Source organism: Antennarius striatus, chromosome 24 (assembly GCF_040054535.1).
Source record: "Antennarius striatus isolate MH-2024 chromosome 24, ASM4005453v1, whole genome shotgun sequence".
Classification (NCBI taxonomy): Eukaryota; Metazoa; Chordata; class Actinopteri; order Lophiiformes; family Antennariidae; genus Antennarius; species Antennarius striatus.
Genome location: NC_090799.1, coordinates 2287413 through 2359501, shown reverse-complemented (window position 1 = coordinate 2359501; position 72089 = coordinate 2287413). Strand labels below are relative to the sequence as shown.

General features: G+C 43.3%; 1 protein-coding gene across 2 annotated transcripts; it reads right to left on the bottom strand.

The window, feature by feature from the left end:
- Positions 1-17523: 17523 nt before the first annotated feature.
- On the bottom strand, positions 17524-54370 carry LOC137591490 (gamma-aminobutyric acid receptor subunit beta-3-like). 2 transcript variants are annotated; one of them, XM_068309528.1, is made up of 11 exons: positions 54219-54370; positions 41264-41311; positions 39380-39471; positions 39200-39267; positions 30582-30802; positions 29259-29341; positions 28200-28337; positions 23893-24045; positions 19712-19959; positions 19201-19269; positions 17524-17895 (listed from the first exon to the last, which is right to left on the bottom strand). In XM_068309528.1, exons 1-11 carry the CDS (start codon positions 54368-54370, stop codon positions 17524-17526), a joined length of 1644 nt encoding a protein of 547 aa, XP_068165629.1. The 2 variants fall into 2 exon arrangements, with proteins under 2 accessions (XP_068165629.1, XP_068165630.1); XM_068309529.1 differs by lacking the exons at positions 19201-19269; positions 41264-41311; positions 54219-54370 and having other exon boundaries at positions 39380-39452.
- Between the last annotated feature and the right edge of the window lie 17719 nt (positions 54371-72089).

Sequence of the window (72089 nt, the reverse complement as noted above, 5' to 3'; positions counted from 1 at the left end):
TTTGAAAGAAAATATTCCGTAAAAATTAAAGATCCCCTTTTTTCAAAGTGAGTTTTCCCTGAAACTAACCAGCCTTAATGTTCCTGCAGGTTTATTTTCTGAAAAGAAAACATATCTGTTTGTTCTGTCACACCTTCGGTTGGTGCACTTCTCTCAGATGAAGGCCGTCACACACAAAGCACTTACGGGAAAAAAAGAAGAAGACGTCACTCCTGACTCAAATGTATGAAATTATAGAATTTAAAATGCAGAGGAAGAGACTCTGATGTCCACTTGTTGCCATGAGTACCTTTGAATGCACCATGAATGGATGCATGCGTGTCTTTAATCTTGCATTTAATGTAAAATCTGTCTGCATACAAGCAAATGTTGGAATAATTCTAAAGAATAATGAATAAGCCAGGATTCATTAGAAAGTCAGCCCACCTCTCTGTTTGAGGATAGAGCGGTAATTGCGTAAATAGGCAGAAACTCTGTCCATGAAATTGGCCCCTGTACAGTACAAACTACAAACATGGAGTAATTAAACGTGTAATTATGCTGTCTATGGCTCTATCGACGCCGGCGATATACAATGTCTCTTAAATAACTGTCAGTTTGAGCTACAAGCAGCTGCTAATTAGCGAGAAATGCAAAAATGGAGAGCATTAATCACACATGCACGCCTCTCTGTGTCTGCAGATGAGTGTGTGGGTGGGTAAAGCTGTGCTTGATTGAGTGGGGGGGGTGTTCATCCTTCTGTGCATGCACGTATGCTGTGTATACAGGAAGCAGCCAGCAGGGGGCAGAAAAAGCAAAGTTATAATATGATTTTTTTTTTTTTTTAATGTAATATATGTCACTTTTCCCCCTGATAAATTCAATTTTCCCGCACAAATCTCAAAATAAGTATAATTATGGTCATATTTATTGTTCTGGGGGGGAATAAAGTGCATTGAATTTAAAAAATAAACTTTGGGGGAAAAAAGTTGTAGTTTGGGACAATAAGGAAATAAGATACTCACTGGGAAAAATTAATAAAACATATTTGAGCAGAATCTTAATACAAACTATTTGTTAACAAACTCATTTAATTAATTTCAGGGTGACAAACACACACCCTTCACCCGCCAGCCATCGCTCCACCAGAACAAATGGGACAACAGGCTGATAATATCTGAACAAGTAAATATCTTTTTCTTTTTTTTTTTTGTGACAAGTCACTTGTAATAATTTTGTCCGTTCTAAATAATTCAAACATGTTTTGGAACAAGATGTGTCAGGAGCTCCAGCTGAATCAAGACAGCAAGCTTTCAAAAAGATTTAAATTATTCCAGCTCATCTGCCACCTGAGGAGAAGACTGAATACCTTTTTTTTTTGTTTTTTTGAAGGTGGCAATTTTTGGAAGGACAAGAAATTTGCGATGTACCCGAGTGTACGGAGGTGGAAATCTGGAAGCTGTGGTGCTCGAATTAAATGAAGTGTCTGACGACCTCAGTCGCTCTCTGAATTATTAGAGATGAAGTGTTTTGTATTTTTTATGTATTCAAATTGAAATATTTTTTATTATCTGTGTTTTCAGTGTTGGACCCTAAAAAATTCTGGAGCTCAGGTGGGTTCATTTTGAAGAGGCAAACAATTAAAAGTGAACAACAGTGCACTCCACTGCAGAACCTGCAGTTCCTCACCTGCCCACTAGTCGTCCCTCAAATCCAAAAGATCACCTGACCAGTCACATGACTGCACACCTGTATCTCATTACTCATCAGACTGATTATATACTGACTTTCCAGGCAGTGTGGACTGTTTGTGTTGATTTTGGGTTGGGATGTTTGGTGTCTGAGGGGTTTTATTGTTTGAGATTTTTGTTTTTGCGAACCTTTCTGATGGTTCCGACCTTGTTTTTGGTCCACATTCTGCTTCAAAATTCTGCATTTGTACCAGCAAAAAAACAACTTTTAAATAAGATTTTGACAATGAAGGAAGCAAAAGGGAGTTGAACTGAACATCTCACACCACCTCTTTGGTTTCTCTCTGGGCTCCAAAATGTTTGGCTGGCCAGTGTTTCCCAAGTATGCAGATGCGTTAGTTTCTGGGGTAGCATTGGTAACAATTGGGGAGCAGAACTCCACTACACAAGTCCATAATTCACTCCTTCTTGGAGGTCAAACAAATTCTGTCTCATTAGCTGCTAAATGATCCAATGCTAATGGCTAACTTCATAGCACAGAGTTTCCCAGTGCTTTTCAACTTTAAAAAAACAACTGGTGGAAGCAGCAAAAGAAGAATCAATGAAACCAGAGAAATTCTTCCTTAAAGCTGCAGGAACCACAACCAAAATAAACTGAAAGGTGCTAAAAATACAACAGAGAAAATTAACAGTGAACGAGTTCCTTTTGCGTTCTCTGATAATTAAATCACCTCACGCCTTAATTTCTTCTCTGATGAAGAAAAGTCCAGCTTAAACATGAAACATTCATTTATTATTGACGCTGATGCGAATCTGGACTGTTTAACAACACAAAACAGTGGTCAGATTTCCCTTTAATCTACCCTCCAAAGGGGCTGTTTTTACTTAATTATTGCGGGGAGTAGTTGCCGTTTAAGATATGAGTGGGTTTGTTTCTGGGTCATACATAATAGGACGTGTTCTCTATGGTATTTAACACTTGGGGAATAGCCCTTTTAAATGTTTAATGATCCTGGGATGTGCTGTTACCTCTTCTAGAAAAAGTTGCGCAGTCAAAATATCCTTCCTGTACAGAGTGTCCTCGACTGCCAGCTGATGCCAGGAAGTGTGTCTTACCAAATAAAAAGAGGCTTAGAACTCGAGACCAGAGTGAATGGAAGAAAAGGAGTCGTGAGTGACAGTTTGAAGCGAAGGCGAAGTGAGAAAGCAAACGGTTAAAGGGAGAAGTAGGCTGAATTCGCCGCCGCTGCTGTTGTGTATCAGTGAGTTCGCAAAACAGAGAGGAATCATCAAAAAGCACATCGAAGAGTCAATGTATTCCCCCCGGTCCCCCTAGACGGGGCTTTTTGATGCCAAAACAGACTTTTTCTCTCTCCAACCTTCCCCTTTTCTCCCTCCTACTCTCTCCCACGCTCCCTCCATCGCTCGCCATGCTACTGATGAATTAAAAAGAAAGTATGTCAGTTGGCAAGGCAGGGGAAGCGGAGAAAGAGAAAGAAGACATCAGAAAGAATTCATTCAGCGAGTTTCTCGACGAGAAGAAACACAGGCCCGAGCCCTCGCCGCCATGTGAGAGTTTCTGGTGGTTCGAAGGCGGCTATTTAGGTCAGCCATTGTGGTCAAGAACCCGCCTCAATTACCCCCACTCGGCGCTGTCAGATCGGGTCGACAATAAAAAAAAAAAGCAGGACACGTGCACTGATGAGCTGCTTCTATTCCCATCACAACTTGCCTTCAGTGTCCACTGGGTGCCTCCTTAACAAGCAGCAGTAAAACGTACTGTACGAAAGCCCCGGCTGTGGAAGCTGCTGTTGCTATGCGACTGTTTGGAGTGGAGCGCTGCTATTCTAAAAGTTTAAAACGTTGTCTCGCACCATTTGATGAAACACAACAAGCTCCTCGGCACAGCAAGACAACCTTTCTATTCAATAGGAGGGAAGGATTTTGTGAACTGGGTTAATGTTCACAGGATTATCGCAGCTTCTCTTCGGATTATGATAAACCAGAACATCTGAACTCCTGATTTCAAGTGTAAGGAAAGATGAAATTGTTATATAAGTAATAGATTTTAAATTTATTTGCGGTCCTGAAGTCCTTAAAGTACTTCTTTAAAGTCTCTTGCCTAAAACAACACTGGGATCATCAGCCCCATGGTCATACTCCCATCTGTTTATATGCGCATAAGTTAACCACGCCCCTTTTAGGAATGGGTGTGGCTTGCTCCAGAATGTGGGCGGAACAAACTCTGAGCACTTGTAATCAATCCTCCTCAAAGAGGGTGAGATGCCCTTTATGACATCACAGTTGACCTCCAATCCGAATGAAGCTTCACGAAATGAATGATGTGATTGGATTCTGTCGCGATTTACCTTTTTTTTTTTTTTTGTTTCCATCCATCCATCCATCTTCCACCGCTTATCCGGAATCGGGTCGCGGGGGCAGCAGCTTCAACAGGGAGCCCCAAACTTCCCTTTCCCGGGCCACATCCACCAGCTCTGACTGGGGGATCCCAAGGCGTTCCCAGGCCAGTGTTGAGATATAATCCCTCCACCTGGTCCTGGGTCTGCCCCGAGGTCTCCTCCCAGCTGGACGTGCCAGAAACACCTCCCTAGGGAGGCGTCCCGGAGGCATCCGCACCAGATGCCCAAACCATCTCAACTGACTCCTTTCCACGCGAATGAGCAGCGGCTCTACTCTGAGCCCCTCGCGAACAGCAGTGTTTCGCACCCTATCTCTAAGGGAGACACCAGCTATCCGCCTGAGAGAGCCCATTTCAGCCGCTTGTATCCGCGATCTCGTTCTTTGGGTCATGACCCATCGATCGTGACCATAGGTGAGGGTAGGAACGAAGATTTAACGGTAGATGGAGAGCTTTGCCTCTCGGCTTAGCTCCCTCTTTGTGACAACAGTGCGGTAAAGTGACTGCAATACCGCTCCTGCTGCCCCAATTCTCCGTCCAATCTCACGCTCCATTGTTCCCTCACTCGTGAACAGGACCCCGAGATACTTAAACTCCTTCACTTGTGGAAGGACCTCATTCCCCACTTGGAGAAGGCATTCCACCGGTTTCCTGCTGAGGACCATGGCCTCAGATTTGGAGGTGCTAATCCTCATCCCCGCCGCTTCACACTCGGCTGCAAACCGGACCAGTGAGTGCTGCAGGTCACAGGCTGATGACGCAAACAGGACCACATCATCTCCAAAAAGCAGTGATGCAATCCTCAGGCCACCAAACTGTAAAGCCTCCTCACCACGACTACGCCTCGATATCCTGTCCATGAAAATCACAAACAGAATTGGTGATAAAGCGCAGCCCTGGCGAAGGCCAACAGCTACTCGGAACAAGTCCGACTTACTGCCGAGAACCCGAACGCAGCTCTCACTTTGGGCGTACAGGGATTGGATGGCCCTGAGAAGAGGCCCCCTCACTCCATACTCCCGCAGTATTTCCCACAGTATATCCCTGGGGACACGATCATATGCCTTCTCCAAGTCCACAAAACACATGTAGACTGGATGGGCATACTCCCAAGCCCCCTCTAGGATCCCTGTGAGAGTAAAAAGCTGGTCCGTTGTTCCACGACCAGGACGGAACCCACATTGTTCCTCCTCAATCTGAGGCTTGACAATCGGCCGGACACCTTGGAGTAAACTTTCCCAGGGAGGCTGAGGAGTGTGATGCCCCTGTAATTGGCACACACCCTCTGGTCCCCCTTTTTAAAAAGAGGAACCACCAACCCAGTCTGCCACTCTTTCGGCACTGTCCCAGATTTCCACGCAATGTTAAAGAGGCGTGTCATCCACGACAGCCCCTCAACACCCAGAGCCTTCAGCATTTCCGGGCGAATCTCATCAATACCCGGGGCTTTGCCACCGTGCAGTTGTTTAACTACCTCGGTGACTTCGCCCCGAGAGATTGACTCTGATCCCCCATCATCCTCCAGCTCTGCCTCTGCAACAGAGGACGGGTCAGTTGGGGTAGTTGGATTCAGGAGTTCCTCAAAGTGTTCCTTCCACCGACCGACAACCTCCTCAGTCGAGGTCAACAGTGTCCCATCTTTGCTGTATACAGCTTGGATGGTTCCCCGTTTCCCCCTCCTGAGGTGTCGGACAGTCCTCCAGAACAACTTTGGTGCCGTCCGGTAGTCCTTCTCCATGGCCTCTCCGAACTCCTCCCACACCCTCTGTTTTTCCTCCATCACAGCCGAGGCTGCAGTCCTTTTGGCCTGTCGGTACCCTGCAACTGCTTCAGGAGTCCCCAGGGACAACATGCCCCTGAAGGCCTCCTTCTTTAGTCGGACGGCTTCCCTGACCACCGGGGTCCACCACGGTGTTCGAGGGTTACCGCCCCTTGAGGCACCCAAGACCTTGAGACCACAGCTCTCAGCTGCAGCTTCAGCAATGGAAGCTTTGAACATCGACCATTCAGGTTCAATGCCCCCAGCCTCCACAGGGATGCACGAGAAGCTCCTTCGGAGGTGTGAATTGAAGGCCTCACGGACAGAGTCCTCCTCCAGACGTTCCCAGTTCACCCGCACTACTCGTTTGGGCTTACCAGGTCTATCCAAAGGTTTCCTCCGCCAACGGACCCAACTCACCACCAGGTGGTGATCAGTTGACAGCTCTGCCCCTCTATTCACCCGAGTGTCCAAAACACACGGTCGAAGATCAGATGATACGATCACAAGATCAATCATTGACCTCCGACCCAGGGCGCTCTGGTACCAGGTACACTTATGAGCATCCTTGTGTTCGAACATGGTGTTATGAACAATCCGTGACTAGCACAGAAGTCCAACAACATAACACCGCTCGGGTTCAGATCAGGGAGGCCATTCCTCCCAATCACGCCCCTCCAAGTGTCTCCATCATTGCCGACGTGTGCGTTGAAGTCCCCCAGGAGAACAATGGAGTCCCCTGCAGGGATCCCCTCAAGGACCCCATTTAGGGACCCCAAGAAGGCCGAATACTCTTAACTGATATTTGGTGCATATGCACAAACAACAGTCAGAGTTTTCCCCCCCACAGCCTTAAGGCGTAGGGAAGCGACCCTCTCATCCACCGGGGTAAACTCCAACACAGCGGCGCTCAGCCGGGGGCTTGTGAGTATCCCCACACCCGCCCTGCGCCTCACGCCTGACGCAACTCCGGAGTAAAACAAGGTCCAACCCCTATCCAGGAGTTTGGATCCAGAACCGAGGCTATGCGTGGAGGTAAGCCCCACCAGATCCAACTGGTAGCGCTCCACCTCCAACACAAGTTCCGGCTCCTTCCCCGCCAGTGAGGTGACATTCCACGTCCCCAAAGCCAACTTCTCCCGCCCGGGTCTGGTCTGTCGTGACCCCCTGTCGTCACTGCCACCCGGGCCCCGTGGCAGACCCGGCCACCAGGCGCTCGCTGACGGGCCCTCCGTCCAGGCCTGGCTCCAGACGTGGGCCCCGGGCTTCCTCCGGGCAGGGTCACAGTTTTCCCTTTTCCGTTTTTCATGGGATATTTGAACCATTCTTTGTCTGGCCCTTCACCTGAGACCTGTTTGCCTTGGGTGACCCTACCAGGAGTACAAGACTCCCGACAACATAGCTCCCAGGATCCTTAGGGCACACAAACCTCTCCACCACGTTAAGGTGATGGTTCCTTGGAGAGGAACAAAAAAACAAACAAACAAAAAATTTGATATTTTCCAGATTCAACTGGAAGTATCATTATGAATGTCATATTCACTGAGCAATACAACGGACGTAAAATAATGAAACAATTAAGACGGTTCTCGATCAACCTTGCTTTGAAACCTCCCAGGACAATGAAGACTGACTGACTGGCGATCGAGTCAGACAGGAAGTCTGGCACCATTTCTCTCAGCTTTCAGTCTCCATAGATGAATTAACAAACTCTTACTGGTTGTTGCTGCTCTAAAACAAAAAAAAAACAACTAAAAATAATCAGGAATTCTTTCACGTCATTGAGAACGACCGGCGGGATTTACATGTTTTGCTCACAGCGAAATGCACGAATCCAGTTCTTCATAAAACAGCCTCACAGCTGCTGGAGCATCACTTGATCTTGTTTAACCGTAATTTGTTCTTTGTGGAATATCTCGTATTTCAGTCCTACGTGTTCTTTTGATGCATTTCCTCATAAATTTGGAGCTGTTCTGACCCCCTTTCCCCATTGGAGCAATTAAAGTTGAACTTGAAAATATATAGAGCTCTTAAATATTCAAATGTGCTTCATTGTTCATTTATGAAAACAATAATTCACTCACTAATGTTTCAAAAAGCCTCCAACCAGCCACTGGAAACAAGAAGAAAAAACCGACTGAAGACTTTTGATGCTGATTGCCTATAAATGAAGAGCCATGACTCATGTACGGCTTTGACATTATTCATCAACACATTCCCTGATTATCAGAGCTCCATCAGAAGTCTTTGAGTAATTATACAAGATCAAGATTCGCTCGGAGGCAATGCTTTTATTTATATCTTCGATCGCGCCCTTGCCATCTTTTTATTTTTTCAAGAGCGAGTAACTGGAATTCTTTTTGAAGCATCGACATCAGAACCTGGACTGAGTTGATAAGATTAAATTAGGTTAGAAAGGCAGAAGAAAGAGGGGTCCCACTTGTTTTCCGTTTGTTTTGCGATAACCTTTGCTTGACTTTTTGTTTCATGACCCTCTTGAGTGCTTTTTATTAGTGATTTGGCATCTTGTCTTTTCCCGAGGTCATCTCCGTCATCCATTAAACGACCACCGTGTTTCTAAGATACACAAGACGGGTCTGGAGGCTCCATTTATCTCTCAGATGGTCTTCCAGCAGAGTTAACAGTGAAAAATGATGGGTTGGAAATATGTCAGGGTTTGGGTTTTTTTCTTTATAAAGTTTGGACGGGATCTAGGGACCTGATGTCAACTGCGTAAAAACTCCAGGAAATCTTTTTTAGTAAGACGGTACAAAAAACTAGAATTGCTTGTGCTGTGAGTAGGAAGGAAGACCGGTAGGTTCGGCCAGATAAACATATTGATTACCATATCAAACCTCCTCCAACGCTTCTCACAATATGTTCAAACACATGGAAACTTTATCGGTTTTCTTTTTTTTTTTTTTTAAGGCAACACCTGTGATCGAACGATCCATCGTGATGGAACTTGGCTGTGTGTGTGTGTGTGTGTGTACCGAGGCTCGTCTTAAAGACAAATATATGTCCATTGGCATGCATGTATGCACAATCTGCTGAAGAATGATATTCTGTAGTGATTATTTTAATTCTAAATCATGAAATACACCTTGGGGTTAAAGCACAGCTATACATTATAAAGGCTCCAAAGGAAATAAAAAGATTAAAAATCTATCACGCATCGCCTCGAGGGACTCGTATATTGAGGAGAGGCAGGAGGAACTGAAAAGCCAAGCTCAGCGTTTTAAATGATTATGCATAAATAATGTGCAATACAGAGAGGTTTTTTTTTTTTTTTTTTTCGATCTGAGATGGAAGGGAAATAAAAACGCTCCTACGGGGATTCTGTTTACGAATTTCCTCTCATGGTGGCAAAGACATCGTACCAACGACGGCCATTTTGTCAACAGGAGGTGGGTGTGGTTCAGGGAGAAGGGGTAAATTACCACAAGTGTTCTGTGTTGAGCTGATTATTCTCTCTAAGGTAGAGTTCAGGACCTGAGGGGCGTGGCCTCAAAGGCTGATAACCAATCAGATCTTAGTAGCTGATTGGCATAGAACAAGTTCTAGATTGGCTGTGCTGTGAAGGAGAGAACCCATGTCGGGAGGCCTAAAGCAATAATAGCTTTTACTTCATGGGATAAATTTACTTCCTCTACATTTATTTTGAATGATTAATCCAGATTAAAATGAATAATTAAAATATATACTGGCACAAGTTTTTCTTTAATAATATACTGTATTTAAATATACCTTTTCTCATTCTGTGCATTAGTTTATACTTCTTCCTTTAATCCTTTCACATTAAAAACGTAATAAACACACTGCTGCTCCTTTGTCCATAACACGTTTCAAAATTTGTTGATGGATTTCAAGTTTAAAAAAACAACTCATAACTGTAAAGATCCATATGTTTGGCAAAATTCAATAACTGGTAGCATTTGGCAAAAATTAGAATAAAACACCTGCATTTATTTGGTTTTGTTTCTCTGCTTTGAGCTTCCCTTTCAAGTTTGAATTTGTTTTATAATTTCCAACCGCCTCCGTTGTTGTCACCCAGCGGTAAAGTAAAACCGACCACATTCACTCCCAGTTGTGTCCTTTCTCCTATATTGCTATTTGAGACGGGCTCTTTCTTTAATGAAGTGCATTTGCTTTTGGATTACCTGCTTATTCCCAGCTGCTCCTTTTTCAAAATAAATTAAATGTGTTGACAAAATTAAAATTAACCCAGGGTTGTTCTCTCAGTATCAGCAAGATTTGCACATGCCGGTTTGGAATTTTATCTTCCTTCCGTATTTACTAGGAAAAAACATTATTTACAACATCTAAATTTACACTAGAACAATTCCTGTTCAAGACATCCATCCATCCATCCCTTCTCTTCCGCTTATCCGGGGTCGGGTCGCCAGGGCAGCAGCTTAAGCAGGGAAGCCCAGACTTCCCTCTCCCTAGCCACTTCGTCCAGCTCCTCCGGGAGAATCCCAAGGCGTTCCCAGGCCAGCCGGGAGACATAGTCTCTCCAGTGTGTCCTTGGTCGTCCCTGGGGCCTCCTCCCGGTAGGACGTGCCTGGAACACCTCACCAGGGAGGCGTCCAGGAGGCATCCTGACCAGATGCCCGAGCCACCTCATCTGGCTCCTCTCGATGCGGAGGAGCAGCGGCTCGACTCTTGAGTCCCTCCAGGATGACCGAACTTCTCACCCTATCTCTAAGGGAGAGCCCGGACACCCTGCAGAGGAAACTCATTTCGGCCGCTTGTATCCGGGATCTCGTTCTTTCGGTCACGACCCACAGCTCGTGACCATAGGTGAGGGCAGGAACGTAGATCGACTGGTAAATCAAGAACTTTGCCTTTCGGCTCAGCTCCTTCTTCACCACGACGGATGCGACAGAGTCTGCATCACTGCAGACGCTGCACCGATCCGCCTGTCAATCTCCCATTCCATTGTACCTTCACTCGTGAACGAGACCCCAAGATACTTGAACTCCTCCACTTGGGGCAGGATCTCATCCCCAACCTGGAGAGGGCACTCCACCCTTTTCCGACTGAGGACCATGGTCTCAGATTTGGAGGTGCTGATTCTCATCCCAACCGCTTCACACTCGGCTGCGAACCGCTCCAGTGACAGTTGGAGATCACGGCTTGATGAAGCCAACAGCACCACGTCATCTGCAAAAAGCAGAGACGCAATACTGAGGCCACCAAAACGGACACCCTCAACGCCTTGGCTGCGCCTAGAAATTCTGTCCATAAAAGTTCTGAACAGAATTGGTGACAAAGGGCAGCCTTGGCGGAGTCCAACCCTCACTGGAAACAAATCCAACTTACTGCCGCAATGCGGACCAAACTCTGACATTGGTCGTACAGGGACCGAACAACCCTTATCAAGGGGTCCGGTACCCCATACTCCTGAAGCACCCCCCACAGAACCCCCCGAGGAACGCCTTCTCCAAGTCCACAAAACACATGTAGACTGGTTGGGCAAACTCCCATGCCCCCTCAAGGACCCTGCAGAGGGTGTAGAGCTGGTCCACTGTTCCATGGCCAGGACGAAACCCACACTGCTCCTCCTGAATCCGAGATTCGACTTCCCGACGGACCCTCCTCTCCAGAACCTCTGAATAGACCTTACCAGGGAGGCTGAGGAGTGTGATGCCCCTGTAGTTGGAGCACACCCTCCTGTCCCCCTTCTTAAAAAGGGTGATGCAGAGGCGTGTCAACCAGGACAGCCCCACAACATCCAGAGCCTTTAGGAACTCCGGGCGGATCTCATCCACCCCCGGGGCCCTGCCACCGAGGAGCTTTTTAACTACCTTGGTGACCTCAACCCCAGAGATGGGAGAGCCCACCTCAGAGAACCCAGACTCTGCTTCCTCATGGGAAGACGTGTCTGCGGGATTGAGGAGGTCTTCGAAGTATTCTCCCCACCGAGTCACAACGTCCTGAGTTGAGGTCAGCAGCGCCCCATCCCTACTATATACAGTGTAGATGCTGCACTGCTTCCCCCTCCTGAGACGCCTGATGGTGGACCAGAATTTCTTTGAAGCCGTCTTGAAGTCGTCCTCCAAGGCCTCACAGAACTCCTCCCACACCCGGGTTTCTGCCTCAGCAACCACCAAAGCCGCATTCCGCTTGGCCAGCCGGTACCTATCAGCTGCTTCAGGAGTCCCACAGGCCAAAAAGGTCTGATAGGACTCCTTCAGCTTGACGGCATCCCTTACCACTGATGTCCACCAACGGGTTCTGAGGTTGCTGCCACGACAGGCACCGACCACCTTACGGCCGCAGCTGCGGTCGGCCGCCTCGACAATGGAGGCGCGGAACATGGTCCACTCAGACTCAATGTCCCCCGCCTCCCCCGGAACATGAGTGAAGTTCTGCCGGAGGTGGGAGTTGAAACTCCTTCTGACAGGGGATTCCGCCAGGCGTTCCCAGCAGACCCTCACAATACGTTTGGGTCTGCCAGGTTGGACCGGCATCTTCCCCCACCATCGGAGCCAACACACCACCAGGTGGTGATCAGTTGACAGCTCCGCCCCTCTCTTCACACGAGTGTCCAAGACATGCGGCCGCAAGTCCGATGACACAACCACAAAGTCGATCATCGAACTGCGGCCTAGGGTGCCCTGGTGCCAAGTGCACATATGGACACCCTTATGTCTGAACATGGTGTTCGCTATGGACAGTCCGTGACCAGCACAGAAGTCCAATAACTGAACTTCACTCGGGTTCTGATCGAGGGGGGCCGTTCCTCCCAATCACACCCTTCCAGGTCTCACTGTCATTGCCCACATGAGCATTGAAGTCCCCCAGCAGAACAATGGAGTCCCCAGTGGGAGCGCTCTCCAGCACCCCCTCCAAGGACTCCAAAAAGGGTGGGTACTCTGAACTGCTGTTTGGTGCATATGCACAAACAACAGTCAGGACCCGGCCCCCCACCCGAAGGCGGAGGGAGGCTACCCTCTCGTCCACCGGGGTGAACCCCAATGTACAGGTGCCAAGCCGGGGGGCTATAAGTATACCCACACCTGCTCGGCGTCTCTCACCATGGGCAACTCCAGAGTGGAAGAGAGTCCAACCCCTCTGGAGAGGACTGGTACCAGAGCCCAAGCTGTGTGTGGAGGTGAGCCCAGGCTCCTTCCCTGCCAGGGAGGTGACATTCCACGTCCCAAGAGCCAGCTTCTGTAGCCCGGGATCGGATCGCCAAGGTCCCTGCCTTCGGCCACCACCCAGCTCACAATGCACCCGACCCCTATGGCCCCTCCCACAGGTGGTGAGCCCATGGGAAGCTGTTCAAGACATTCCGTGTAAATGTGCAGTTGTGTGCTGAGGAAATAAAAAAGCACTCCTGTGTTGGTCCCTTTGGTGGCTATGACTTCCTTCTAAGGGCCTAATTATAATAATTGTAAATACACATTACACTCTGTTGTGTGGTTCTGGTGTTGTGACTAATGCTTGAAAAAAGAATTCCTATAGTAGAACCGTATACCCAAACCCATTTTGAATCCCTCTTTGTCAGGCAAATTCCTTCTGTCATTTCAAGCAAATGTTTGCTTCTGTTCCTTCCGACCTCCCGGACAAACAAGAACTTTACATTGATTTGTTTTCAGTCAAGGCAACCACTTTATCTCTACATAAGAACCGATAAAGCTGTTCTATACCCACCTGGTAAAATCCATTCCCCCCAAAATAGCAACATTTTTCTCTTTTGTCTGCATCTTCATTCACAGCATGTGTTAATTTAATTACAGTATGGAAGCACTAAGCAATCAAAAAGGGAACTGTGCAGGGAATAGTATGCAAATAATAAAAAAGAAAAAACACTGGAGCACTCATATTTGTTCCTCTTTTTAATCTGCAAACTGGGAGAACAATAGTGGAGACGCCTCACAGTACAATTCACATGGGTGAGGATTTTATTGCAGAGGCACCAACCAAAGCTGCACCTGCACAATGAATACTGCATTTAAAACTACTGAGGCTTCGCAGAATAATGGGACACAATTCTCCAGAAAATCATACTAACAGAGAATCCGGCACAAAATGAACTGAATCTAATTTTTTAAGTGCTTTTGTTGCCGAAACCTGACATGTGTTTTATCCACATAGTAAATTATTAAGAAACTGGATGCAGCCTAGAAAAGAAGTTGTGTGTAGTGGTGAAAATTGACATTTTTGGCCATGCTAAGAAAAGCTGTTGTAATCCCATGAAATGTAATCCATTTCTTTCAGTTTTTACTAAACACACCTAGTGAAATCACAGCTAAAATTAACATTAGACGCTAACACGACCCATATGTCCTTCTATATGGTGGTAGTCATCATCGCTAGAGATGAGGTATTCTGATCATGTATCACCTGTATTAGCTTTATATGTACAGTGTGGTGTTGTGCGTGCTTCCATACCAGATACACGGGTACAATGTATATAATTTATTTGATGGTTTAACATGATCTATTGAAAAAGGAAGAGAAACATACAGAGATATACAGTATAAATCTAAGCCTAAATACATTTTGTGGCAGCACAGAACATTTCACATTCCATTATGGGACCAAGGCCAAACAACACCTGAAGTCTTGAGACTTTTTTTTTTAAATTTTTATCTTTTTTTATCTTTTTTTTTTTGTAGGCTCACATGGCATACTGTCTCCTAAAATGAACACTTGGCAGCTCTTCTAAGTGTTGTTAAAATATCTTCTTCTTCAAAAAAAAATCTTCCCATGTTACGAATTGTAGTCGCATGCATGATAAACAAGTATTTAGAGTTTGTAACAGTTACTACCTCTTTCACTTTTCAACTGCACTAATGAGTTTGGTAATTTAAAAAAAAAAGACTCTTACAATGACAAACTGCAAAAGTGTGGGTTTTTAAAAAAAATCTCCACCACAGAACCTGAAAGTAATCATTTAAATCAGTAGCCCAGTAAGTCAGATATACGTGTCCCCCCCCTTCCAAGCAACCCCAGAGCAGCTTGAAATATCTTTGGACAAACTGGTTCCATGACTTTTAAAACACTTTTTTTTTTTTTTTTAAATGAATGCATGGCTGTGTACCCAAAACCAAAGTAAAGACGTCTTCTCGATGTGTGTTCAGACAGAAGTAGTCCATTTACAAAGAAGGGAGGAAAACAAATTGTGCAGGGTAATAATGGAAAGGTTTGGTGAGCTCAGTCTGAAACTGAGGTAAACACAAGCACATATTGCGCTAAAATAATGCTAAAATAGAATTGGTACATTGGATGTTTGGGGGAAAGCGAACACCAGTGGTAAAAAATGAAAACTAACTTTATTTCTGAACACAAAATCAAGAAGATGTTTGGCTTATTGTACACATTTATATAGATATAATTTCATCTATGACCAGCATGAGGCTTCTTTCACACGGGTCATATTTGCACTGCGCCCTTCTACACAGTAGAAACACAAAAAAAAAAAAAATTTGAAAATTTCACTTAAATTTGAAAATAATTGGAGCTCCCAACTCATTGTATTCCCAGACAGAAAATGACATTTGTTAATCAACAATCCATGTTCAATACATTCAGTTCTGAGTCATATCAATCAGTCTGTGCACACAAAAGTTTTAGGGTTTTTTTGTTTACTCCACCAAGATGAAGATTCCGAATCCCCACAGAACTACGAAGTGGCGTGGTTATATGTACGTCATGCGCCGATGCTTCAGATTTACATCAGTTGTAAATGGTTGCTTGGCCTGTGACCATTGGTGGAATCACACACAGTTTATCAAGAGTCAGGCAGGAGAGCTATTTTTAGCCACGGAACTACATGAGGTTGATATTTTGTCCATAGCTGAACAAAGAAAATGAACGGTCTACCCACGACGGCCTTCCTCTCTCTCCAGCCTCTCCATATCCATGTTCACCAGCTCTCACACACACATGCACATGCACACACTCCCTCCTTCTCTCTCTTCTTTTCGTAACTCGCAAAAATTAAAAAAAAAACCTAAGAATGGGGCGTTACATTCTGATGGGGATATGATGACCATGGCTCATTATCCTCTCCCTGAAGAATGGCTCCAAATACATTCAGCGCTAGTATGTGCTTATTAGACAACAGACCCGGTTATCCTGGTCCATCTGTGGAATCAATGAAATCCATTTGCATCACTTGCTGCTCTATGGAGGGGCATAGAGGAAACTCTTAAGATTCAGAGTGAATATACATTGTCCAGTCTGGGTGCTCTTACATGATTGGATGTTTGAGGAGGAATGTATTCAGCATGCCCCCACCCCCTTAAAGAAATTGATGCTCGAAACTGAACAGTTGAGTCGCTTCAACCTCCTTTTTCGTCTTTCTTTCTTTTTTTATATATAATCTGACTGCTAACAGCCAGAACATACTTGATCATTTCCACTTTGGGTTGTACACACAGTATATATTGTATATGTATATATGTACATTTATGTATACTGTATACACACACTTATGTACTTATGTACAAAAAAAATCGGGTTTCATTCTTCAAATCCATCGTCGTATCTAAGTAACGGTTCAGCAAAGCAAAAAAAAAAAAAAAAAAAAAAAAAGTCAACAAGACTGGTTAGAAAATCAAATGAATATCTGACAAAGTACAAAAATAGCATAACATTTCACGTGTTGAGTAACTGTGTCGCCCCAAAAGGCCCTTGGCAGTTGTGAAAAGTTGGACACTTTCTTTTTTTTTTTTTTTTTTGTTGTTGTTTTTTTTGAGGAAGTTCGATTCATTTGGTGTGCAATTCTGTCATCCTATCATTGTAGAGCTTTTGATAGAAGTTAGACATACAGAAATAAAATAAAGTGGCAGTTTCATTCATATTTGTGCTTTTTGTCCTTATTATTAAATGACCAAACATTATATTGGAGTAATTCTTTTTTTGTTTTGACCAGAAAATGTGCCAAAAGGCAAGAAATTCAAACCTGAGTTGTTTTGCATCCTGCAGACAGGATAAAATACTCAGTTTAAATTACTGTGCTTGGGCATAATCGACAGATCGATGCGTGATTGCATTTAATATTAAGTATGCTGTATATTATCAATATTACAAAAACCCAAACATCAACAGTCTTTTCTTCTGCAACGCTGCAACATAACCCAAGGCAAAAAAAGGGATCCTTTCCCATTACGGTTGATCATTACACTCATTAATAATGCATAGGGTGCCAGTCAAACACACAGTTTGTTTAATGGACTTTTAGGAATTGCCTGCACTTATTTAACCACCTGTATATTATGAAGTTTTCTTGTTTTTGAATTAGAAAAACCTTGTATTACTGTTATTTGTGTTTTCTTTTTGACTTTTTGTTTTTTTTTGCACTGACATTTATTCAATTGCTGGCTTTGTATCTATTTACACATCACTGAAAGGGCAAATGTTGGGAAATGACTGTCACAAGTCCCAATTACAGTACATACGTTAGAAAATAAAAATATATTGGTACTAAGGATTCAAAGACTGCAAATATAAAAATTTGGATGAGAACTTGGTCTAAAAGTCAGTAGTCTCTTCTCAGTCCGCTCTTTATCTTGTAGTGTGCAGTCTTTGACTCGACGGATTCCATCATGTATAAAAGCAACAAAAAAGGAACGTAAAAGGAACAGAATGACAAAAAAATAATATTCAACATTATCAACAAAACAAATATGTCAACAACAAAAAAAAACCCAGTTCAATCAGACGTAGTAGAGCCAGTAGATGAGGTTGAACAGCGAGAAAACGGAAGGGAAGATGATCCGCGACCAGCGGTCGATGGCGTTCACATCCGTCAAATCTGGGATTTTGATTTTGAGCTGAGAGGACCGTCGCCGCAGACGGCTTCGTTTCATCTGGGCGGACCGATCCAGGGAGTGGCGGCTGGTGGAACGCGGGCCGATCCCGCCGCTCTGCTTTCGGTACTGGATGTGCGTCGATGCTGTGCTGTCCAACTGCACCATGGACTGAGAGTTCCTAATGTCTGCCACGCTGGTGGTGATCTCGCCTCCAGCCACTTCGTTATGGATCTCCAGGGTGGTCAGCAAAATGTTCCCGTGGCCGTGTGGTTCAGCCTGGATGGGCAACGAAATAATAAACCCAATTAATAACATATAGGGCACTCAGAATTCTTTTCTGCTAGTCCAAAATCTGCCCAGTTCCACTTAAAAAACAAACTTGATACCATTTGATTCATATAATAGACTGAGATAAAAAGGAAAGAAAATCATCTTTGAGGGAAAGAATTCTTTCCCAGACGCTTCACTCCTGATTTGACGTGTAAATTACAGTCATAACACTTCACCTCTTTCCAGTCGATGTGACCTACACAACTTATTATCGTCAATTCGCACTTCACCAGAAACCACGTTGAGCGTTTCTCGGGAGAAAAGCGATTAAGAAGCCAACAGGAGCGTTTTTTCAAAATCATGTACCTGCCACTCAGTTCCATGATGGCCATCTGTTAGTGCGACTTTCTAATAGTCTTTGCTGAGTAGATCATCCAGATGAAAGTCCAAGAGTTTTCACACTCTTGGACTTTCCCAAAAAACGGCAGGAGAAGGAAGAATAAATAGTCTTGAGTATCTAATGTCCTGGGACATCCTGACATATGAACCATTTTCCGCCCACATCATCACCTTTTAACAATTCAAACAAATATATTCCATGCCTGTGATGAGTGGACCACAAAAATAAATCAATGATAATGGACAATGGTGAACTTTTCATGCAAACGTAGCCAATGCAGAAGCCCCACGTAGCATAGAAACCAAAGGTGAAACCTTTCAGCCAGTATTTAACTGTCATCAAATGCTGTCATATATAATATAAAAATGTGCATCCTGCTAAGTAGTTAATTTTATTTTTAAAAATGTTTTTTTTAATGGAGCTTCACGATAGGGGGGGGACTTCTGCAGCGACTACCGAATTGAAGTCGGACTGCTTTACCATATCCTGAAAAATGCACGACTGTGTGAGAAATGTCGCTCTTTGTGTGATGAGTTCAATGACGAACAATATCCAGATGGCATGCATTCAAGATGATCTCTAGAGAGAAAGAACGGCTTCATATCCGAAACACGACTTTTTTTTTGTTGTTTTTGTCAAAGCAAGATCCAGAATGAGCATCGAGGCGGTGGGAGAAGGGAGAAAAAAAAAACTGCAACGGAAAAGTCAATGTCAAAATGAATACTCCTGGGGAATATGTCATTGTCATGAAGATGTCTCTTGTCACTTGATTCATTCCATGGATGGCGGTTTGGGCGGGGGGTATTTTGCCCTGAGGCAAAATAAAATAAAAAGAAAGCATCCATGTCAGCTGATGGCAATGGTGGAGTTGACTCAAGGGGGGTATCCAAGAGTCTCACTGGACAACTCACCGAGCGTGAGTGGCGAAGACCTTTAACCTGATTGGACCGTTTTAGGGACGCGGTCCTACTACCTGCCTCCTGAGGAGATGATGAAAATATTCAGCCACATATTGGGAATAAATAATTAAAAAGGAATCTTCCTTGAAAATAAAACACCTTGCTTTTTGTCTGCTGGGAAATAAAGATGCATAAAAAAGAAACAGATTTTAAATTCTAGTTAATTTCAGAATAACTGCAGCATCGAGGTTGTTAGAATTCATGTTGGGGAATAAAAAAAAAGGAATATATGGGCCGTCAACTGGCACTTCCCTTCATAGCTGCAGCAATTTTCAAACCAAATATTCACACTAGAGTCATTCTTGATTCAACTTTAATCCCACAGGCCACTGGTTTCTACCAGTTCAAGAAAAAGAAGAGAAAAAAAAACGTATTCCCACAACATCCACACTTCGCATTCCATTCTGATTTATTTCTACTTCGACTCATTCATCCCACAAATCCCGACATATTCCCAACTCACCCTGGCGGCGTCGTACTTGGCTACCCTCTCCTTGTTGGCCTTCTCCGCCTTTTCCGCCAGCTTCTTTTGCATCTGCGGGCCCCTCCCAAAGAAGATGTAGTTGACGAAGGCGTACTCCAGCAGGGCCAGGAAGACCATGACGAAGCAGCCCATCAGGTACATGTCGATCGCCTTGACGTAAGGGATCTTGGGTAGCGTCTCTCTCAGGTGTGTGTTGATGGTGGTCATGGTCAGCACCGTGGTAATCCCTTTGGGATGAGGAGAAAAGATTATGAGAGGAGCAAAATAAAGCCGTGAATTACGATGCAGCTTTAAATGCGGAGTTAAATGATGAATAAATCATCAGTATTGGTGATAAATTCTATAAAAAAAATCCATATTAATGGGAGCTACACTGGTATAATGATGACAAAAACTGACTGCAGCAAATTAAACCTGCATTAAAATGGAAACCAGACCAACCAAGCAACAAGTTCAAGGTCTTAAAAATGACTAAATAAATTCTAACGGTCATCATTATTAAGATTATTCCATCCACTCTTACTCTTCATGTAAGTTGGGTGCATATATTATGGAAAGCACCGACATTTTTAACTCTTGCATCCTCTGTTCCTCCTCCTCCTCAACACCGAGGCGTACCGGTTTCCGACCACACGGCACCAACCAAAAAAACGATAACAACGCGAGCGTATTTTCTTGCTCCGAGGCGTCCTCATTAACTCTCTTGGCAGTCAATCTGGGATGATAAAGTTGACGCCTTAATTAGTCCAAACCTGTCTCTGCGTAAGTCTTGTCTTCCAGCGGGCGCCCCTCCGTTCTGAGCAGATGCTGCTGTCTTGTCTGTAACCTTAAGGTTACGTTTGGAGAAAAAAAACAAAAAAACTCGGATGTCTTAGATGTTACTATAGAAACAAGGATATTTTTGTAGAAAACATCTCTGGTTACTAACTCCTGTGAGGAGGAAAAATAAAAATGAAGCTCTGTAATTGCCTTGTTCAAGTGTCAAAGTGTATGTAAACGTATTTTGAGCGATCTTATAAAACCCGTTTTCCCATCACTTTCATGTGTGATCTTATTCCACATGAGTACGTAACCTCTGCCTCATTGAAATTCAAAGGTCTGCCTCGAAAACCTCCAACCTGCCCCCTGGTCATCAAGCAGAAATAACTCATTAGAATAGAGCTGCATGTATCTTGCCCCCAGCTCACTGTAACCTTAAACCACCAGGGGTACTGGTTGTTTGAGGTTATCTCCCAGTAAAGGCACCTTCTCACCTACTTTATTCCAGCACGGCAGTAAAAAAAAAAGAAAAAAGAGATGCACTCATTTATACGATGCGGCCTCTGCACACAAAAATAAATAAGTCAACGCTACTCCTCAAACGTCCAAGCAGACATCCGTGATTGAATTGCGCGTGAATTACTGCTATGCCGCTCCCGACAATTTGCGGAGATGGTTCTCCATTTCATCTGAATCCATCAGGGATTGTGCATAAATGGACAAAACGAAGTGAGAGCAGACAGAAGGACTGAAATCCATCGAAACCGATAAGAAGGAACATCGAGAGAGGGAATAGAGAAGAAAAACCAACTCCGACTCGTAGCCCAGATACCATCTAAGCTTAAATCTAGACTGTTTTTGTGTCTAGCCAATTATTTTTCTGATAAATTTAACTTAAACTAAACATAACCCAACATTTAATGGCGGCTCAAGACCCACCCTTCAATCGAAATTTCATCTAACTCTGTTCAATACTTTTTCCTGAAAATCCAATAAACAAATGGAGGCGAGGGCCAGCGGAACTGTGGGTAATAAATGAATGCTGTGGTATATTTTACGAAGTCCCAACAAACGGCTAACTCTCAGTTGACCTTCTTTAACGCCATGATGCTATATCTCATGTCATTATAGATATACGACAGATATACATCTACCAGTTGTCTTCTTGTGCTGCAAATAAATCGAGCCTATCAGTACTATGGCGGCTCATGCACACACACACACACACACACACACACACGAGAATGTGTGTGTGTGCCATAAAGTGGAAGAGACATGGAGCGATCCAGGAGCGATCCGGTAGGAGGGAATGGGGATAGCTAAGGTCAATCTAGCCCCCGGCGTGATTTATTGGCACATTACATGACTAACGCCAAATGCCGCGCTACCCGTGTTGCCGGAGACGTCAGGTGTGAAAGTGAATGAGTTCACGTGCATGTGATCTGTGCCCCACACCCCCCCACCCCCATTGGATAGTTCAATCTGTATTTCTTTTCTTTTTTTTTTTGGTGTAACGACAGCCTTGTTCTTTATAGGTGTTCTCTCAGCTGCACCATTACTCTCCATCCTTCACTCCCCACCCTTCCATTCCTCCCAGATCAGACAATTTAATCACGGGGACCACGCGCCCCATGTGGGTCCGTCCTTTTTCATCACGTCGTTACGCTCTGCGGGGAGAAAAAAAAATAGTTTTATAGGGTTTATCTCTTTCTTTGTCTTTTTCCTGTGTCTCTTACCGTCATTCTGTGGTGGTTTCCCCTCTTTGTCCCATCCCCCCCCTTTTTTTTCCTCTAGTTATGTGTCCCCGACTCGCTTTTCCTACCTTAACAGCTGGAACAAAGGCACACAGCAATCAAATCTCCCTCTAATCACAAGCCAATAGGCCGTTAGCAACACAGCTCGACATGATAAAAAAAAAAAGGTATCATGTAGGACGCAATAAAGCGCGTGACACGGCAATGAATGTTAACTGCATGAGTAGAGGCCCGGGTGGTAAATCATGGCGAGCGCTAATCGAGCACCATTCATCATTTCCAGACAGCAAAAGAAATTGTTAGCTATCTCGCTAGCATGCTCGATTTTTTTATTTATTTATTTCAAAACTGGCTTGTGGTTGAGCGAAAAGCGCATGTCGAACTCCCAACTTCTACCTCCCATGAGGCTAAAAGTACTCCGACGCCAATTACAGGTAATGCCCACACCTATACCGTTCACGTAACATGATTATAAATGAAGGGCATGGCTGTAGGTAGAGGACGGTAAACCGGATTAGGATCATTTGTGACTTTGAAATCCTTGGAAATTGCTCAGGAAAATGAGATTCTCCTTCAAACAATTCAATTGTTTGCCTGCTGCCTCCTTGAATTGATTTCTCCCTGATCATTATTACACTTGCTCTTACTGGCAGGTTTGCACACACATGCATGCCCACACATTCACATGCATACACACACACACACACACACACACTGGAGTTTACTCTCTTGCCATCGAGATAACCCGCTGAAAGCTTGTAATGATCCATCAGGAGAAAGGGAATGGACCTCCGGTTGCCTCTCAGCCGAGGACACACACACACACCGGATATTGCAGCTAGCAGAAACTTCATGCATACATACCCCTGCAAACACACACACAAGCAAATACAAGTGTATACTCCACGGGATTCCTTAATGACCAAGATATTGCATGCATGCCCTAATGAAAGAAAGTCCTCCGGTTCAAGCAGGCTAATAAAGGTTTGATGTAAACCATTAAAATGTGTGCACATAAACACTGGTGCTCCTCATATATCCACTCCGGCCGCATGTGCCTCTGAATAACAGGCAAGTGTGTTTTCCACAAAGCATTATGTGTTAAGGTCGTTACTGCTCCATCATCAATCCATATCGAGAGGATCTATGTACAAAAGCATCCATCATTTAGCCATCGTTACCATTCAGGAGAGATATTGCCCGTCTCATTCTTTGCCTCATTAGATACGCGATTTTTAAAAAAACATTTTTTAATCTCCTGGAGGCTTCTGGTTGACCACAGACATCAACAAGGTATGACCTCGACTGGTTCTGAGTCAAGGTTGTATTTGTAATTCCTCCCTCCGGAAAGCCACAACAGACAAAAACATGTTGGAATATTTAAACTGCGATATTTACGTAACTAAAAAAAAGAAATTAGAAGCAAGACCTAATTTCTCTTTTTCCTTTAAAGCAGACGTAATAGAAATGTCGTTCAAATCCTTTTTCCATTCGGCACAAGGAATCCCCCCGTTGATGTTAGCATCAGAACTTCATCAGCCGTCCCTCATGCGCAGGAAAACGCATTGCCTTTTCAGAATTCATCAGACAGGTACTTTTAGTCCCTGAACTCATCAGAGGGAAGCCAAAATGCCTCATGCCTCTTACCTAGTGCCACTCTGGCTGCTGACGCGTCGTAGTTTATCCAGAACGACACCCAGGAGAGGATGGTAATCAGGATCGATGGCATGTACGTCTGCAGGATGAAGTAGCCGATGTTCCTCTTCAGCTTGAAGCTCAGGGATAGTCGAGGGTAGGCACCTGAAGAGAGGAGACGGCGAGAGCAGGGATGGATTTCCAAACTTTTTGTTCGTAAATTAAATTCAAGGATCGTAAGAAAATGAAATGCAAAACAAAACAAAAAAAAACTGTTGCGACATCGTCAAAGTTATATCCTTCAAGGAGCACACAGGGACACCTTGTGTTTTTGTATCAGTTTCCATGACAACACCTCGACAAGCATGGGTTGGATTTATCACCATGGTAACAAGCATCCCCATTCTCAGTTGCAAAAACATCACTAAAGCGGAACCCTGTTTTTTTGGGGTTTTTTGTGATGATGTGACACAATATTCAGGGTAAAAAAAAAAAATTCAGCACATCTTAATGTATCGGCTCCTCTCATCTCCTCCCCCGCCCACGCCATTCACACGAGGATTCCGAGGGATGACTCCCATAATAGCTTTATAAACGCGTGTAACCCGTGCCGCTGACGCTTCATAAGTCATGAATTTTAAAACGATTCTCACCGTGATCTGCCATGAGAGAGCATTTCATCCATGTTTTTTTTTTCTCTCTCCTTGACGCGGAATACAAAACGAGACAGTGAGTTTTCACCGATCTTGTGTATCGCGCGTCTACGGAATAAATCTGCGGCTTGTTACTCCCACTATTCTTCGATATTCATCCATTTTTAGTTTTACATTCGGGAAGAAGTGTTGCTATTACGATGTAATTTTCAATTCATGGGTTTCAGCCAAAGCTACTTTTGGCGAGCGTGGGTCCAATTGACTACACACTGTGCAGAGTTGGAAAGAGACTCATTGAGATTCTGTGCCAACTGTAGATTGCTATAAAATCTCAATGCATTTTTTTTTTTTTTGAAAGGGGTGGACTGTTTATCAAATATGATAGAGTCTATCTGCTGCCGGCTGACGTCTTTGACCTCTGAAGGGGGGTCGAATATAGACTGCAAGCAAACACGTGAGACTTGATCAAAATATCTCATGAACTACTGGAAGGATTGCTATTAAATTATTTAGAGACATTCATGTTTCCCAGAGGATGAATATGACTTAATGTCATACCATCAATGACAGGATGATTTCTTCCCCCTCCCTGGTATTTCAGATCTAAAGGAATATTTGAATTCATCCTTTTTGGATGAAGGGGTTGATGGATTTATAACCGTATAATATTTCATTAAAGGTTTCAAGCTATTGGTTAAGGGAATAAAAGATAAATCTGGGGTTATTACTACATTTTAATATTGTTTTAAAGGGATGCTGATGTGTTACAACCAATTAATTTATCTTAACACATCAATTCCCATTTCAATGTTGCTGGGGTTTTGTTTTTTTAATATATCTGACACATTTTAAATATCCAAATTTAAAAAGCTGCACTTCTCGACTTAAACGACACATTTACAGGAAAAAATGTTGCGTAAATCTGGTTTAACATAAACGGTCAAAGTCTGCCTTCTTACTCTATTGGATGATCTCCCCGCATTTAGTTCAGTCTGGCAGCCGAGTCAACACACGCTAAACATAGACTTCATTACAAGTGTGGTAATGAGAACAGACTGTCACAGCTCTTAAAATATCCCATTCACTTATTTAATGCATCCATAATGGCAGCTCCTCCAGCTTAAATCTGAACCAACTATCTTCAGAGTAGCAGATGCAAAGATGTGGCTTAAAGAAGAAGAAGAAAAAGGAGGAGGATGAGGCTCGCTTGCATGTGGGTGTCGAGCTGTACTGGCTGTAACTGCTACCAAACATCATGCACGAGTGGGAGGAACGCCATGTGTGAGGCCGAGGAGGAGCGGGGAGAACGGCGAGCAGATGGGATGCAGGGATGATGATGATGATGATGATGATAAAAAGTTGAGTGGATGAGGAGTTGCAGCTGAATCTTTGGAGAGAGTGCTGAGGTGTCGGGGGTTTCACTGTAACCCCTGGCAACAGAAGCATTCTCAGACGTAGACTCTGACCCCTCGTGTCTGTCAATTCTAAGAGAAACTGGTTCAAATGCACTCAGGAGCATTATGGGTGATGGGGGGGGAGATGGGGGGAGATCATTGCAGTTCTTTTTTTTTTCAGAAATGCAAAATTTTGCATTCAAAACTTTCCAACCGTAGTTTTGCATTATTCAAAAGCGCTGATCCGCCTCTGAAAAGCCTCCTTCAGATTTGACAGTAAAACGCTATGTGCTGAAATAAATGACACAATGTGAGTTAAGGAGCAGGATGGTCATGTTAAAAAAAAAAGTCCGATCTTACATTTTTCTTATTCTAAAACACCCAAAAATGCATCACGTAGCTAAAAAAAAAAACGTCTTTTACTAAAAGCCTAGAATTCCAGCTGCATCCCAAATCACGCAACAAGAAAAAGAGGAATTCCAGGAATCGTCGTCGTTTGCAGTAAAACAATGAGGTTGAACAAATGAATGCATTTCATTACTGCAAAGAAATCTTTTGCATCTGATGCCACGCGTGTTGCGTTTAAAAAAAAAAAAAAAAAAGGCACAGAATGAAAAGGAATATTCAAAATATGTATCAGGATGATATATTACTTTGAAAAGGGGGCAGTCAGATTAAAGCAAAAACCATGAAATATGGATGTTAATGAATATTCAAAGATCTTATCATAAAGAAGAGGAGGAGTGGAGGGGGGGGGGCACAACAAAGAGGACAATCTTTTTTTTTTTTATTCCAATTTTTTTTCCATCTGTGCCGAGGTGATGCCCCCTCCCCACCCCCACCCACCCCCGCTGACAGGTGGAGGAATAATGGTGCAACAAAGCCAAATATAGCGAATAGCGCTAGCTCGCAGACAGGAAGCTGCAAATTTAAGAAAGCGATTGGCAGAAGTGTGGTTTCAGAGGACCTGGTGGTTTGTCTGTTTGTAGGCCGCCGCCGTCAGGAAGTTTCGATTTAGAACAAAGACTGTCGGAGAGCGGCGACACCTGTCATCTCGACTGATCGCCTTCTCGATGACATTCCGCCTAGTCAGCAATTAGTAAACGCGGGTCTGATCACGCCGACGTCAGACGCAGGACGCATCAGGATGAAATGTGAGCAGTATGAGAGAAAGAAAAAAAAGATGGCGTTTGATGAAAAAACTGAAATAGCTGATGTCGTGGGGCTATTCCGTTTGACACCCTCGATCCCGGACAAATTTTCCATCGAGAATAATTGGCATTTTAGCGCACCTAATGGACACATTAGAGAACAGACGAAAACGGTAAAAGACGGCAGAGGGAGTGAAACAAGCGACAGGGTGACATGTGCGATTATGTGTGCAGCCAAGAATGGTGATAAATGCATTGCGGCACACGTGCAGCGTCGTAAGGAAGAGACAAAGACTTGGGAATAAGGGTAGAAAAGGATGCCTGAGAGAGAAAAAAAACACCTCATTGTCAATAGAAGCGATAAAAATAACCAGAAAGCAAACAAAAGTTCCTTTCATGTCCGCCTCAGACGGGGCGTGGCTCCTTTTCACGAGAATAACCTCGGTGAGAAATGACGCCGTTACGTTGCATGAAGGCGTAAGAATGCGATGCATTGAAGACGTCGGTGTGCGATATAAAATGATTAAAATAATTAAATCGGTAAAACATCTGTCCAATTAAGTCTTATTAATGACATTTTTTTTCTGGCTTTTGCACCAGAAATGAACAAAACTTAAATCGATAATGCGTGACACGACAGTAAAAACGTTTTCGTTGGGCTTTAAATGTCGACTCGTCCCACTTTATCGATTCGCATCGATCGATTCCTTCGATCGGAGTCTTCAGCTTGCATCTTGTTGTCGGCGTGGCAACCAAACCGTTAACTCCGACGTCACACAATTCGCTCAATAAATTCCGGTGTTTTATGATGCGTTTGTAATTCAGCGCCACTCCTGCGTGACTACATCCACCTCCGTGACGCCAGGGATACTTCAAAGACGGCGCGTTTTTTTTAAATTTTCTTATTTTCCTCGTTTCAACCCAATTAGGATCGCTGAAAAACACGATTTTGGTTCTGAGGAGTCAAGATCAACAGATTTTCAGCAGAATTTTTTATTTTTTTGGGGGGTTGGGGAGAGTTGATGAAATGATCACATCATGTTGAACAAAATCACATGTTATCGATCTAACACGGATTACTCCAAATGTGACGGTAAAAGCCGTCACGTTACGGCTTTTACCTGTGGAAAAGACGACGTTCCTCGACACCAGCTTGTAATCGACGATGGAGAACTGAGGCAACTCGATGCGCGTCACCCCGGTTACGGCCGACTCGCCTCCTTTCCAGTAGAACTCGATGTCGTCTGTGGTGTAACCATCTGCACCAGAAAAACACACACACACACACACATGCACTAAGGTGTAACCATCTGTCTGACCGTCACTGGAGGCAGCGATGCTGATCGCCCAACTGGGCTGCGATTGGTGGGGGTGGGAGGGAGATAACGTTTGAAGTTGTTTCCAGGAACCAGACGTGACTTTTTCAAATCAGGAAGTCGCTTGCTGGGGTCGCTTGAGGTCACAAAAATGTCAGGAGTTGAAATCCGGCTCACTTCTTCTCTGACGAGTCATCGTCACGAGGATGCAGAACGTATTAACCAGAAAAGACTCATCTTAATCCGCAAAGGAGGCCAACGGGATCCACTTACCTCCGATAATTCTAATCCTCGTTTCCTATTATGGCATTAAAAGGTGAAAATAGAAAAACCAGCGGCACGTTGGAGATGGTTGGTGCGACATCCCAAACAGAATTACGATGAATTTGAAATCTGAAGTATTTCTAGATCTCCTTCATGCTACATAGTTAGCGATTAAAACTCGACATCTACTCGGGACACATTAACGATGAATCGCCCATCGTTTTGTTACCAAAGTTTTTTTTTTTGCTCAATACAATATTGAGTCGCGAGCTTCTGAAAATGACCGTGGAGTTCTCTCTGTGGGTTTAACTTTAGAGGATGGTCCTTGAGATGCCATTAGTCATTTTAATTCTGGATTGTATAGAAAGCTTGTCAGTTATGCCCTATTTTGCTTCAATTATGTTTTTGTTTCCCAAGAAAAAATATCTCAAATTTATGGAAATTTAAAGTTTAACACATGGACTGAGCTGAGCTACTGATATTTTTCCTAAAGACTCAAAATAGGACCAAAGAAAAAACTAAGTACACTCAAACTTTAACATTACGTATGAGATACGAAACATTATCCTACAGACACATGTTTTGTTTTTTATTACTCACAGCTCTCAATCTCCAGGGTGCAGTTCTGTTCATCTAGAGGATACCGCCTGAGATCCATCATGCATGCAGCCGTCGTAGTTATCCTGGAAAAAAAGGGAGGATGCATGAGAGAGGAGCTGCGATGCTGTATGTGATTTACACAAATTGCATTGAGAGGAAGACGGATAGGAAGGAAGAAGTGAAGATTACATTTTCTGGCCTCTTTGGAACGTTATAAAAAGCAGAGAAGTAGCTGCTAAATTAGGAAGCGCTGAGGTGATTGCTCTTGATCTCCTCTCATCGTCTTTTAAAAGAAAAAGTAATTGTCATTTGTCTTCATGTGAAGTTCCTCAGTTTGGCCTCATATGACTGGAGATTATTGGCATTCATCCTAAAATAAGATTATGACATCGCCTCAGAGGTAAAGTACCGACTGTAATTGTGTATATAATTACACGATAGATCACAAACTGATGAGCGATCCCCGCTGCTGTAATTGCATCAGTTGATCTCAACGACGGAAAAAAAAAAAAAAAAAAAAGGTGTCCCCTTGTTTATCAGATGAGATAAAACATCTAAGCAGCGACGCTAAAAGCTAATTCAGGACTGATTTAGGCTAAATCTGTCCTGGTTAGTTAAAAAAGCGATCCAAGAGTTGCAGTTCGACCAAACGTGCTCAAGCAAAGACGTGATGCAAACCGAATTCTTCAATGGCGGGATATGAATCTGCATTCCGCATGTTAATCAGACAAATATTTGCGTAACGTATCGCAAACACGCCACACGTCTCCCTCTTTTGATCTCTTTTAACAGCAACCAGAGCTTCAATAAATAGCCCATGAGGCCAAGCGCCGTGAACTCCCAACTTGCATAATCCAACATGGCTGCATGAGCGCTGACGGATTGCAAACGCTCTTGATAATTCAAAGCGTGCATCTATATTCATGGGTCATGCTAACTCTTCTGAACCCCGGCTTCCTAAAGATCAAAATGAAATATAAAACAAGGGTTTTTTTTTTTCGTGGAACGGGCAGCTCGACGTTGCAACTTCCATAACCTGGTGACGTTTGACTAGATCCATCATCCTTTCAAAAAAAACCAACCAAACACCAGGGATTGACCCATCAAGTCCTCTCTGGTGCTACAAGAAGGGATTAAATGTCTTGACACTTGGGAAAAAAATGCAACCATTTTGACCCTGATATTCACTTTGCTGCCTCATTTGCATGCCCCCAATCCCCGGCATGATAAATAACAATGCAAATAACCCATTTGCTGCAGTATATAAGAAAATGGAACATAGTTTGATGTAGAATCTTGAGTTTCCCTGCAAGAGGAACCCACCTGAGGCCGTAGAGGACGGTTCCATCTGGGTGCAGGCGGATCATTCGGTTTTTCACCGTCACCCCGTGGACGAAAGACTTCTTGTCGTTCAGGAAGTAGGTGTCGGGAACCCAGAGCTGATCTGCAACCCGGTTATCCAACGTCAAGTTGAGGGGGATTCCTAAGTAGGCTAGACGCTTGTCCCTCCAGTACTGTTGGAAGTACATGGTCAACGTGTAGTCCTGTGGAAGGACAGTTAGAAATTGCTTTATTATTACGACCAATTCAAGCATGGCTGCAGATTTACGACGTACAGTAATGCGTAGGTGGGCAGGATGACTCACAGCTTCAGAGGAAAAAGTTCACACAAAAAAAATTTCACCTAATATATCAATAGCGGTGCCAAGCCAATAGAGGCGCGGTGATTCACAAAGCTGCTGAGCTGAACTGGGCGCTCCGGTCGCTTTTAAGCATACGCTGCATTTCATTTAGCTCCACTGGGTCGACTCTCCAGGGCGTTCAGTCTCTTTTTTTTATTCTTTTTCACTCAAATAGATTCTTGTCAACTTCCACAGACGTCGTCATTGTCTTCACTTCACAGGAAGTGCTGGAACATTATTTATTAATAGCCTAATAGATATTATAGAGTCCCAAAAGCTCATAGGCACGATTGTAGTTGGTGGGGGAGTGAGTGTTGACGTCTTTTGTATCTATTAGCTTTTGAAGCTGGATGTTTGAATGTATGGTTTCCTCACTCCGATACGTTAATCACGGCTACTGCAAGTCAATTTTAAGCTTTTTTTTAGTCTAGATGAAAAGCAAATAATGTATAAAGACAAAAAAAAAAAGTGGCTTTTAGTTAAATCTATAAATAAATCGGTGAATAATTCTATGACATAAAAAGCAGCGATCTTCAAACAATCACGGCTTCCAATTTGAAGATGAATTAAATGCGGGTCAACAGGTTTTTTTTTTCTCTTTTTGTCTTTGACTGTTCTAAAAATAATTTTTTTTTGTTTTTTTGTAAGTTACATCTCTCTGTGCAACAAAGACCCACCATCTGGCACATGAGTCCCATAAATATTGGCAGTGATTAAAGTGCAGCCACGAGGAGGCGATCAGTTCTACGAAATCAAACAGGAGTAAATATTTGTATTCGTTTTGATTCGTCCGACTGGAGTGGAGACAGAGGATAATCCACTCTTTATGTGTCTGTTTTTATCTCTCCACACCTCCATCTCTTCCCTCACTTTTTCCCTCTTGGGAGGGGGGGCAATGCCATGGTCTCCCCTCTGCCCGCTGTGGTGCTGAAATTAAACCAGCTTGTGCCGAGCTGGCACCTGGCAAACACACACACACACACACACACGTGTCCGCTGGTGCTGCAGCTCCCAGGTTCACGCCAAGCACAAAGAAAAACCAGGATTTAAAAAAAGAAAAAAAAAAACCAATGCAACAGAAAAAATAAAATAAAAAAATAGAAAAAAATAGAAAAAACTCATTTGTGTTGCATAACACAAATGAAATACTTTTCCGTCTCTCTTTCGACGCCCTTTGGAAAACATTTTGAGGTTTTGTGTTTTCATGAGAGAAAGAACAGAATTAAATGTTATTTCAGCCACGGGACTGCGACTTTTAATTATTCATGCCTTTATTTATTCTAATGCTGAATACATTCACCAGGTTTTTGGTTTACACAGATCTTAGTCAGCACAGGATCCAGATTGGTCACACAGCATGAGAAGGAAAAAGGCATTGGCATGGAGCCACTAATGTAGTACGGTGGTGGAACCAAGGCCCGCTATTCTGATTGAATGGATGAAAATGAAATGAAATTCATTTTAGTTGGTCTTTTTTTCGTTACCAAGATTTCTCCTTGGCTTGATCATAATGTTTGCAGGGCGGAAAAACAAAATCAATACATTAATCAATAGTGGAAATGATTATATGATGCAGTCCTGGAAGTACATGTGTGGCAGAATATCCCATAAATAATGTGTGAATTATGTGCACCAGCTATGCTATGCTAATGAGAGATGCTAGGTAGCCGTAGCTCCTTCAAAGTGAGGCAAAAGCTTCCTTTTGTTGCCAGGGGGAACTACTTTCTCTCTCGTTCCATAGGTGGATGGATACACTTGTCACCCACCATACTGAGCAATATGACAATAGTATGAAACAGCTGGATGAGTGATACCAACAACCTTCCTCCTACATGGGTTCATCTCCTCCTTTTCAATAACTCTCCCGCATCGTGATGCAGAGGCAGCGCCAAGTTCTCGTGTTTTTTCCTTCTAGAAGATTAGAAAATAATAAATCCTTGTCGTGTTTTTTTTTTTTTTTTTTTTCCAAGGATTTCGGCGACATGGTTGGGAAATATAGTGTGATCAGTCATAGTCCCATTAGAAGTGGTCAATGTGGATTGATCACAGCATGTTGGTGAAAATTAAATTTGCTGTTTGGATGAGTGCTGCAGACGCGGATTCCCCCCCTCGCCTTCCATTACCACTGTAACTTTACTCTCCATCACTCCCCAACAAATGACTAATGTCTTTTTCCTTCGCCTGGTTTTGACCTGTGCATTATCGCATCAGTTACCCCCTGCCCTCCTCCTCCTCCTCTTCCTCCTCCCGCTCACATCGTCACACTTTGGAGGCCATGCGTTCACAATCTTGGGAGTTATCCTCCAGCTGAAGCCAGCCCACGGTTACACGCGCTCGGAGTAAAGACATACATTATTTAAATTAAGCATGTAATCAGTACAAACACAGCCAAGGAGCCCTCATTTATCTTTCACCATCAGGCGATCAGATTGAATTTCAGATGAGAATGAACGCCGCTTTTGCATCACCTGCCCTGAAACTTCATATTTTTTCCCCTCAAAGGGAGGTGGGCTTACATTTTCTATAAACCAGGACTATGGATTATGAATTATTGACAACCCTCAACACACAAATCCCCAATGCCCCCAGCTTTACCACTGCTGTTGGGCTATTAACACATGTTTCCAACACCCATTTCTAGCAAGCCACAATTATTCAATTAACCGGACTGGATAATCACGTCCATTCAGGGGGTGTGAGGATTCAGATAAGCAGACTTTTGGCTCTGAACTGACCCACATTCAATTTTAATCTGTCTCTCGCCGCAGCGCTAGCGTGCTGACTGCTACATCCTGATATCCAGGAAGCATCCCGACATTGTCATGTGCTTTTTTTTGGGGGGGGGGCAGCTCAGCTCATCAACATTCGGCAATGCACTGAAGGATCATGGGAGAAAATCAGTTGTACTTCACGTGAACCCCTGTTCACGCCCAGCAATTTGAGTCACTTCAATGTAATTCCGGTTTTCTCTCTCTCTCTCTACCCCCCCCCCCCTGGGGATGGCCCTGAGGCGGTGTATCGCAGCAGTGCAGGGGGAATCCCTTAGCGTGATTCTAGCCCCCACCACCCCTCATCCCCCTCCCTCCTTCTGCTGCTATAGAAGGGTAAAAATAGCTCCGTCCCTTATTCAGTGCAAACACAAGGAGGTGATTGAATTGAGCTTTTTTTCCTCCAAATGGCAGCGCTGGTCTTCAATATATAGGATAATTTCCTCGCTGTCTCATATTTTATGATGTATTGCCTCATAACAAGGAAGTGGGGGGGGGGTGCAGATGACAATGGTTATGGTGCCACATAATGTCATCAATGTGATTTTGCAATTGAATTTTGTATTTCATGTAAAACCCATGTTTTGTTTTTTTATATTATAATGTGATCTACTGTTTTGGTAACGATTGAGACCATTTTTTTTCATTCAGTCGGTGCAAAACTGTGTCATACTTCAAAACTCCATCCATTATTTAAGTCAAAAATAAATATATGTGGTTTCAAGATTTGTTACAATCCAAAAATGGACTCTAAAGAAAATATAAAGTGGGAGAGATTTAAAAATTTCTTCATAGAAATAAAGGAAAATGCACTCAAGCTGCTCCCAACCTGTCGTGAGATACATCAGGGAAACTCTTCACACTGAAATAGTTGCCCAATCAAATCTTACCAAAAAGAAAAATTTGAAAAAAAAAACCCAACCTAAAATTTCACAATGTTTTTTTTCCCTAAATGCTTCACTTTCTGCTTATTTGACCAGGTTAGACCATGAATAAAGTTATTTCCACTGACCTATCGCACTCTCTCAACACATTTCCTGTCATCTCTACAAATACAAGACATCTTCCCCCAGTAATTCAATAATCAGCCTGTGGAAGGCTTGATGTCTCTTCTCATCCCGAAACCTCATTTGTCTGCTTCCATGAAAGCAGAAAGAGAAGTGACTGATGACCTTTCCATTCGCCCCCCCATCATAAATTCAGTTCATGGTTAACCCTCCCCTTTTTTTTTTATTTGCTACCGTAACGGCTGCTTGCACCGAGAAGGAAAGGAGGCATCCATCTGTCAATTTTTTGAATCCCTGGACCAATAAAATGCGACATTTTAAAGGTGCATGCAACACAGAAGCATTAATAACGAAGGGCGAGAAGAGTTAGAACCCATAGATCGGTTCAAACCCCCACCCCATTTTATTTCATACATCTTTTCATCGGGTTGGCACTGCGAACCAGGAAGTGCCTGCTCTGCTTATTCTAAATCTTAGCGATCATCACTTCATCCAACAGCGCGCTCTCTCCTGAGGCCAATTACATTCCATCAGGCAGGAAGCCGGATGCCGGATAAAAGACATGAGGGTATATTAAGCCACATGCAGCACATAGAGAGAAGATGGGCTCTTTTTTTTTTTTTTTTGCATGGCGGAGGGACCTGTATAAGATAATTAAGGTGACATTTAAATCGCGCAATGCCAACAACAACCGATGCAGGCAATGGCTTGCAGGAGAAGGTACTGTACTTGGAATTAAATGAACTCAAAACGCCCCATAAAGTCATGGTGTGTAAATAAATAAATAAAAAAAAGTTGAGAAAAACCTGAAAAAGTACAAAAAAAACAAGGTTTAAATATGAGAAAAAAATTTACCCATAAAAAAAACAAAACAACAACACACAAAACAGGCAGCAGGAACATTTGGAGAACCGTAGATCTTTTCACCTCTCCATAATGACAGGTTTTTTTCTTTGACACCCACTCACGGCCGTGGGTGTTATGGATGACTAGCCTGGTGCAGCCTGTTAACTGCAACTACATTCACACTGCAGACCTGTGTGAAGAGCTCTACCTCCGTTTGTGTTGCAATTAAAATTCATAAAAAAAAGTCTGATAACTTCAATGAAGCGTGGATAATGTTGCCGGAATAAAGGACTAAATGGCTCTTACTGCGGAGAGAAAAAAAAAACACCCGTTTGTTTGTCCGTCCCTACAAGAAGAGTGGATTTTAAATGCAGGAAACACTGGATTGATACTCGATCCCTAGACCTTCCCCTAAAACAACTGTCAATATTAAAACGAACTAAACCAAACAAGACATTTCATTACTTTCCAAGTGAGCACAGCCTCAGCACACACATAATCTAGTTTGCCCTGCTCTGATCTTGCCCTAGAATGTTTCTCGGCGGCGGCGGCGCCCCCCCCCCCCCACCAGCACGCCTCAAACAACCTCTGAGGTAATTAGTGTGCCTTTCTCAGACATGTTAGCATCTGTCGATGGAGGAGACGGAGTCGACCGGCCCAGCCCGGTGCACACTGTGTTGGGGTAGGTTCATCGGCCGTCGCCACCACCACCACCTCCTCCATCTCCGCCTTCAACTTTCCTTTCATTTCTAACATCCCCTGTCACTCAGAAGCATCTCTGCCTCTCTTTACATCTCAGGTCTGCAAAATCTGATGATTATGTGATACCAAGGAAGATTTCCAGGGCGAATGGCGAAGAAATTGTGGCGTGTGTATAAAAAAAAATGAGCATGTGAAGCAGAAAACCTGAAAAAAATAGATATAGACAGCTTTTTATGCTTCAAGATGGATCGACATGAGATCTGAAACTCCCCACGCAAACTTATATTTGGGGTCGGTAACGAATCTCTACAGTCGTCTCCTCGTTTGTGCTCGAGGCTACCGCCTTGAGGCTACATTAGCTGCAGCCACGGGAGTGTGAGACAGGTTTTGACAAGGAAGAATCATACGAGCAATAAAAACGGATGATGGCCTTTATCTGGTTCCGCTACACTGATTCTGATCTTTTTGCGAACACGGAGTCTGACAGTGAAAACTCACATTAAGATAAATGAGCCGTTCGGAAAATGTGTTTCTGAAATGTTAAATAAGAGGCTGCATTATAATTAAGATGAGCTTTTTACAGGATAATCGTAACCATAATATATAAGTGCTGATTTTTGATCTTTTCTTACTCTAATCTTTAATATATTCCCCATTTGGCCTTCAAACTTTTCAGCAACATACCATTTTGGATCCCACAAACCCACGCTGAAACTGCAGGACAAATACCTTGTTGTGCTTTCACAGCGCGTTGCACCATTCTGCTTTTGTCTGGGCGAAAGCATCCCATAGAGCTTCTATTTTGGCAGCATTTTTGCATATCTGTGCTCCATGTGGAACTAGTCTAGTCCTCATTCCGGCATAGCAACAACCTTCAGCTTTCAAAACCAGTCTCCAAATTATACCTTTGGGTCATTCCAGTGGATTTTTAGTAGCTGAAGTTTAATTGAAACAAAACGCACGACGGAGTCTTTAGAAGTCGGAAATGGATTATTTTCTTTACAATTGAAAAAAGAGGGTGCGGCGTTTATTGGAGCTGTGATATTTCCAAGAACAAAAGCACTCATTATCCCTTTCCTGCTGGTAAAACTCCCCACGTTAAACCCCTCAGATGGTCCCGGCGTTGGATGCAAACCATCCACCAAATGTCAAACGCTGGTGGAGAAATAAAACACAGCTGGACCAGCCTCGGTTTTTGGCTTCAGCGCGGGGGGAAAAAAACAGCCGGGAATTGTTCATCTAACAAGCGCAGACAAATGTGTGCAGTCCCACCGTGCAGTTGTGGTGACAAGAAATGCATCCAATTAATTATCAGTTTAAGCGCGATATCAGCTGTTTGGTTCCCTGGTTGATCAGCTGGCTTTGTGTTCTCTGGATATTAGCCTAGCTGGCTTACAAGTTCACGCTAACACCTGAGCTGCTGGAAAATGAACTAAACTCTTGCTGCTCGGTTTTACATATGTTTCCAGGAGACGAATGTTTTCTGGCTGAAGTCTAATTCTTGTTTTTTTGGTCAAATTTTTTAAACATGACTGCAAAATATGGACTTTTTGACCATGCATGTGCTTTGCGCAACAATTTGCATGTTTGAAACGGAGGGGGGGGGGGAAACTCAAGCTATTTTCAATATTTTCTGAATTTTTAAATTTCTTATAAATTATCAAATTTGAATTTGTTTCTTTATTTGTGCCGTTTAAAAAGAATCAACTTGCAAAAATTAAAAAAAAAATAATAATATGGAGGGCAGGTTAGAAAATGAATGTGGAAAAAACAATGAAGGCGTCAAAATTATAAAACAACATGAAACAACAACCCAGCTCGCTTGAATAATGAGTATTAATAGATAATTAAAACAGCTGTCATTCAAAAAGGCAGTGTTTTCCTCGCCGCTGTGAGTGTGAGCACACGTGTTAATTAAAGCGTTGGTCTGGACTTGCTCTATGTGGAAAGCGTCGTGAGATAACGTCTGATTTGGTATTATTGTGGGTTTCTTTTCTTCGATTTTGTGCAGGAAGAAAAAGGAATATAAAGGAAAATTCTCAGAGAGGCTTTGAGGGAGACCAGGAAAGTCAATGCCAGGAGAAAAACAAGCAGATCATTATTGATCAGCACCCCCATATACACACACACACACACACTCACACATGTGTGTGCACACACACCTCCCACCAGGTAAGTAGTGATCATTTTCTATAATGGTGCATTATGTGTGAACTGCACTCCAGTAGTGCTGCAGAGGATGAGGTGTAATCCCTGCTGTAAGAGGGGGGAAAAAAGCACATGGGCCCCCCTCCCAGCAGTCATCTCCTCATGGTAACACCTCCTCAAGTGAGAAACATGTGGGAGCGGGAGGTGCCAAGCTCAAAAAAAAAAAATTTGTCCCCAGAAAAGCTAAATGTGGTTGCAGGTTATTTTCTGATGTAGTCAAGACAGGATGAAAAAGGTATCCAGGTGAGGAATTAGAAAAGCCAATCATGGCTCCCTGATAGCCGCCCGCTCAGACGGCCTCATGGGAGTCGGCTCCTGCAACACGGTTAGCTGTGGCGTGAGAGGTTAACAAGCAGAGCTAAAGGTTTTCTCTGGATATAAGGATCTAAAAAGGAGGGTCCGGCGTTATCGTGCACATGCACGTTGATTGTCAAAAGGGTGCAGCTTCAGTCCATCCTGCTGCAGTCGGAGGATGAGCAGCGATGGAGAGAGGCCGCGTTTGGTTAAGTTTCAGCATCCGCCAGGCGAAAACAGGAAACCCAACCCATCCATCCCAGCATCACACACAGTAAAAAGGAGCCAAAGTGGATTCGAAGCAGCACCTCCTCTGCTCCGGAGTGCTCCAGTGTGTGTGTGTGTGTGTGTGTGTGTGTGTGTGAAGGATTGCTTACATTACAGGGTCGAGTAGACACAGAGAAAAGGCGTTAACGTGATGTAAATCCACTCACCATGTTGACTTCTGACACCATGTCTATGCTGGCCACGTCTATGCTCATCCCAACTGCAACAGGGGCCCCTGGAACAGGTTCAATGTCCACATATGAATCAAAGGCCTCCGCACCTGACCACAACTGTGTGTGTGGCGCCAAAAATAAAGCTCCTAGGAATTAGAAAATAAAGCCACATACCTCCAAAGTCTGGCCTCAATCGGATGTCATAACCAGCCAGGAGTTTATCCACCGTCTCCTTCACCACAGACATGTTTCCCGGTTCGTTGACGCTGAAAAAAACAGCAAAATAAAGAGAAGGAGAGAGAAAAAAACATCACCTTGGCTCCCGAATCAGTCAGCTGGGGAAATAACCTTGACTCCACTAAATGACAGAAGCGCTCACCTTTTTGCGCAACACACAATCGAACCGACAACCAGGGTGGAAAAGACGCGCAACTGGCGCACCCGGTGCAACGCAAACATCGCCCTTTTCTGTGTGTGTTCCCCTTCAACAACCACAAATAAATTACACCCCCTGATCAACAGCCGAGACAACCTGGGAATCAGAGTAAATCCATTGATCGCCAATGAGGAGAAAGTCGACGGGAGAAGGGGGTTAAAAGAAGAAGAAAAAAAAAAGTCAGCGGCTCTCTGCGGATGGAGTCCGACGCCAAATACGCGCTGACATCGCCTCCCCGACTCCAAACACTGGCTCCGCTTCTCCTCGCCGTCTCCGGCTGTGCGAGAAGAAGAAGAAGCAGCAGAAGAGGAGGAGGAAGGAGAAGAAGAGGCTCTTACATTCAGGAGCCGGAGCGCATATTGATGAGGAGGGCGCGCAGAGGGATGCTGCTGCTGGTGGCGGTGAAGGCACTCGGATTTGTTCAAATGAGAGATGAAGACCAACACTTCAACACTGTAAAAAAAGTACATGAAAAAGTCCAGTCTAGCCACGACTAGAGGCTGGGTTTTTTTTTTAGAGCGATTGTTAAACTGTGGGGAAGATATCCCATAGGGAGCAATAAATCAATAACTCCATAACAATCAGCCGATTTGTCGTTCTGTGGATTTGAAGTAGGATCGATTTCACAATCAACTTTAAGGAAAATTAAATACTCGTGTTCTGGGTTCCAAAAAACACTATTTCCCACCATGCATTGCTTCATTGATCACGTCTTGCAAACTAAACATCTGCAACAGATGTGTAACATGTGTAACAGATGATCGGTTGATAAAAATCAATCATCTGTGTGTGTGATCACCAGGATTTCTTCTGGAATATGGTAAAAAAAATCAAGACCGGACATGGGAATTTTGTGCAACAGTTGATCTTGGGCCTTCAGGCAGTTGGAACTTTGAGGTAGATTCAACAACGTTGAAGTGTACATATGTACGTTCAACTTAGGAGGCTGTAAATAACTTATAAAGTGTTTTCAACTGTATTCAGGTCCATGAGGAAGCTTTAAATCTAATCCAGTCCAGAAGGTGATGGATAATGTCATCGGGATTATTTTCTGCAACCAAAATGATGAATACTGTAACAAGATTTTCAGCACGACATCCTTAGAATCCAAACAGGAAAATGAATGAAATTTTAGAGCAACAACAAAACAAAAAAAAAGCAGGAGCAATTTACACACTGCTAATCCACACACTTCCAAATTAATGTTTTTAATTTTTATTTTTTTTCTTTAGGCAACAATATTTCCGAATCAAATCAAATAACAAGGCAACGTGGTGATGTAAAGCTGACATTTTTTACAGTGCACTTCACACCATCTGCGCCAATCCCCTCCCAATGTGGTTTCTGTAAAAATGGCGGGACGTGAACAGTATCGAGGAGGGACAGTCTCCATTTATCAACGCATTAATCGATGCTTGTGATTGATTCCTGCGTTAATCGCCCCATAATGCCCCCCCTCCCTCCCTCCCAACCACCACCTTCTACGTATGGGGATGCACCATAAATTATTTAGGTTTGTATACAGTGCAGTCCTCATGAATTCTATTGGTTATTGGACCCACGTGCGCGCGCGCTGCGCGCCACCCGTCGATAAGGTGTGTTGTTGTCGTGACGTCACCCACCTCGTGTCGTAGATGGCGAACAACTTCTTGTTTCCGTCAACAGCGTTCCTGAAAGAAGGAAAAAAAGGGGGGGGGGGTGGGTGATGACATCATCAATAATTACCTGCGCCAGCCAATCAGAACACCAGCTGATTATTCGCACCAGACATTGAACGCGTCACACGTTACCTGAGACGTTCCGACGGTTCCACGGCCGTGACTTTGAGTTTTATTCCTTTATTTCCCCTAAAATGTTGCATTTTAATGTTTTAACCCGCTAATTAGGAATTAATTGACCGGTTTCGGCTGCAGCCGAGCGTCTCTTTCTGCAGCGGGATGTCTGCAGGGCAATTATTGAGAGGCAGTCAATTTCCTGGAGGAGAGCCGCTCGCCCCCTCCTCCTCATCGGACGCGAGTCCTCCACCCGGAGGAGCTGTCCGCACAGGAGCGGTGCTGAAACCGGCCTCCTCACGGGGACACCCGGCCGCGGACCCCGCGTCTCCAGACGGCTTCAAGTGGATGAGTGGGGGGGTTAAATAGCGCTTAATTAACCGCCTGCCTAACGTGGAGCTCGGCTACCCTCTTATGGCAACCGTCAGGATGAGAACTTTGGTTCGAGTTTTTTATTTTATTTTATTTTATTTTATTCCCACTAGAGCCACGGAATGCAGGTTGTTTTACTCACCAGTTGTATCTGAAATGGTTGGAATAGTTAGCTTCATGCTAATGTTAACAACAAACAAACAGGAAGTTTAGTATTTCGGAGTTTCTCTTTAAATTTGATTATTTATTTTTCTCCAGGCAGCTGGAAGGAATTGTGATTTTCTTTCCTTTTTATTAAATTAAAAAGTTTTTTACTGTGCGAAAACGAATTCGTAGTTTCAGACAACAAACACAACTTACGTATTTTTTTTTAATAACTTCTGACTTCCGGTCACTGAAGTGCCCCCTTTTCTGATTGGCTCTCCACCAGTATGACGCGTTCAATGGCGTCATAAACAGTCTGGGAACTTTTGTAACTACTTGACGTATCTAAAATCCACTAGTAAATGACTAAAAATGGATAAGATATAATGCTAAACGCTCGGAAAATGTGAGGGTTGGATTGTGTTAATATGTGTGTGTGTGTGTGTGTGTGGGGGGGGGGGGGTCTCGTATCCCCGCACCTGATGTTCCCCCGTTTGCGCCTCAAGTGCGCCTCCTCCTCCTCACCAACGCGCCAATGAGGAGCCCCTATTATAAAATTATGAGGCTCTGATGCGGCACCTCATTCTCGGAATGGCAAAAGAGAAAGGGTGGGGGGGTCGGGAAGGGGGTGGGGGGGGCACAAAACTGGTGGAGGGGAAAACCGAGGAGGCAGCCAGTCTGATGCTGATGCTGATGCTGATGCTGCAGCGCCTCTGGAGCCGATGCAGAAGACGCGGTGCAGCAGCCACTAAAGGAGGGAGGCGGAGAAGACCAGACGGACTACTACAGCAGAGCCTGATGGGGAACCGCTGACAGAAGGGGAGGGGGGGGCTGGAGGAGGAGGAGGAGGAGGTGGGGGGGGGGGGTGAAAAAGAGAGAGAGAGAGCAGAACCAGCTCCATGGTGGAGAAGCCAAAGAGGAGAAGGAGGGGAGACAACCGACAAGGATTAAGTGCAGTCCTCCAGCCTCCGGTCTTTATTTGGGGGAAAGACCCCCACCCCAACCCACCCCCCAAAAAAAAAAATTAACCACGCTGGTGATGGATCTGCAGTCAGGTAGCACCTCTATGTTCTCCTTCTTTTACAACTATAACACCAGCATGCAAGTAGAAATAGGACCGAGATGCATGTCTTTTTTTTTTGTTCTGAGTGGAAAAAAATGTGTGTGGGGGGGGTGTAAATTCTAATAGGATGCATTTAAACGCAGTGGAAGGTTCACACAAAGGGGACGGTGCTGCAGGAACAGTCCCCCCCCCCCGCTCTTGTATTCTTTTGTGCGATACCGGCGTCTCCGTTGTGTGCAGGTGTGTGTGTGTGTGTTTAGGTGGGAAAAGAGTTGCAGATTGCAGCCTCATCTGGCAGAGATCGTCCCGCCGCTTGATTTAGTGGTTCCTGTAAAAGGTCTGCCTGTGTGTGTGTGTGTGTGTGTGTGTGTGAGCTTGTGTGTGTGTAAGTCGGGCGGCTGGTGGTGATGCAGTTTCCTTTTTATTTTTTATTTTTTTGTTTTTCTTTGTCTATGTGCAGCTCTAAAGGACAAAGTGAGCCAGATTTCAGCCATGCCGAGGCTCGTCCTCTCCCTGCTGCTCCTGTGTGGATGCCAAAATAGGTAAAAAATAAAATAAATAAAAATAAATAGAACTGAACACATGTGAAACAGTTGTAAAATGAATTTTGGCTCCAAGGAAAATCAGGTTAAAGTCATCTTAAAGTTGAATTTTCTGTGCATGTTGCAGAAAATTCCCAGCTCCATGTGCAATTTTGTAAATGAAAGTCTTGCAAATTCTTTTTTTTTTTATTATTGGCTCTGTCTTTTCCTGATTGATCGCTCTCCTCCACCCCAAAAAAAAAAAAAAAAAAAAGCAAAAAACATCTTTTTTTGGCAGCGCTGTCAGTGAATCAGTCGCATATGAACGGATCAATCGCAGCTTGTAACCTTCCTTCTGTGTCTTTGTTCTAAAAAAAATATATATATAAATATATAATAGTACATTCCCTCATTTGTTTGCACTTGGATCACATGTCAAATAGTTCATTATCTCCACTGGTCGTCTAAGCGGCGCTGATGCTCAGTAATTAATCACAACAAGCTTGTCCTTCTTACTGCGGGGGGGTAAGGGGGGAGCTAATTAACCTAAACGTGTCAGGTTTGACGTCTAACTAACACCACGGTGTTGTTCTCTCCCCACAACCCCACCCCACCCACCCCAAGCCTGGGCTCGTCTTCCTCGGAGGCTCAAAAAGAGACGTCGGGCAACGACAACAGCACAGTTTTCACCCGGATCCTGGACGGGCTCCTTCACGGATACGACAACAGACTCCGGCCTGGACTCGGAGGTTTGCAAAATGGACTGATTTTATTTCTAACGATCACAAAAAAACAATTCAATCGAAACATGTATCGTCACACGTCGTGTTTTCCTCCAAACTATTGCGGGGATCACAAATACGTGGCCCTTTTTTACTGTAAGTTGCGACTGTGGTGAGAGCCAATCAATCAAGCCATCTCCATCACAGCCTGAATCCATTCAGTCTTCACCGTGGCAACAGGAGATAACCTTGAGAGCTGGCAAATTGCCATTCATAGATGTATATTTCGTTCTCTTAAGCTGCTTTAAAAATAAAAGCTTCTTCTTCTTCTTGTTCTTTTAACCCCTTCACCGCCTCATTCGTTTTTCTCACCAGCGTTTGATTTTACGTCGGCTCGCACTTCACTTCTCCACATCTCCACATCCGCAAGGCACTCAGCATTAATAGGGGAGGGGAGGCTTTTTTTTTCATGTTGAATGACTGATGTGTCATGGCAGAAAGTAAGCTCTCACATCCTGGTAACGGTTGCTACGCTTTCACAAGAGGAAAACATATAAAGGCCTTCAAATCAATCCCAGCTGGATGTCACTCACTTTAAAAGTACGGAAGAGAGTTTTAGCGCTTCTTTTTTTTTTTTGCTTCAAATGTGCAACTTTGCACCAAAATGCATGGATGCGTGCATCGTTTCTGATGATTTTTTTCTCAGTTGGGAAGCATCAGAAAGCAAAGCTAAAGCTATCAGTGGCTAACTCTAACTATTTTAATGATAAATTAATTCTGTAAGTCATATTTAAGGAAAATGGATCAAGTTTCAGCTTCTCTCATCATCAGAAATTGAATATTATTTGGTTTTGGAAGTTTCAAGATGTCACCCTGGACTTTGTGACATTCTAAATTCTCATGAAACGTTTTGTAGTTCTGAACAAGCCCTTTCATCATTTATTGTAGTTTTCTGATTTATGCCACAAACATCAGGGGAAAAATGGGATTTATAAAGTAGAATTCAGCAAAATTGTCACACGACTGTCCACTGTTCTCTCTCAACAGAAAATGTCACAGAGATAAAGACGAATATATTCGTCACCAGCTTCGGCCCGGTGTCCGACACGGAGATGGTGAGTTGATCACCATCACTCCTTTTTTGGAGCCGATCCACACTCCTGTCGGTACTCTTTGGAAACTTTCAGATTTAATGCTTTGTGTCTGGCCCGTTCCAAATGATTCCTCTCCTCATTAATCCTTCCTCTTGTGAACTGGACCGTTCCACCCTGATGTAATCCTGGGATGTGTCGGCACAGCGGCGATCAAACTCAGCGCGCTTGTCCATAGTTGACTTAAAGACGGTATCGACAAGGGAGCAGGATTGATTAATTAAACACTCCAAGAGACTCTCAACGGTTCTGGAGTCCATAAACGCCTGCATGTCAGTTTTCTAACAACATCATTATTCTGCGGAATAGAGCATTGTATTTGTTTCTTGTTCATTGTTATTGAGCATAAAGCGTGCCTATAGTTCACTCTCAGGCAAATTTATCTTGGATTCTCACTTATCTAACCTTTAACTTCCGTTTTGGGGTAAATACGCCACAATAAATTCCTCTTCTCCGCTATTTCGGGGCTAACTTGTCGTTCTTCTGTCATCTCAGGAGTACACCATAGACGTTTTCTTCCGCCAGAGCTGGAAGGATGAGCGCCTGTGCTTCAAGGGGCCCATGGAGATGCTGCCGTTGAACAACCTGCTGGCCAGCAAAATCTGGACTCCGGATACCTTCTTCCTTAACGGGAAAAAGTCTATCGCTCACAACATGACCACCCCCAACAAGCTGCTGAGACTGAAGGACGATGGCACGTTGCTTTACACCATGAGGTAGATGGAAACAGAACTTTTTTTTTTACCTCGATTTAAAGTCATAAAAAACCCGTATTACAATGTTTTCTGCGGCCAAGTTTAGCGACTCTTTTAATTTCATTGTGAAGTTCATCTCACAATACAGATGCTCAAGGTGAAGCGTTTCCGTGCCAACACTCCGAGAAGCACAACTTAAAAATCAGATGAAAAAAAAACCCAGAGAGAAACTTTCAATATGGAGAGACAGTGACCTCTAGTGGCCAAGTTGAGGTATTTCATGTGCGATTCTAAATTCAGGAACAGCATTTCTTGAAATTGCGTTCTTTTAATTTCTTCTGAACTCAGACATAAAGAATAAGTGTCACCCAAATAGCGACATGAAGCGTCTTTTTAAACCGGGTGTGGGTTTGAGGAAAAACAAAAGCATCAGGAGGTGATTAATTATGAAAAGCAGCCTCTATGTGAACTTTATTTTCTTGGCCCCAAAAATACAAGACACAGAAACGGGGCAGCAACCAGATGGCGATCACTCCAAAAACAAAAGAAAAAAAGCCAGCAGAGATACACAAATTCCGCAGCTGATGAACGACTTCTTTCTTTTTTTTGCGTTTTAATGGGAGTCAGTGCAACCGCCGGGACTCGCTGTGACCTTTGGACCGGGGGAATTAGAATAATGCTGTGCTTATCCTCAGGAGTTACTGTCGCTGCAGGACTTAAGAGTGACTGTATCACGGATGAGAGCACTCTATCTGATACCAGCGGCAGCCGCGGGGGGAATGGATGGACGACAGATTATCCACATGCAACCACTCTGACATATATACACGTATCCCGCCAAGTATTTATAGCCTTTGTCACTCGCGCTGCACGCACTGCGGGTGTCGCACACGTTTTTCCGCGCTGATCAGTCGTGGCAACTCTCAACTTTGACCTCGAGGCTTAAAGACTCTGGGAGGAGGAAGGGGGTGGGGGGTGTATGTGCCGGTCCATATGTGTGATATTATGTAAATCTATGCGTGCTTGTACTTTTTTCTACGGAAGGTTGAATTTATTCGTCTAAATTTTCAAGTACGAGCCCCAAGCATTTTATATCCGTTACAGACACACGCACACACACACACACACACACACACACACACACACACACACACACACACACACACACACACACACACACACCATGTTCGTACTCTCAGGTGACAGTTAAAACATATTTTTGTTGCTTTATGCTATTTCTTTAGCGTTAGCATTGGTGTCGTTGATGCTTTTTACCCCCCTGTTGACATTTACTTGACTTTTTTTCATTGTTTGCTGTCACATAGACTCAACTACCATGTTTAGAGAAATACATTTTTTATTCCAACTTGAACTAAGCCTATTTATTTATTCAGCGGTTAAAAATTTCATTGTCTTTGATTACTTTGGAATATTAATTCCACTGCAATCAGGTGTTAAAGTGATTGAAATCACATTAGATTTCTTGACCAGGACCCCAAAACAGATCTACTGTACATGAAACGGCAATCGATATTAGCCAATATGGAAAAAAGTTGATCGATTTGAGGACAAATCTCCAAATGCTCTCATGTGATCATACATACATACATATATACATACATACATACATGCATTATTTTCTTACGGCAGGAGGACAGGTTGTGTTACTGTAGGAGTTTTATTTATTTTTTTAAATAAACCCACGTTTGACACCCCCCCACCCGTTGGGTCATGTCAGGCTCTCTAAACGGCGTTATTATGGTGCTGCATCACTTGGAAACCATTACTCTGAAGTGGAGCGATCGGTTTCAGAGAGAAAATCTAATGCGTTTCATTGGACCCTCCATAAAATGCCTCTTTTAACAACCCTCAGTGAGTTAATGCATACGACAGTGTGATAGATTGTGAGTGTGTGTATGTATACAGTATTAACACACCATCACCATGAGGTACAACTGAGCTTCTATTCTCCATCATGCTCATTTTGCTTCCATGAAACCAGTGCCTTCCTGTCTTAGATTTGAACTTGAACACACACACACACACACACACCCCAAATTAAAAGCAGCTATCTTTACAGGCATCCTGCTAATGGAACAAGGCCACATGAATAATTAGAATGTGATATAATAGCCAACAGCTATGTTCTCATTTATTCCACCTCTTTCCTTCTCTCTGCATTCAATCCTTCAATTGTTTTAGACAATAATAGTGGATAAATCCTGCAGTTGACGTGAAAAGAAAATCCCAAACCAGTTAACTCTGTGGGGACCAGATGTGACCCCTTAACCCACTTTACTGCAGTGATATCAGTGAGGAACCTCCTGGTGATAAGTACGTGCAGGGAAAAAAAAAAAAAAAAGGGAACACATGACCCCAAGAGGATTTTGCCACATCTCGGTGACACGATTGTTCACGAGGTTTGTGATATCTTTGCTCTTACGCCTGATTGGTTCCAGAAAAGAAGAGATGTGAATAAAGGTATGCTTTTGTGTGCAGGTTTCCACACCACTTAACTCCATTCGGTCCATTAAGTTCAGTGAATGCACATCAGCATATGATTGTATAGCACAGAATATGGAGTAATACCCAAGGGGATGAGATTCAATCTGGAGTATGTAAGAAAGAAAAAAACCCCAACAACAACAACTAAAGGAATAATCAAGATGGGCATACGTTCGATCCGAGGACGTCCATCTCGGCGGCTGGAATGATTGTGAATGACGTGCAGAAAATTTGATTTGAAAAGCTTTTGTTGGAACGGTGAGCAATTTCAATAGACTGATTGATTAGATCTAAATGAAGATTGGCCTCGCTTTCAGCTCCCGAGTGATTCGATTCGCATTCATCAGGAGGGGAGGGGAAAAACCAGGATTGCACGTAACGTCTATATTGATTCAACTGGATCGACAGGCGAAACAACAAAAAAGGACTCTTAGAAATAAATTTTAAAAATGTCCTTTTTGTCTGCAGTGGAGAGACGTGTAGTTCAGCGTATGGCCACCAGGTGGCGGTGGTGGCGCTGGTTAACCAGCAGCTTTGAAAACGTGACTGAAAATAACAAATAAATCCTAAATAAATCCATTTTAACTGCTGATGCAGAGAAAAATACATTCATATCTTACTTTTTAATGTTTCCCCTTAATTTATACCCTATGTAATATTTATAGATTTTATTGCAGAGAAATTAAAGCAGTTACAGTGACATATATTACTTTTATTTTTCCTCAGACTGACCATATCAGCAGAATGCCCCATGCAGCTGGAGGATTTCCCCATGGATGCACATGCCTGTCCTCTCAAGTTTGGTAGCTGTGAGTAAAATCTAGTTAATATAAGTATAATAAGCGTTAAAAATTGTGAATTGTCCACTGCTTTCATGATTGCATTGGTGATTGTCAAGATGTAACGCAGCCAGGACTGGAGCTGGTGTATATTCTGTGTTATTTTTTTCCACGAGCTGAACAAATAAAACGACATTTTTATTTACTTTTGATTGAGCGAGCCAGAACTGCCCTCTAGCTAGCCTGGTGTACACAAACAGAGATCATCAGCGCCCCCCCCCCCCCCCCCCAGGGAAGTCCTGCCAGAGAGGATTATGGGACTAGCTGGGTGGAAATCGCAGATGTGCCTCACAGTATCAGTCAAAGTCGATCAAAACGTTTTGACGGAGGGATTTTTAACCCTGTGCGTCGTCCTGGGTGTGACGGCGAGGTCGATCATTGATGGTCGCCTCACGCCGTCGCTATAATAAAACTTCGCAGGAGGTCACCGAGAGAAGATTACCGCCTTGTCCTCCGATCGGAAGGGCTTTCCCCAATGCCTCTTAACACGACAGCTTGTCTGTGTGTTCTCCCGGCGATGACATGTATAGAAGCCTGAGTGGCCCCCCAGGGGGGGTATTTAAAGACAGAACTGGCCAAATGCCACACCTTTAGGAGCCTCTTGGGGCTAAAAGGATTGAAGGTCTTATCCCGAGATTCCTGTGAGACGCGGTCCGCCCACGCTCACGATGTCAGAGGAGCGCTTTGACCGCAATCCAATTACAGCGTAAGGTGATGCTCGGCCTTCCGCTGTCCTGAAGGTGAGGGGTGTAAGGGTATTAATAGGAATAATGTGCCGGCGGCCACACGGAATATTTACAAGACCTCCTGACTGTGACCCCCCCCCCCTGGAATTTGTCCTCAGGTGGCTGCATTACAGCAAGAGGCACCACAGTTCTGACTGTAGCAAAGCAAAAAGACATTGTTTCCGTCCGGTTAACAATATTTTTACTCTATAAACTGTTTATTCTCCAAATTAATCCCCTGCTTTTATTTTAAAAAAACTTTTTTTAAAAATCAAAACACAAAACACTCCTTTCCCTCCTCCTATTTCCAGAATGTCACCATTTGATAATTTCAGAAGGCAGAGACTACAGAGGCAGTGGAGGTGGTGTGTGTGTGTGTGTGTGGTGGGGGGGCTGTTTTTCAGAGGATTTTCAGGCTGCAAAAACTACAAACTGCATGAAACTTAAAAGGTTAAAAAAAAAAAAAAAAGTCTTTCTAATGTTTTTGTCGGCCGACTCTGCAGCTCAAATCATTTGTGCAACACTTAATCCTACAAATGCTTATAATACACCCGCGTTATATAACAACTCATGACTTATTCAGGTGTTTATTTACTTTTTTATCTTATAATGTACATGCATTTTGTAGAATAACAAACTAAAGAGAGTTGCGGAGAAAGGAGTTAATCACAATTCAATCAAAATGCTTAAACTACAGGAAACATTCATTTGGCTTTCCTGCATTGTATGTAATTTTTTCTTGTCCTTATTTATCATATTTTATCGTTGCAGATCAGAGTTAGAAACCCAGACTAGGACCAAGTCTGAAGGTCATAATAAACTGTAAAGTTAGTCCAGGTAAAAGGCAGCTAATCCCTTCTGGCAGACACGAATTGCATCCTAATTTAGCTGCTGGCCTTCAGCTATTCAGCTCACCACAGAGGAGTCATTCTCCTCTGTGGTGAGCCCAGTGATAATGCAATCCCTTCTCCAAAACAAAATGATAAAGCAAATCTTATTTCACCGCCAACGTCCCTGCAAAAGCGCGTCGATGAGCAAAGTTGCAGAGCGTTGGAACCGTCGATGCACGAGAGGCCAAAAAAAAAAGCTGTAAAACTGATTTAGAGTTCGGGGGGGAGAAAAAAAATCGACGACTTCTTCGACTAACGCACAAAACAAAAAGTCGAGAACAGTCGCTGACGAAGTCGTTTTCTCCGAGAATTACAGCGCGATTACCATCGTGGAGAATCTGTTAACGAAAGAAAAAAAACCAAACAAACGTATTCACGAAATGAAAAGTTTGCCGCGTTTGAAAATTTCAAATGAGTTCAGAAAGATGCACAAATCTTGGCAACCTGAGCAGCTGGAACAGAATGAAATCTGAATTTCTGAGTCATCACCCAGCATGCATCATAATCTGTTTATTCTCACAGCAACATTATGGGTTTGGTTTTCTTTTATTGCATTCCGACTAGTTTCTTTTTTTGAAAGCATGACTGCAGGATTTCCTCCCTTTATAATTAAGAAACACTCAAAATTAATTTATCCTTTTATCCCATTTTTACATTTTAATATCTGTACAGTTCATTGCATCTTTAAGACACTTTCCGGTTCTTTTTTTTTTTCTTTCTGAAGTAATGAATTTGGCCCGAGTCGCCGCCTCCCCCCCACCACCACCTCGTTTCGCACAGGAGCAGCAAAGCGTGAACTGCTCTAAAAGTTGGCACAGGTGCACCGACCGGCCTGCCAAACTCTTTAGCTCTCCTTCTACGTAATGAAGTTTTGCAATAATCCCTTATTCCAATCTACTACCAACAATTAAGGTCAAGCCTGCAGCTTGACGGTGTCCACGTTTAAACACGGCACACCTTATAAAACCGGCGCCCGGTTGCCAAGCGAGCGCCCAGAATGGAACGAGTTAAGAAGCGGATGTGCTGGACGGAAATAAAAAACCATTTGTTACACCAGACCGATCCAGGATGTGAATTCACGTCGGTGACGATCAGAAATTTAAACTGTAAATATTCTCCCCACCTCCCCTAAAAGTCACTCTTCTTCCTTGCACCGGCGTTAACATATAACCTTCAGGGAGCATAAATAAATATATGTGAAATAAAACTTTGAGGAGATCATCTTTATTCACGATCACCCCAAAATCTGCCCGTTTTTGCACTAAATAACTTTTGGGTACCCGGCCGCCTTCCTCAGATTAGCATCTTTTCTAATGAACGATCGACCTTGGGTTGACCCAAGGTGAACCCAGATAACAAATAAATGTCACGGCGGAAAGAAATGATGTCCGGTTTGATGTTGAGGGAATTAATCGGACGGTCTGGTGACGGTCTGATTTCTGCTGCCATTTCAGATCTGACCTTTGACCTTTGAGGTGTGATGTAATAATAAAAAAAAAACAAATAAAAACTCCTGTCCCCTCAGACGCCTACCCGCTGTCGGAGGTGGTCTACACCTGGACAGGAGAAACCAAATCCGTGGTGGTGGCGGAGGACGGCTCCAGGCTCAACCAGTACCTCCTGATCGGGCTGACCACGGGCACGGAGGACATTCACACGAGCAGAGGTGTGTGTGTGTGTGTGTGTGTGTGTGTGTGTGTGTGTGTGTGTGGATAAAGACAGGGTTGGAACATGTGAGTGTGAATGTAGGAAACGGCGACAGGAGATCAGAGTCGCTGAGCTAGAGACGGGGGCGGAGGAGAGTAGCCTATCCCTCACACAACCAGCTGTCTGCAGGCTCGGACAGCCCTGTCCAACAACACTTATCCCTACACACACACACACACACACACACACACACACACACACACACACACACACACACACACACACACGGAGCTCGAGAGAGGCCCATGACCTGCGGGGTTAATCCCCTTCCTCCTCCCCCCGCGACCGCGCTCCAGCTTTTTGCATAAGAAGATGACATCACAGCTCAGCGCGGGATTGGTCGGCGACGCAAGCGAGTCGTTTCTGAGCATCCCCTCGCCGTTCGTCGTCACGGGGAGCAAACGTTCGAGAAAAAACTGCAAAGAGGAGATAATGTTTTGGGTTTTTAAAAAAAAATCTCCATTTCGTGTTCGGTTTGGAGTCGAAACGTTTAAATCGAGTTGATTTTCGTCGGATAAAATTTTATTGTTTTGGGGGAAAAAAATGGAATTAATTCCGCTGACAGTCGCTGAAAGATGAAATGTGTGTCTTGTTTGTACGTCAGGATTTGACAGCGTCGCTCTGACACGCGTGGGGGTGGGTGGCAAGGGGGGGGGGCATTGAAAGGCATCTGCTTAATGCTCTTATGTAAAATGTAACTGTAATACACTTCCCTCCAGTTTCCAGCGGAATCATTATTAAAAGTGTGGATTTTAGTGAACGGACTCAAACTGGGGGTGGGGGGTCAGAGGGTTTGTTTGTCGGTGGTTCCGGGATGACTAGCGATGTGTGGGGGTGGGGGGTGGGGCTGCTGGTTGTCCTGGTATCACCGCCGATTGTAATAATTGCGTCATCGAAGAACGAATGCTTCCTCCTTCCCTGAGGTGAGCAATATTCACGTGACACCAAAATAGCCTTATTGTTCGAAAACCGTCCCAATCAAGAGTGGATGGTATATTAAATGTAATATTAACACCATGGAGGGGGCTTTTTACTCCTCAAACTTCCATCTTTTCTTTAAGATCTGAGTTTGTCGCATTCTGAAAACGCTCCTGAGAGCTCGAGTGAAGATCTATTAGAGGGTGGCTCCCTATAAATTGATCAAATTTATATTTTAAAGTCTATAAATGACACCAAATACGATGCATTTCTTGCAAAAAGGCCAATAAAATTCAACTTCTTAGCAGTTTTTACTGGATCTACTCAAGAAATGACTCAGATCGTTTCTGGGTTCTAGCTGTTCATCTTTATTCTAAGGATTCTTCTTTATTCTAAGGATTTCCCCAAATAACCAGTCGGCTCCAAAAGATTCTATGAATCACCACGGCAACAGTTCCATCTCCACTTTTTAGGGCTTGATAAGTCAGCTGTGGGATATTTCCGATAACTTCCAGTGGTTTTGACATCATTTAAGGGTGACTCAGCGACTTACCAGTTGACCAGCATGGCGGCGTTGTTCCCAGGCATGAAGGGAAGTTCCCCTCGGACGTTGTGGAATAAAAATCCTTGTGAGAAAAGCGATAAGATCCACCAGAGGCGCATGTTGGCCCTCATTCCTCTGACCCCCGTCCCATCGGGATCCATGCATCAAGGGCAAAGGGGGCCCTGGGGCGGGCCGGGTGGGAAGTTACCCACGGGGTTACCCTCCATCCCATCGGCGCACACGGTCAGCTGAGTGTGTTCCCCTGCCTTCTTCAGAAAGACTCCTGATGTGTGTGTGTGTGAAGGTGTGTGTGTGAAGGTGTGTGTGAAGGTGTGTGTGCGTGCGACGTCCGTCAGCACTTCCAAATCATTCGTCATGTGTGTGTGTTTTCCGCGGTTTGTATGTGAGCGTGCTGGCGCCCGGGATTGGTAGGGCGGAGTAGGTGGAGCTTAGAGCTCTGTGAGGATCCCAGGACGGGACACACACACACACACACACACACACACACCCACACACACACTCTTTCAGCCACTGATAGCAGGATGCAGATTGTAACCAGGGATTAGGGAGGTTCAAAAATCCGATTTTGCCTGGAGAAAGCTGTGTGTTTGCGTGTGTGTGTGTGTGTGTGTGTGTGTGTGTGTGTGTGTGTGTGTGTGTGTGTGTGTGTGTAAGACAGACAGCCAGTGCTGCTTGTGGATCTGCGTCCTTCAGTGTGTGAAATATAAGCTTTGTGTTTTTTCCCAGTTTTCCGGCGCCTGAGCTCACAAACATTTTATAAAAACCTCAAACCCGACCTCTAGATGTTCCAAACTTTACGTCTCCTCCACTTTTACACCCCCCATCCCCACCCCCACCCCCCATCATTATTTCCTTCCTGGGAGGAAGGAAATACATCCATCGGAGGAGACCCACGACCACATTTCAGAATTATCTGAAATATCAAACATCAGAAACCAGATTTTCTCAAACTCCCGTCGCTCCTCTAACCTTCTCCTTTTTCTCCCCCCCCCCCACCCCCCAGGACAGTACACAGTGATGATGGCTCACTTCTACCTGAAGAGGAAGATTGGATATTTTGTCATCCAGACGTACATGCCCTGTTTCATGACCGTAATCCTGTCTCAGGTGTCGTTTTGGTTAAATAGAGAATCGGTTCCTGCGAGGACGGTGTTCGGTGAGCGAAGCCTCTTCTCATTCACTTTTTTTTACCCCCCCCCCACACCTAACATTTTATTTATCTGGGAAATATTCCTGTCGTGCACAAGAGAGAATAATAACCGCAGTTAAAAGTTATTAAAGCCCCCGTCTTTGTCGACTGAAGAGGGAGAAAAAACAAACAACTCAATTTAAACCCGTCGCTGCTTTTGTTTGCCCCCACCTCCCCCAGGGGTGACCACCGTGCTGACCATGACCACCCTCAGCATCAGCGCCAGGAACTCTCTCCCCAAAGTGGCGTACGCCACCGCCATGGATTGGTTCATCGCCGTCTGCTACGCGTTCGTCTTCTCCGCCCTCATCGAGTTCGCCACGGTGAATTATTTCACCAAGCGGAGTTGGGCGTGGGATGGGAAGAAGGCGTTGGAGGCGCAGCACCCCAAGGTACGACTTTCCGGACGCCAAATTATTTTTTTATTTTTTGTTAAATCGGATCTGATGGAAACTGATTCTCAAAATGTTCTCCCGTAGAAACGTGACCACATGGTTCTGTCGAAGAAACCCAACAACGTTTGCTCCGCCGGCGTCAACTACACCCCCAACCTCACCAAGGACGTGTCCATTTCCACCATCTCCAACTCCACCTCGGTGCAGCTCCGGGCCTCCGAGACCAAGATGTCGGATCCCAAGAAGACCTACAACAGCGTCAGCAAGATCGACAAGATGTCGCGGATAGTTTTCCCCGTCCTGTTTGGAACCTTCAACCTGGTCTACTGGGCCACGTACCTGAACAGAGAACCGGTGGTGAAAGGAGCCGTCACCTCCACGTAACTCCCATCTTTTTATTTTTGGTTTTTTTTTTTTGGTTTTTTCAAAGACAGAATTTGAATTAAAGAGGAATTCGAGACGGAAAGTCGTTTTAAAAAAAAAAAAAAAAGTCCTTTGAGCGTTTTTTTGTTTTTTTTTTAAACGGATGCGAGGACGCGACGGATTCTGAGAGCGGATCGCTTCGCTTCTCTACCTGTTTGCATGACGCTCTCTCCTCCGATCCGATCTCCTCCTCCTCCTCTTTTTGTCTTGAATATCGAATCACGTTCTCGTCAATCGCCGCTTGAAAAAAAACCCCTCCCAGGAGCGTGCTCCACCGATGAGGGCGTTTTTGAGCAATTTTTTTGCCTGACTGTAATCACTTCTTATTCTTATCATGGAGGCACTAAGCTTACGCTATAAAAATTAGAATAATATAATTAAAAAATGCATTTAAAAAAAAAAAACCTTGATTAATGCTGCAAGTGCATCAATAATTTAGTTCCATGTCTGTTTTTCTTAAAGAATCTTTGCCTTTTTTTTTTTTTTTCCCCTTCATGTTGCAGTGGGTGCTTGTTTTTTTTGTTTTTTTTGTGCTTCTTTATACGTCATTTACTTGAAGATTCAAAAGCCTTCTGCTTTGCAGGCCTGGTTTCCCAAAAGCATCAGCAGTGGATGGAAAAATTAAAAAAAAAAAAAAAAAAGAACCCCAACAAAAAATAGAAGTTACCTGCAACTGAAAAATAATCCATTAAAACATTAAAACATCGACTCTTCCAGATTAAAATAAATAAATAAAAAACCCTCTTTGACCCACTTTGCGCCAGCTGAGCGGAAGCGCTGTGGATGGAGCGTCCGGGACAAATTTTAAATTGGCTGCAGGCGAATTTAACTGAATTTTGAGTGATGGTCACTCAGCTGGGAAACTAATATTCACAGCCGAGAGCCCCGTCCTTGAACGTGTCACAAACAAGTCGGAGCGGCGATGCTGGGGAGGATGGAGACGCTCGTTCGGCGAGGTGACCCATATTTGGGCGAGTTCCAACGTTTCCTCTTCTTCCGTGTTTCTGAGGAGTCTCTATCCTGCGTTAGCACGTTTCTTAGCCTGGTTGCTAATGAGACAAAGGCTATTGAAGGTGGGCCCGCCAAAAAAAACAAAACCCATCACAATCTACCAAAGTTAATCTGAATGCATGATATTTTGCACAGGTTTAATCTCCCCATCTGATTTACCTCATCGTTTTTAAATGATGGTGTGATCCACATGTTCAAGCTGCAAAAAAAAAAAAAAAAAAGATTTTGGGAAACTAAGCCAATCATGTAAATAAAGGTTTTGATTTGAACTCATGGTTCTGACACTTAAAACCTTTTTTTGAGCTTCAAAAGCATTTTTTTTTTTTTTTTAGTATTTATGTGCGATTCTTTCCTCATCCGCTCTCCAAAAACTCCTTTTGGTTCGATCCTGATCACACGTTGAGATGTGTTCCGCGTGGATGACGGCGAGGAATATTACTCAGGAACCCCCTCCCCCCCCCCCTTCCAAAAAATAAAAAATAAAAAAAAGGACTGGCGCTCCCCAGCAGTAGCTCCGGAGCCAATGTCCCTTTAATCTGTCCGATTCTAAGCAGCATCATTCCCTCTGTCGCCTTCGGAGATCCGTCCCGCCAACCGTGTGCACTTCATTACACGATGGCGAGAAATCATAAATAAAGATGACTTTACTTTTGGGTGAATATATTCACAATATGAGTGAATTATTTTTTTATGCCCATCCTGATTGATAAATCAGCACCTTATGGAAATCCCATGTCTGTTTGAGTGCTCGTTATAGCAGCATCCGATGCGATGCAGGGAAAGGTCATCTTTACATCTCTGGCAGCAGACACCCCAACACCCCCCCCACCCCGGTAATGACCTCCCCAACTGCCCACCTTTCTGGAATCTGCTTCTCGTTTTTCTGACACCTCCTCAACCAACACGATTGGAACGCCTTCGTCTTGCTGTCGAGTTGGTCCCAAACTTTGGAATTCATCGTTGTTTTTTTGTTTGTTTGTTTGTTTGTCTGAGCTAGCCAAGCCTTAATTGTACTTATAAATAAATCTATAAACATTTTGATCCCCAAATTTGTGCCAGTGATTATTTTCCGTGTGGATGTCGGTTTGGGTCTGACTGTCGGTGTCCAAAATGAAATATCTGTCATTAAAAGCATTTTCATGAAATTTGGTTTTTTAAAAATCCACCTTTTTCATTATAACTTCTCTTTTTACACCATCAACAAGTCAAATATTTAATAATACCTGCAAAAATAAAAGGTCCCCATTAGCTTCAGTTCCAATTTTTAGTGCTAATGCACGTTAGCCAGCTTAACATGTCAGACCGCAAACATCAATGTGTTAGCATTTAGCTCATTTGGCAAATAAAGAACAAATCTGACCTGGAAACAATCAGAATTTGATCCTCTGGTGAAAATTTGTCAAATAAATTTCGAAAAAATCAAGCAAGACATATAAATTGCAGAATCTTCACGATAACATCGTATTCAACTCTTTTTACATATAATTGTATATTTACATATTATTACTACATAATATGCAAATGCACGGGCATTTTTAATTTATAACCATCTCTTAGAATAACATTGTTATTAGTGGAGTTCAGAGCTGGTCAGACTAAATAATGAGTCAGCTGCATCACTGCAGCCTGTCCGGCTGTTCCGCCTCTGTCCACCAGGGGGCAGTCGAGCCTCTCCTGCTGCTGTTGGGAGTTCTACTGAGTTCAGAGACGAACGACTTCTTGCGTCTCTTCAGAAAAGACTTCTTGTGAACGTGAAGGAGGACTCGCTGTGACTCGGTGGCGCGTAAAACGGGCGCGTCAAAGACTTCCAGCGGCGATCATCGCGGGAAACAAAACGACTCCTCCTTATTTTCTGTATGTTGTTTTTTTTTTAATTCAGTTTTTTTAATTCAGTTAGTTTTTTTTTTTATGAACGTGTCCACATGGGCCTGCGTAGTGTTTCCTTTTTTTTGGTTTTTTTTTTAATCTACGTGGCGCAGTACAGTATTAAAGAAAAAAAACGGATTCAGGGAAATCAGAACACCGGATTTCAATTTAAAGGAGTTCAAGAAAAGACAATTAAGAAGATCCGGGCTGTACTATTTTAAGTCTTGGATAATATTTTTTTTTAAAAATAAACTTAGATTACCACATAAAATAATTTATATTCAGGGATGCATTGAATTCCCCTGCATCTCAAACCATAACCAAGATGTTTTCAACCGGATAATGTAATTACATCTGTGATCCAGGTAGTGTGCGTTGCTTGTGCAGGGTGTATGAGTCACGCAAGATGCTCATCTTCCCGAGGTTATCACCACCACCACCACCACCACCACCACCACCACCACCACCTCCACCAGCAGCAGCAGCAGCAGACAGCAGACACAATCACCCATACGCGCCGTAGAGAGGGAGGAGGACGCATCATTCCACTCCCCCTCCGCTGGATTGATCGAGCTGATTGATCATCGGGGTGCGTCCTGGAGGAAACCCTGCGAGGATCTAGGAGGACAGAAAGAGAGTGGGGGGGGGGAAAGACCGCCGGGTGGTCGCAGAGGAAAAGTGTGTGTGGGTGGATGAGGAAGTTGAGGATTGATGGTCGCGCACCAAGCCCACTCTACTGGCACTTTTACGCAGCGGAGGCAGCAGCACAAACCCGGGATCTCCATCCCCCCAGTTTCTGTGATCAGAGGTGATCCGCGTATGGGAAAATGACAATCAAGTTTGCGGTCATCCTCCTCACACTTCTGCTCGCTCACGGTGCTCGGTGAGTCTCACTAACACCTTTTATTGTATTTACTTTAATTAAACATATATATTCGCATGATCAACAGCTGAGGGGGTTCAAAAGTTCAGGTGCGACTATTTTGTGCGCATTTTATCTGAATGGGGTCGATAATGCATGCATTTTTAAAAAAAAAAAATTTATCTGAGGGCTTTCCCCGCGCGTGCACACACACACACACACACACACACACACACACACACACACACACACACACACACACACACACACACACACATCTAAATGACAGAGCGTTCATAGCATGAGATGATTGTTTTGCTGCTGCGACAAAGTTTCCAGGACAGTCTTTAATAATGAAGGAGGGTAGGGGGGGGGTGTGTGTGTGTGGAGGGGGGGGGTATTAATAACAACACATCCACATGATTAACGACCTCCCCTCCTCTTGCTGCCCCCCCCCCCCCTTCCCTCCCCCATTCTACCAGTTCGGATCTACTGGAATATGGCGACGATTATGAAGACCACCATCATTCCATTGTCAATCAGATGCTGGTTCCCAGGTCGCACCAGGAGGACGCCACACTGATACTGAACAATTTACTGAAGGAATATGACAAGACGCTCAGGCCGGATATTGGAGGTAGGATTGATCAAGTATTGATCAGTATTGATAAGTCTAAAACAGAAGGATTCAGTATGAGTCTGGAGGGGAGCTATCCATGGTGCTGGAAATGTAGGTTTTTTTTAAAGTGGAGAGGTGTGTTGTAGCAGATTCTCCTACCAGCAGGGGGCAGCAGACCCATGTGGAGGTCAGCTCCATTACAGATGTGTTTAGAAAAGGAAGGTGTGTCACAGGAAGATTGAAAGGAGATGAAAAGAAGTGGCTGGATTTATCTTTTCAAGCAGTTTGGAATGAATATTTCTTCATTTTTAATGATGCATTCCTGCATTCTGTTTTCAGTCACGAGTCAGTTGCTTAATATTTTGTCTATAAGGTGCCATCGACAGATTTCTTTTACCAATGATCAAAAATAGAAAAAGATTCACTTTCTTATCATACTGGACACAAGAAAAGAACGTTGCAGGGATTTAAAAGTTGTTGGAATGAAGAAGAACTCGATGGGGGGTTCCTGTGTGATCACGCCTGAGTCAAAGTTCAACCAGGGGTCAACCGTAATGGAAATTAAAGGTCTGCTTTGAATCTGAATGGTTGTTTACCAGCAGGAAAGCTTGAGACACTCTCTTTCAGACAATTCTGTTCAATGAGCCTCATCACCATGACGATCATAAGACGAAAATGTTTGCCTGTACGCTTAAGCGATCCAAAAAACTTGATTATCTGAATGCTATTTGCAGTTAGCACATAGGTTAGCAGCGAGATGCTGGAAGCTGCAAATGAGGACGTTTTCTAAGCTTCATTTGATCGTTTCATTCAATTCTATTTTGTGAAAAGTGCTATTTTTTTATTTTTTTATTTTTTTTGCATGACAGAGAATTGCATGCATCTCAGAAGGGGTGGGTTATCTTCAGGCCAATTGGGAGGTGGGCAACTCATCACATGACTAGTTGGTTGACGCTGGCGGTGAGAGCCATCCAGCATATTGTGGCTGCATATCTGACAGAATGCATAAAAGCAGACAGCTGCACTCTTGAAGCTGTGAATGCAAGAGCAGCTTGGGTGTGAAGGTGGCATTAATGGCATCATGGGATGTCTCCTTTTGGCAGGGCTTGTGGGATCGGTTTTTATTTCCCACATTTTCAATTTGCTCACGCTTTTGTTAAACTTCCCCCTGTATTTTTTTTTTTTTACACTCCATTAGGATTTTGCATTTTACAATCAGACGGATCTGATTGGTGGAAATTTTTCCTGGGGGGGGTGGGGGGGTGGAATAAACAGATTCTTTTGAACTTTTCCGCACTCTTTAGTTGCATTTCCTGCAGCCCACTGTGACATTTTCTTCCTCTCTTATCATTTAAATCTTTGAGCGATCCGACACATCAATGCACGCCGATATGCACAAAACTGATTCAAAATGTATAAAATAGAATAAATATATATATATATTTAACGGCAGTCTTGTTTATGCATGAGATTTATTTTTAAGTCAAAAGGAGAGCAAAAAAAAAGAAAAGTCTTTTTTTTTTTATTCGGATGCTCATAAAGGACGTCAGTATCAGACAGCATCTCACTGTCACAGTTAAAAAAAAAACAGAGATGGAAGAAGAGCTCAGATCCTTTGTCATCCGATAAAAGTGAGCAAAAAGACTTCACCCCCCCCAAAAAAACCAGTTCTGCTAAGTGATATAAATGTATTTGAAGTATCTGAATATATGATGTGTTAATAGAACAGACGCATCTGAAATGGAAAACAGTTTTAACTACTTTATAGTTTTGGAAGTGGTTGGGACCCTCCTCATGGGTCACATGATAAATCTGGGGGGGGGTCCTTCATTTTATATACTACTTTTTTATTGTAGTATATTCTTAAGAGTACAACCTGTGCACACATGGTCTGAAATGTCATTATGCACCTTGGGTTTCTAAGAATTGCATCCTTGAACATCACCTGGAGATGAATTCCAACCCATTTTTACCCAAATCTGCTCCTTTGAGGTAAAAATTTCAAATTCAAGACTTGAGTTTGTGCCTGAAAAAAAGGTGTCAAGTAGAACTTGAGAGAGACTAGTAGATTAGATTAGAAACACCAGTTCCAATCAGGTTTGACAAATAATTATGAAAGAGGAAAATGACTCTGAGCTATCCGTGTCTCAGCTGCGGGACTCGTGGGCTTCGAGTCGTTTTTTTTTAGGTTTTATTAAAGTGACGGAGTTTGACCTTGAAGTTTTCCTCCATCGAGCTTGACAGACTTTCATTCTTGATGTTCCATCTGTTGAGTTTTAGTGGATTGACGCCTGACAAGAAGTTTGACGGAGCAATTCCGGCGGGAACGCTCGTCTCCTGGTCATTAGGAGTGTTTACTCGAGTTCTAGAGGTGTTTAAAATGAACAAACGTCCGACCTTGACGATCAATACCTCCACCGGTGGCTCCCCGGGTTAGTTTCACTCTGTTAACTCATCTCATGGGAGGGGGCAGGGAAGAGGGGTCTCCCTCCTACCCCCATCCTGCCATAATTAAAGATGAAACTTTGATGAGATCCAGTTGACAAATCTCAGTGCCGTCCATAAAACCTTAATGTCTTTTTGCAGGATAATGTGCAGCAATGGAAACACTGGGGCTGGCATGTGTGAAAGGGAAATACACACACACACACACAGGCACACACACACACACACACACAGGCACACACACACACGCTTGAAGATGATGCTGAGTCAAAGACAGATCTGGGACATTTAAGTCACCGTAAGAAAGAGTGGGTTCAGTTGAGAGCTACTGTAATGAATCTCACACACACACACACACACACACACACACACACACACACACACACACACACACACGCTATCAAGTGTTGCTCCTCCGTTTGCCTCTTCTCTCCTGTTATTCTGCTTGTTTATACGCTGCTGGCTGTGGAACCAGAGTGCATGCTGTTGTTTTAAGCCTGTTTCAGGTTTCTTTATTAATTGGCTATTAATCTAAAAGCTTAGAAGTTTGTGTCTCACAGCAAAACTCACTTCTTTTTGGTTAAAACCACCTCTTTAAGCCGAGCCTGGAAAGAGGAGCCTGGGGATGGAGTTACGGCTCATTTAAATTCTGGTTTTGGGCTTTTGTGTAACATTTTTTTTCGGGGATGTTTTGTAACTCTGTCAGTCTACCAAGGAAAATGTTCAAGGACAAAGACTGACGCTGCAAGAGAATGTTTCCAAATCACATTACAGTATTTTTCGCATATATATATATATATATATATATATATATATACTATATAATTTTTACTTTTTTTTTTGCGATAGGCCATTATTTGACGGTGCGCCTTATAATCCAGTGCGCCTTATAGTGCGAAAAATACTGTATTTGAAATGAGGAGTGTAAGAGTTAAAATAAGAAGATTAATACACTTCTGAAGATAAATATGAAGCAGCAGCTGCATTAAAGGGTCTCGAGTACGTAAAAGACACAATAATAGCCATCTCTGGTCTGAATAAATGTCAACGTGAGGTTATAAAAAACATCCTTTCTCTTTTTCTTTAATCCACCAATCAGAAAACATTTGCTGTGAAGCACCGGTAAGATTTGAGGCCAACTATGATGTCATTGTGGGGTTCGCGCCTCTTCCAGGGAGGAGACAGTGGCGGGGTAACAACTAGCCACGCCCACGCACAGGGCTGAAATTGAGGGTTCTACAGACATCCCATAATACAATCTGAGTGCTGTTTCAGGCATATTAAAAAGGGAAAGCCATCAGAGATGGATTGTTATTATGATAATAATAAAGACAATAATTAAAATAATCATATGATCTAAAAAATGATGAATTAAAGGTTATATTTAGCTGGGAACTCTTCCCAGGCTTCTGATTGGTCAGGATTTGAAGAGCTTTAACTGTATATTTATCATCTTGGACCATAAGAGGCCCCATTTTTAAGATTCTAACCCCTGATTGGCTGATTTATTTAGACGGCTTTTTTATCTGCGTTCCCCCGGCTATGAAGAGACACTCAATGAATAAATAGCAGAAATTCAAGATAGGAGATAACGGCGTTATTATTGTACTTCCTGTTAGTTTTCTTCCGGTCTCCTGGAGCCACAAGCGAGCCGGATCTTCATATGAAGCGGGCGACTGGTCCACTTGAAGGAAAGTGACCCACATTCCACCCCCCAGTAGCAGAACCAGTGTTGAGCATCACCTGAACCGATAAGAAGCAGTTCGCCCGAGATGGAGTTGAGATGCTTTTGTGTCCCTATTGTGTCACTTTCCTTTTGGATGGGGGGGGGTGTGATCACCGCGTGCAATCGATGCGATCCCTGCGTGCCTCGTACGTGTGCGCCGGAGCGTTCCAGAAACGCATCAGTGTTTGTTTGTTCGTTCACCAGGGAATTGAGGACAAAGTGGGTCGGAATAGAGAGCTCTGTACTCAGTCAGGCACAGTTACTGTCCCAGAGGCAGGGGTAATCTGATTACAAGAGTATCCAGGCCATTGAATAAAAGTATTACGATGCTGAATGCAAAATAGTCCTATCTTTTTTTTATTAACACTAAACTCCAAGGATCCCAAGAGGGTAAACATTAAATTTCTGTGTATTAAAAATGTAATTAAGAAAATGCATGTTTAATTAAAAAAATAATTAAACCGCATTAATGATCGCGAACAGGGAACCAATCGGAACGTTCGGTTATTTCCAGACAAAAGAGGAGCAGCCGACCCTGAAAAAGTTCTATTAGATTGTACTTAAATTACATCACTTGTCGATTTGAACCACTTATTTTATTGATAATAATTCCGCTAATTTATACTGTTAAAGCCATAACCCATTTCCATATGTAGCTGAAGTTAAATATGATAAAAAAAACAAAGTTATTTTAGTTTCCAGCAGCCAATCCCAGCTGAACGCGTTTGAGGCGCGCACGCCTGAGGAATCCAAACAATATTCCTTTACTTTTCTTTTTTTTTTTTTTTTAGAAACAACAACATGCCAGATTAAAATAACCGTCCGTCGCCGGGGGAGACGTCTGGATTGCTCAGCTGATTACAGTCCGGCGTGCAAAATGCTGTCAGCCTGGCGGGTCTTAGGCCTTTAGCCAGGTGGCAAACACAGCTGCATTATGGGATATGAATCGGCAGATGACGCCGACCGAAATTGTCCATGGATAATGCGTTATTGATCCACGCCGAATTGACCAGGTAGCTGCAATCATATCCATCATTACAGCCTCCCTGGATGTGTGTGTTTTTTCAATTCAGTCTGGTAGTCTGGAGTGAAAATTGGAAGACGGTGTGTGTTTAGCAAGAGGAGGTGTGTTTTCAAATTATAAGCGTAAATTCAAATTATTTTTCCATCTTTATTTATTCACTAGCTTTCAAATTTATTTTTTTTTAAAAGTTCGATTTCGGATGCCAAAGCTGGTTTTGCAGCTGTTTCCTGCCATCTGTTTCCACCCTCTCTCGCTCAATCACTGCCTCCCCTTTCATCGTGACCCTCCCTTCCAACCCCCCACCCCCCACCCCCCTATTTACTATCAATTACAACATGCATAATTCATAACCCGGTATTTCGAGGCCCAGATTTGAAGCTTTGTGAATCAGAATTTAAAGTTTGACCTACTTTGCAATCTTAAAAATAAATAAAAAATAAAAAAAATCTCTTGCATCCAATTTCTGAAGTCATGTCAGATCCGATCACTCCAGGCAAAGTGCAGGAGTGGAGGATGGGGGAGGGGGGGGCAGACATGACAACAATTTCGTCTTTTCTACTCATATCCTTGAACGACATAAGACAGACGCTCTACACCAGCCCCTTGTTTTATAAGAGATTCAGATTCAGCCTTTATTTTATTAAAAGCAGTAAAAACTTGCAGAAAACGGGAAATTTTAAGATTATTTGCATAGAAAGTTCCAAATTGAGATCTTTTATTCCATCCTCCAAAATGTGTGCTTGGCATCGGAATACTGTGGTTTCACCTACGTGAGGTTTGAGCTGATATAAATGGAACTGGATGGAAGTTGACCCAACCTTATCAGGGATGAAAGAGGATTCTGTCACATTTTGAAAGGATGGAGAGGAAAAACCTCCCTTGGCAACAGCTGGAGGAGATGGAAACCAGAATAAATGACACCTGTAGTCATGAGGGGTCATTGGGTTCATTCACTTCAGGGTCAACCTGGCAGATTCCACAATCCACAAATCAATGAACACGTTTGATTTATTTATTTTTTTATTAAGAGAGATGATAAATCCTGTTTGTGTTCCTTCAAAATCGATGAAATCAACACCAATAAGATCTCAGATGATCAATGATCCTGTTCTTTGGCGTTCTGCATTCGCGGAACTCCCTGTTCTATGTAACCGTGACCAAGAAAGGAAAGTTTTTTCTGTGCTTTATGGAAGAATCTATAAATTTTTAACTCGCCGTGTAAAATATGTTCACCCACTGATGGGAGGCCTGTGTGGTTAAACTTGAAGTTGCGACGACCCATTATTCCTCAACCTCGATAGTCCATTAACCGTCCCTTTGGACTGGAAGCCCATTTGTCTGACAGTCGGGCTGTGAAGCGCTCCTGGAACGGGAAGCTTATTGTTCCTGAAGTAACCTGGGATCACACGGACCTTAAAGCGTTTATTTTTACACTTTAAACATATAGTTTGATGCACAAATGGATATTTAACATCCCAAACCAGCTGTTTCTAGCTTCAAGAAGTTTGGTGCAGTAGCACGTTCCAGATTGTTGAGTTTTGGAATAATGGGATGCTGGACCAATCAGTAAACGTCAATAGAAGTAAAGAATCCAGTTGCCAAAAGGTTATTTCGCACCCTCAGCTCAGAAAGAATTGAAACCGGCGAGATGAAGCCCATTTTAGAGACTTTCCAACGATAGTTGATGATGTTTCTCCAAGCTGTGGGTCGGCATGACATCCCATTTGTCATGGAAAAGGCTGAACGGCTACTTTTTACGTGCTAAAGATACATTTTCACGCACGGATCACACTCTCACACGTCCTGAAGGAGTTTGCGTCATTTATATTTCAATCGAGCTTCGCAAACGAAAAGAGAAGCGTGTTTCATTTTTAAAAGATTCTTCTTCTTCTTCGTTTCCTTTCAGCTTTTCCCTTCAGGGGTCGCCAAAGCGAATCAGTTGCCTCCATCTCACGCACCAACTACCTTCACGTTTTGATTTGGCAAAAGTTTTACGCTGGATGCCCTTCCTTTTTTCTTTTTTTTGGGGGGATTTGGCATTAGACATACATAGGAATTCATCCTGGAAAATACTCTTTGTTAATTGTCAATTTTCCGAATGAGATGTCTTTTTAACTGCGTAACATTTAAATCATGCAGTTAATGAATTGGAATGAATGTTTTTTTAAACAGGGAATGATTTTCATCATCGTACCTACTCAGCTGGATCGAAATGGGTTATATAGGATAATTAAAATGAACTCAAATGTTTAGTCATTTAAAATGAATGCAACTGGATGTCTTGTAATGCAGAAAAAAAAACATTATGACAAGCTACAGTGAAGAATTTCACGCCCCCAAATTAAAATAAATAAGTAGCTCTTTCCGCCTCAGGCTCGGATCTTTACTGATGCTGACCTGGACTTGGCGGGACTCGTCTCGATCCTCGCTGAGCCGATATTTGGCACAGTTGGAGACGCTTCAGCAGCTGACAGGACAATTCTCAGATGAGCCCCCCTTCCAATATATCAGAGTCCGGTGACATTCCATCGGATGAAGAGGAGTTTAGGTGCTTGCAAACACTTTTTCCTCTCATCTGAATTGTAGCCAGGTTAGCTGAGCCGACAATCTCTTACATTTTAGTTATTTTCTCTTTTATTTTGAAAGTTTCCCCCATGTCACCTTCCTCATGCTGCCGTTGCAGTTTCCTGCCTCCTCCGTTCCAGGAGTTTAATTCCGTCTACCTTTAGTTAGACTTGTGAAGTTTCCATGCTTGTTTTAGGATGTTTGTGTCCTTCGACATACTTTTTTTTCCTCTACTTTTCTCTTTTACATCTGCCTGTCGCTTCATCATAAAAACGCAGATCGCAGCTTTTGTCCTGAACAATTTTCTGCGATCTTCAGCTAAGCTCCAAAAATAAAAAAGTAAAATATTGTCTCTGCTATCTTTCTTTCACTTTCTCAGCCAATCAGATGAGCCGGCTGCCTCGAACAAAGCGTTTTTTTTTTTTTTTTTGTGTGAAACTGAAATGATGGTTACGTTATTTTTGTGCTGATCACCATTCCACCGGTACGATTGCCCTGAATGTGGAATATTATGTTGCCATGGTAATTCATTTATACTTCTGAATACCTCCTGCCATGTCCACGAAAATTTACAGCTAATATTTGCAAATGAATGCAGCTCCCTGTCTAGTGTTTAATAAAACGCGGAGACAGTTCTGTCAGACGAGGCGGACGAAAGGCCTCCATCCACAATTCATCCCCAGAAAAAAAAAAAAGGCAGCGAGGCTTTCGCTCCTCCAGCTCTCCCCCGGTTAATGAGAAAGCACAGAGGAATGACCGAACCGTCGCGCGGTGCTTAAAAAACAGGTCTCATACCAAAGCGAAGCGCTTTAGGTGGTAATCAGACCAAACTGGGTCTGGATCATGGCTGACACATTTCCCCTTTTCCCTGTGAGCTTCTAACCGTTTAATCAATTTCCATCTGGGTCTCCCGTGGTCCTCTCCGCTCTCGCCAAAAGCATCGGCGATCATCCAGGCATCCAGGTTGGAATGGCGATGCAGATATTTAGCAGAAATGGAAGAAATTATTTCCCTTCTTTCTGGAATTTCATTTTCTTCATCAGATTTTTTTAAAAAACGAAATCATAAAAAAAAAAAATAAAAGCCTGGAGCAACTCGAGTCTCAATCTTCCACATTAAGGCAGGTTTCATTGTTGTGATTGCACCGGGGGAGAAACAAAATGCATAATTCATTGTTTACCTGATCCACACGACGTCTAATTAAATCTCCAGAATCTCCTGCTGTGACGACGCGTCACTTTTTTATTTTTTTTACATTTTTTCGTTTAAGCGACAGACTCGTCAAGGACGTTCTCGCGTTAGCGCCCAATGGTTCCGTACGTACCCAATCAAAGACAGTGTAGCATTAGCCTCTGGTCTGATTGGATGAAACACAACCTGCATTTGCATCTTAGTCCATATTTCATTTGTTGTAACATGCAGATCTCATTCAGTCCCAATTCAGTCAATTAAAAAAGTAATTGATCCCGTAAGTAGATGGAAAAAGATGGTCGTCAAGCTCGCTGCGTTTATTTCATAATTCGTTAAGTGTTTCGCAGAAATTGAATCGAGAGATAATTCGCAAAACATTTTCCTCATTTTGTGTGTAACAAGCGAGCGATCCCTTATTTTACTGAGTTATTGCTCGGCGCTAGCTGCTATTCGCCTCGTGGCGATTCATAACCAGAGAGACCTTTGCCTCCGTCTGCTTCTCATTAAACCTGAGAGAGCAGAGAAAACACCTTCCCTCCCCAGATCTATTAGATTGGATGGAGAAACGAATGCAAACAGGCAGGGAGCAGCATGTGCTCGCTCGCCTGGTCCGCACATCTGCACGACCAGACCCACAAATCCACGCCTTTTTGCACGGCTGAGAATCTTTTCATTTAAAGACTGTTTGCTATCACAAAGAGGTTATATGACTCTTTTTTTTTTAATTTTAACCCCACCTGATGTCACCTTTTGATCTCTGTCCAATGAAACATGCTGTTCCTATGATGTTTTTTTCCATGACAAGTCTAATAAACTACACTAATAAACTACATTCAGCTGTGGTTTCAGTTCATTTGAGCAGATGCACACGGCTAGTCGCTGAAGTTAAAGCTATTAAATGTCCTTGCTCAAAAAAACAAAAAAAGAGAGAGTGATGGGAAAGTGTTGACTTGAAGTGCCTCTAATCAATATTTTATTATGATGATAATATATCAAATGACAGCAAAAGCAATGGGATGATATGAAAGGGCTAGCTCAAGAGGCTCATCACCCACTCAGCACTTTTTCTCAGCCGTATTGAGTTTTAAGAGTGGATTTCAGCTCATTGTTTAGCCATCAGACTTACTCTTGTGGTTACTCTTCTTTAGATGACAAATTTCAAGCATCACTTCTGGTCAATACTTGACCAGAAATGACACCAACTGGTAGATGACTAGTTTAAAAAAAAAACATCCTTAGTTGTGCATTTAGCAGCTAAAAAGCTAGATATTATTCTTAGGAGCAAATATATATATATATATATATATATATATATATTAGCTCATTGCACATACCTGTTTATATCGTACATTTCTGTTTATTGTGTATTTTACTGCTTTATGTGCTTTAGGGACAAATAATAAGTAAAGTTTTTTGAATTGAATTGAATTGATTGAGGTGTTATGCAGGTCACCTGTTGAACATGTGGTGAACTGGCACTTAGTGAATGATTGAGGGCAACCTGGTGCGTCTCCCTTCTCCACCAATCACAGTGAGGATGTCCTTTCTTCAAGGCTTTGTCAGACGAGGTGAGGAAGGGCTACCTGATCTTTCCTTGTCACGTTGCGGACTTCATCTTAGCACATGTTAAGTCCTGCTTGACATTTCTTTGCTGTCTCCTCCTTTAAAGAGTTTTACAGAACCGGCTTCACCTTAGCTTTATCTCATGATCTGATATTAAAAGACCAAAGTCTTGTTTCTATGCAGTAAACTGGAAACTGGAGGAGACTAAATGTGTCTCAGATCAGCTTTTAGTTCACGTCCTGTTAGCTACATTTATAATTAAATGCAATATTTATCAAATCATTTCAGACCTCAGTGCTTAAAGAGTTTAACATACAGGCCTCATAAAAGTAGACTAGAAGTATCTATGAAATCCACTGCAAATATCAAGTTTTTTCTTTCTGTGAGCTGCTGAGCTGTGCCCTGACATTTTGTTTTAGAAACAAATCAATAATTTATCCAACATTTATTGGATTGATTTGATTAAAAACTTTGTTTGGAAAGTGGCTCAACTAAATCAGTCCAGTCTTTTTCAGCTCTTTGAATTCCTTTTGACATTTCCCACTAATCAACAATTAGTGTGTGTGTGTGTGTCTGGAAAAGTGTGTCAGCCCCGTGCAGGCTGAGAGGGTTCCTCCCCAAGTTAATGCAGTCACATACATAAAGATTAGGCGCCGCTGTGCAGCCGCCCCCTCCTTGCATATAAACCTATGACATTTATTATAACTCTGCTTTGGAGCTGCATGCTAATGACTCCTTTTTAATGCCACATTCAAATTAACAAAGTAAATAGAAGGGGGAAGAAAACTGTGAATAATTAGAAGCACCAATCGTAACAACTTTAAGGTAGAATTTCCTGCATTTTTAGGAAGTTATTAGAAAAATATCAGATGCAAGATTTTCACATGTTGACAGGTGTCAGATATTTGCAATTCCATTTGAAAATTTGGGGAGCCCATGAAGAAGGGTATCTGTACTACCAGTTTTTACCACTAGGGGGC

Excerpts from the sequence above, each read along its gene's own strand:
- LOC137591490 (XM_068309528.1), bottom strand. The coding sequence starts at position 54,370 with ATGGATCCCGATGGGACGGGGGTCAGAGGAATGAGGGCCAACATGCGC. Across the intron at positions 29,342-30,581 it reads ACCGTCCTCTACGGCCTCAG|GATAACTACGACGGCTGCAT; the intron begins GTGGGTTCCTCT and ends CTTTTTTTCCAG. Across the intron at positions 19,270-19,711 it reads CCAAGTACGACGCCGCCAGG|GAGGCAGGTAGTAGGACCGC; the intron begins GTGAGTTGGGAA and ends TCATCTCCTCAG.